The sequence below is a fragment of the Mangifera indica genome, chromosome 7, assembly GCF_011075055.1.
Source record: "Mangifera indica cultivar Alphonso chromosome 7, CATAS_Mindica_2.1, whole genome shotgun sequence".
In the NCBI taxonomy this organism is placed as follows: Eukaryota; Viridiplantae; Streptophyta; class Magnoliopsida; order Sapindales; family Anacardiaceae; genus Mangifera; species Mangifera indica.
This window is the reverse complement of record NC_058143.1, coordinates 3,227,654-3,298,877: the sequence shown is the minus strand read 5'-3', so window position 1 is coordinate 3,298,877 and position 71,224 is coordinate 3,227,654. Positions and strand designations below refer to the sequence as shown.

General features: G+C 31.6%; 5 protein-coding genes and 1 non-coding gene across 13 annotated transcripts; 1 reads left to right on the top strand and 5 right to left on the bottom strand.

Moving 5' to 3' along the window:
• Positions 1-29,654: 29,654 nt before the first annotated feature.
• On the bottom strand, positions 29,655-33,017 carry LOC123220885 (stemmadenine O-acetyltransferase-like). Its single transcript, XM_044643474.1, has 2 exons — positions 31,698-33,017; positions 29,655-29,909 (listed from the first exon to the last, which is right to left on the bottom strand). The coding sequence occupies exons 1-2, from the start codon at positions 33,015-33,017 to the stop codon at positions 29,655-29,657; spliced, it is 1,575 nt and encodes a 524-aa protein (XP_044499409.1).
• Positions 33,018-36,589: 3,572 nt separating this feature from the next.
• LOC123219985 (probable tRNA N6-adenosine threonylcarbamoyltransferase) lies at positions 36,590-40,353 on the bottom strand. 4 transcript variants are annotated; one of them, XM_044641966.1, is made up of 4 exons: positions 40,197-40,353; positions 38,195-38,795; positions 37,212-37,367; positions 36,590-37,119 (listed from the first exon to the last, which is right to left on the bottom strand). In XM_044641966.1, the coding sequence occupies exons 2-4, from the start codon at positions 38,747-38,749 to the stop codon at positions 36,769-36,771; spliced, it is 1,062 nt and encodes a 353-aa protein (XP_044497901.1). In that variant the 5' UTR covers positions 38,750-38,795; positions 40,197-40,353; the 3' UTR covers positions 36,590-36,768. The 4 variants fall into 4 exon arrangements, with proteins under 4 accessions (XP_044497901.1, XP_044497903.1, XP_044497902.1 ...); XM_044641968.1 differs by having other exon boundaries at positions 38,195-38,743; XM_044641967.1 differs by having other exon boundaries at positions 38,195-38,789; positions 40,197-40,352.
• On the bottom strand, positions 39,281-39,432 carry LOC123222258. The gene has a single exon (XR_006503580.1). It is a non-coding gene; the product is annotated as a small nucleolar RNA snoR137 (small nucleolar RNA).
• Positions 40,354-41,312: 959 nt separating the features above from the next.
• On the bottom strand, positions 41,313-45,684 carry LOC123220064 (protein FAR1-RELATED SEQUENCE 5-like). The gene is made up of 3 exons (XM_044642062.1): positions 45,520-45,684; positions 43,111-43,670; positions 41,313-41,850 (listed from the first exon to the last, which is right to left on the bottom strand). Coding segments are annotated over exons 1-3 (753 nt in total). The 5' UTR covers positions 45,521-45,684; the 3' UTR covers positions 41,313-41,658.
• Positions 45,685-51,729: 6,045 nt separating this feature from the next.
• Positions 51,730-59,774, top strand: LOC123219930 (putative disease resistance RPP13-like protein 1). Of its 5 annotated transcripts, none has more exons than XM_044641903.1 (9): positions 51,730-56,036; positions 56,141-56,180; positions 56,417-56,486; positions 56,758-56,826; positions 56,959-57,054; positions 57,899-57,966; positions 58,054-58,268; positions 58,644-58,738; positions 59,550-59,774. In XM_044641903.1, the coding sequence occupies exon 1, from the start codon at positions 51,817-51,819 to the stop codon at positions 55,978-55,980; it is 4,164 nt and encodes a 1,387-aa protein (XP_044497838.1). In that variant the 5' UTR covers positions 51,730-51,816; the 3' UTR covers positions 55,981-56,036; positions 56,141-56,180; positions 56,417-56,486; positions 56,758-56,826; positions 56,959-57,054; positions 57,899-57,966; positions 58,054-58,268; positions 58,644-58,738; positions 59,550-59,774. The 5 variants fall into 5 exon arrangements, with proteins under 5 accessions (XP_044497838.1, XP_044497837.1, XP_044497835.1 ...); XM_044641902.1 differs by lacking the exon at positions 59,550-59,774 and adding an exon at positions 57,502-57,636 and having other exon boundaries at positions 58,644-58,927; XM_044641900.1 differs by lacking the exon at positions 59,550-59,774 and having other exon boundaries at positions 56,429-56,486; positions 58,644-58,927.
• A 7,180-nt stretch (positions 59,775-66,954) lies between these two features.
• LOC123220881 lies at positions 66,955-67,743 on the bottom strand. The gene has a single exon (XM_044643468.1). The coding sequence runs from the start codon at positions 67,741-67,743 to the stop codon at positions 66,955-66,957; it is 789 nt and encodes a 262-aa protein (XP_044499403.1).
• Positions 67,744-71,224: the final 3,481 nt, after the last annotated feature.

The window sequence follows — 71,224 nt, the reverse complement described above, 5'->3', positions numbered from 1 at the left end:
AAAAAAGATATATACATAATATTACTCTCTCTCTCTCTCTCTATATATATATATATATATGTATATATATATATATATATATATATATATATATATATATATATATATATATAAAGAGGGGGTAATCAAGCTATTATTGAATAAACGTTTTTTATTAAGTATCTAATTATGTGAATAGATGATGTATTATCACTGCATGAATAATTTTAAGGATGGGATAAGCACAATCATTTTTTTTAATAATAATAATATGACCTTTTTTTTTTTCTAATAAAGTTAAAAAATTCATTATTAGTAAAATTTGATAGAAAAGAGTTTTATTATTCATACTTCATCAACAATATTCTCTCTTTTTTTTTTTTTTTCAGATATATTAATTCATAGGCGACCCCCATAACAAAATAACTAAATAGAAATTAAGATGAAAGATGTATAGAGTATATAAGCATGCTTGTGGTGCTTGTGATGATGATGCGGCTTTGGAGCTAGAGCAGAAGCTTCAATCAGCTTTCTGTTGGACAGCCCAAACAAGCCGCAGAACACCTTGCATGGCTGCTTTTCACCTTCCTGTGCTTCTTCTGCTTCCACATGATTCTGCAGCAACAACCCACTGATCAATGCAAAGAAGAATACCCATTTTGTGATGCTGGAGGCTGCCATGATTCTGTATTTTATTTTATCTTTCTTTTTTGTTTGGACTTCGTTTTGATTGCTGAGCTCGTAATGGCATTTTATAGATTTCTTCATGCTGTTCTAATTTTAGGTATGAGCTATAAAAAGGCCATTATATATATGCGTAACCTCCATATGTAACTAATCACCAAACACCAACACCATTCATGACTCATTCAATAACACTTCTACTTTAATAAACGGACTCATGTTTGTTTAAAACCTAAGTCGTTTAGCATTATTAATTATGGGTTTTGACATATTTGAACTCGAAATGTTAAAATGACTAAAGTTAATAAATACTCAATAATTTAAATTCCCTTTAATTTTTTTTTTATCTTTCTAATTGGAGACTTGTGTATTCTAACATTTCTTCTCAAGCCTAGTTGACACTTGTTATATATGAGATGATTCATCTAAATATAACTTTTGTTGACTCAATCCAAAACAAGGTCTAACTTTTCTTGATTAAATCATGAGTCCACCTAAGTTTTAACCCGAGGGTTTAGTTTCTTCCAAGCATGACTAGCCAAATCTTGTTATATATAGGGTGACCCATCTAAACTAGAGTTAGACAATTCTTAATTTAACTTAATTGAAACAATATTTAGCTCTTTTTGACTAGCCTATGAGTCCATATTGGTTAAACCCAAGGGTTTTCATTTTTTTCAACTTAGTCCACCATTTATGAACCCTATAAAAGTTGTAGCCATAATTATTGATGAAAAATCATATTAGCTAAGGAGATATGAGTGCACACACATGTAAATTGGCCTGCCTTAAGAGTATATAACAACCTTGATGCAAATACCTCATGGATAGTTCAAAATATCTTAATCTTTCTCTTCTCACTCTACAACTTTTAATTGCAAATCTCAATTGAATAATGTAGTCCTTTGATTCTCTTCTAAAGTATATCTACAAAGTCAAACACTTGCCCACCTCAAAATAATTTTTTTTATCAACCCTATACTCGAAGTCTTTGCTTTTCATATATAAACTCATTATACTCGAATGCAACATCATCATCATTCCCACTAGACCTTAACCCTATGAAATCCTCACTTTTAAACTCATAATCAGACAAATAACTACCACCTTCAACATCATCCTTAGTCTTGTTATCAACTTGTATATTACTTTAATTCCTTATATTAGGATCGGATCCCATATCACCTTCATTCCTAACATTGTTCTCCTTCCTTAAATTAAGATCAGTATGCATATCACCTTCATTATAATGTCCTTCTCTAGACACATACTTTTAAAGGGAATATGAAATTGAAAAGACGTGTTGACTTAAAACTTCTACTTAAACTCATATAATTGAAATAACTTTATTTCATAACATGGTATATTCAAACTTGAATGCGTGCGAAAAGATATTTGAATTGAGACTAAAAACTATACAAACATAATCATCCACACGTTATCTCAATTACATTATAAGTCTGGAATCTAAAAATGTGCACCCATACATCATATCTGAAATACTAAGTACCATATGCTTAAGTCTAAAATATAAACTAACATAAAACATATAATTAATGCCTTATGTGAATATAATCTCCTTAAGCTAACCCACTAACTCTTTGCATGCCTCACTACTAATCTCACCTATCTGTAAAGCCACTAACAAAGAAACGTGTGAGTGTTACAATACTTAGTAAGCAAGTAACCTATTAGACTTAGATTCATCAAACTCAAATAAGCTTTCTTAGGCTAAATTATACTCAATCATAATTGTGGTCTACCCTTGGATGTTTTCTGGCATCCCATATACCCATTTGGCTATACTATTATGTAAACTCATGTCCTATTTCCATAGACATTATTATCTTAAATAACTAGTTCTAAGCTCACAATATTAATTGGATACAAAGCTCCTTATCTAATATATGCCGAATACCTTGTGAAAGCATATTGAACGACATCTCAAATGTCCACTATTACTATTGCACATTGCATAATGTTGGTTGGACTTCAACTGCAAAAAAATATATAAATAACAACTAATCCTTTTATTGCTAATTAAAAATAGTTACAAAAATTGACCTATATACATACACACACACACACACACACACACACACACACACACACACACACACACACATATATATACATATATACATACATACATACATATATATATATATATATATATATATATATATATATATATATATATATATATATATATATATATATATATATATATATATATATATATATATATATATATATATATATACACACACACACACGCATACATACATACGTATACATATATTAGGAGCTATCCTGATCTTTAGTAACAAGTTGAAAAAATTGTGTAAAGATAATATGATTGATTGATTAAGGTTGGTGCATGTGAACTTTAACATTGGTGCACTTCTTTTGTGCAAATTATTAGTGCACATGGTTTTAGTGTAGAAAACTTTTGCATTCTAGATGCTGAGTTTAACAATAGTTCTCTGTAACTACTATCCCCATGCATTCGATTGTCTTAGTTTCTGTTATTATCATTTTCGTTAAGTATAGATCACATTCTTATCCTATCAACAAAATTGTTTTATCCTGTTTCAATATTCTGATGACACTATACATTAACTAGAATAAGCTTAAACAAGCTGAGACTGAGTATTTGTACATACTTTAATCTTTTCAAACGATAAAAATATCCTTTTACAATTTTTATGTATCACCAAGCATCCTTAGAAAATGGTAAGATCTAAATTGTCTTTGATCAATCATTTCACAATAAGTTATCAGTATACGGTAGTTAATCATCTATAGAGTTAAACTTTGTCTCTTTGGAAGAAAATAGCACACATTTTATGGTGCAAAGGTTCTTATATATGGAAATTATCAACAATGGGCAAAAACTATAATATTATCTTCTCAAATGGAGCCTCTTCCAAAAAATAAATAAATTATGTATATAAATAAATTATACAAACTTATCTTTACAAAATGAAGTGATAATTTTTTATTAGGTTATGCGATTGTTTATTTTTTCTTTCACTTTAAAATTGTTCAATGAAATATTACCACCTTATTTTATATAAATAAATTTGCATAATTTATTTTAAACATAATATTTCTATAAAAATTATAGTAGAACTGATGGTTTATATACTAACTATACTTAAATTGTATTTATGTGTATGTTATTTGAATTATTTGTGTATAGATAGACCATTTAGAATTTTTTAAAGGTCAGCCTCCATCATAAATATATATACATCTATGCATGGACTTCAACATGGTGGTCATCTTCATTCATCATCCTCTTCATTCTCATTATTCATCATAATTCCTCAACCACATAATTTTTATGTGGTAATCTAGTCATGGATGTAGAAACATGATTATTATTATCTTATGATATACAATAAATATTTTATGATACAATATATATTATTAATACAAATTAATAGAGATTTTTAGGGAAATACTAACTTTGTAGGGATATATCTAAGAAATTATAAATTTTTAGGAAGTGTTTGTGATATATTTCAAAATGATGATATACTAATTAGAATCTTTTATTGTTTTATTAATATTTTATTATTTTAATTTTAGAAAAATGTATGATTTGATATGATATACAATATAAAAAATAAAGTTTTGATGCATAATATAATATATGATTTGATTACCTTGCATGGAAATACTATCAAACCATGTAAATCTTTCGTGTTTTCATTCTTCTTTCTCCAATTCTTCTAGGTAATTCCTTCACTCAGAGTTCAATACAAAACATATGGCTTGTGTGTTTAATCAAATCTATACAACAATTTGCAGAGGATAATTACGATTTTAGGAGCTCTTTTTTTTTTTTTTTAAATGAGATCAACAAAATTTGACTGAAACTAGTGAAAGTCAGCAAAATTATTAGTATCATATGATATATGATATGTATTATATAATAAAATATGATATATATAAAAAATGATATGTATTATAAGGTATATAAAAAATTATATAATACGATATATAAATATATTTTATGATATGATATATACTACTAATATATTGTTTTTGGAAAAGTGAAGATGTGGTGATATCTTTTTAAAAAATTTTAGAATTATATAAGTTGTTTGTGATATTTTTCAAAATTATGTTGTGACAAATTACAATTTTTTATTTTTTTAATAATTTTTTTAAAGATATATCCTACAATTCCATTATCACAAAAGCCATTGCTTGAAATAATCTTTATTATTCTTACTGCATTAACCATATTCTCTCTCTCTTTATTTTTGTCAGATACATTCATGGGCGACCTTCGTCACAAAATGACTAAATAGAAATTAAGATAAAAGATGCATATATTATATAAGCATGCACTTGAACTTCATGGTCATCTTCATTCATCATCTTCTTAATAGGTTCCCCTCTTGTGACCCTTGTGATGCTTCCACTTTGCAGCTGTAGGAGCTGGAGCTGGAGCTGATTTCTCGTGATGCTTGTGACGCTTGTGATGATGCGGCTTCAGAGCGACAGCTCCCTTATGGTGATGCTTGTGGTGCTTGTGATGATGCGGCTTTGGAGCTAGAGCTGGAGCTTCAATCAACTTTCTGTTGGACAGCCCAAACAAGCCGCAGAACACCTTGCATGGCTGCTTTTCTCCTTCCTGTGCTGCTTGTGCTTCCACATGATTCTGCAGAAACAGCCCACTGATCAATGCAAAGAACAACACCCATTTTGTGATGCTGGAGGCTGCCATTATTCTGTATTTTATTTTATTCTTATTCCTTTTTGTTTGGGCTATGTTTTGATTGAGGAGCTCATGGCCTTTTATAGATTTTTTCATGCTGCTCTAATTTTAGGTATGAGCTATAAATAGGTCCATAACGAATCACCAAAACCATCAATGACTCATTTAACAACACTTCTACTTTTATAAACAGAATCATGTCTGTTAAAAATCACTTCTACTCATTTAATCATGGATTTTGACATATTTAAACTCAAATTGTTAAAACAACTTAAAATAATCTAACTTGAATGCTCAATATTTTAATTACTTTTTCATTTTTTTATTTTCCTAATATGAGATGACTCATCCAAACTTGGATATAGCTTTTCTTGGCCCAACTCGAAACAAGATTTAACTCTTCTTCACAAATTCATGGGTTTATCTAAGTTTTAACCTAAGAGATTAGTTCTTTCAACTCTAACTAATCAACACTTGGTATATATGAAGTGACCCATCTAAACTTTAGTTGACTATTCTTGGCTCAACTTGAAACAATATCTAACTTTTCTTGATTAGCCAATAAGTCCTTCTAAGGTTTAATCCAAGGGTCTAATTTTTTTTCAACTCAATCCATCATACTTAAACAGTTCTTGAATCAATGATCATTAGGCCTTTGAAACTCAGATATCATATTAGAAATATAAGTCCTTTAACATCATTAATTACGGGTTTTAATATATTTAATCTTCAATTATTATAATGACTTAGGTCACTCTAACTTTGATACTCAATATATTATATACACTTTCTTTTTTCTTTTTAATTACCATTGAGGGATTTACATATTTCATGTCATCACCATCAACAACCAAAATCCATAAACCAAATTGATTTAACCATAAAAGAGAGAATAATTATTTTCCACTTGGTTTTTTAGCATAAATGACATATTGCCACCCTTAAACTTTATAATTTATTTATGTTAATAAATTTCGTTACATCTTAAGGTAAAAATAAAGAAAAGATAATCATACCCTTAGCAGTTGACTTTTGAAGTTTAATTAATAAGTGGATGAGTTTAATTACATTTATACCTTATCAAAGTATGACAGTGACAAAAGATTATGGGTTATCAATGTGAATGTAAATTACAATTTTAGCCTGGTTTTTAATTGAAACTGATGAACTTAATAGGGGGTTTATTTGAAAATTCATGTGCCAACATTACCAATTTGAATGTATTGAATGGATTTTAACCCTTACATTTGATCTTAATTGTAAAATAATAATAAAAAATGTATCATCACAATGGCAAAACAAACTTCACAAGCTAGCTTCATTGATGTTGGAAACAAAATTCTTTATTCATTCAACCACTTCTCCTATTCGTACAAGTAATAAAGAAAAAAAATAATTGATCCAATAAAATTAGATTCATTGACACTTCAATATCATTAACTACTCACCAATATCAATTATACAATGAAATCCATTGCACAACAAAATCATACACAACTTCAAAACCATTACAATAAAACTATATACAGAATTGACTATACATCTGATTTGTCATTATATAATTAAATAATTTTAAATTAATGATAAAATAAAATATAATCATATAATAATATATCAATTGTATACTTAATTATATATTCAAAAGTGTATATATATAGCATTGCTCTAACCATTAACACCTCAATATCATTTGCCTGCTAAAAAAATCATCTACACAACCATTTACACCCTAATATCATTCGTTCAAAAAAAAAAAAAGAAAAAAATCCACACAATCAGCTGTGCTTCTTGTGGATATTGTCACGAGGGTAACTTTTTCCAAGCAAAGTTAAGCAAAAATGCCCCTTCGTGATGCAGCCAAGTCTCACACTTGATTCAACAATTTCTTGCATCCTGTCAAATACCATTATACATGCAAACTAGCTTCTTAGAAGGTCTAGAAACGACATCCCTTTCTTGAAATGAATGCAAATCTAACTAAGTAAATGTGACAAGAGATGTTAGGAACAATTCAAAATTTATATTTAATCAAGAAAATAATGTATATTACAACACTCAATCACTGAGCATAGACCTACAAACTTAGCAGCATTGTCTCGCACCCTTGTTTGGTTCACCAACACAACATATCTAGCCTTTTCTCTCAATGACTTAAACATATATTAGCACTCATGATTAAAGCCTAAAATACACTCACAATTCCTAATAAGAACTTGCACACCATAGCCCCCTTTTGCCTCCTTTATATATAGAGTCAACAATTACAATCGGTTGGGGCAGTTTACAATTTCAACTTTCAATATTCAAATTAGCAATTTAGACAAACCAAACTACTCTAAGACATATCTATCTTATGTCTAAGTAACTCCCATATCATAACTTCCCATTCAACTACTTATCAAAGCCTCTTTTTCGCAACCACTATTCACCCTCCTACGCTTATTGTATATCAGCCACATTGCTTATTCTCTGGTCTAGCATACTTCACAATGCTTTTAGCTCACTCATTGACTAGCATCATGCCTCATTTTCCAACCTTTCTCGATTGTATTGTCATAGCCAAGCATTCCTTTGCTTGTTCTACCTCACTTGCATGGACACCGCATTGTCGTATCTACATGCCAAGTCTTGTGCCTATACCATGCGACTTTCTTCCCTTGTCACTTGAGCTCCATGGCTCGCCTTGCCCTCTTCAAGGCTTGTTACAACACTTATGCGCTTGTCGCTCACACATATGCCTGCACCTCAGGTTGTGCACCACTCCTGAGCACATACTTCTACGCCCCCGAGTGCGTGCCTGCTAGCACACTTACTCAATGTCACCTCGCATGTCTTTGTCAGACTTCCCTCTCTGCCAAACATATCAAATGACATTAAACAACCCCTATTACTCCTTGGATCCTCAGTTGCCTCTACCTGCAACAATTCCCACACATTATCCAGGTATGCCCAACCATGCCACTTCTAGACCTGTCGTCAAGTCCAGCATGCCAACCTGACTAACCTGCTCGCCTTTGATCATTGGGGGTGTGACAGATACCAACATGTCAATTTTTTAACATGATTAAATCAAGTTAGTAAGACACCTTACATTTGACTAATATACAATATAAGAAACTAACAATTACTTGAAACAATCCAAGGTTGTGATGAGTTTGACATTTGAGGATGCTGAGCAGTAGGATGTTGCCCCAATTATTGTTGAAAAAAAAAATCTCTTTAAATAACGTAAATAAGATTTAGTATATATTATAATTAAAATTTTAAAAACAAAAAGAATTAAGACAATTGATTTTTAAAATGTTGATGTTTAAATCTTAAAAGAAATTTTTTATGTTTATCTCTTTAAAAATTATTGTTATTGAGAAGTAATATAAATGTAACATATTATATTATATCAAAGAATTTATTTATATACCTTATTTGACATCACTAAATATAAATAGTTTAGATTGATTGTCATTGAAAAATTAATTATAATTCTTTGAAAACTTATTAATTAATGTTTTCTTTGAATTGGAACATAAATATTCTTTATTTTACCAGAGAAGCAAATTATACAATAGATTGGATGGTAAAAAAATGTCTTGTCTCCGCAAATGTTTTCTTTATATTTTTTGAGGTTTCTCTTGAGTTTCAAGAGACCCTAGAATATGATTTTAGAGGAGTATTAGACCCCTCTTAATTTTTTTTTTTTCGCTTTCAGGCTTTGCCCCCTATTTTATCGAGAAAAAAGAAAATTAATTATAATTCTTAACAAGAGGTTTTGAACATGGTTGGAGCCAAGTGGGTCTCATATTTATTGACTCTCTAGATTTCATTATTATTTTCTTTGACTCTCTATATCTTATTATTGTTTACCTTGACTCTTATATTTCATTTTTCACTTCGTCCATGGTTATAAAAATAATTTTTAGAAGATTTTTACTTTTGTTATATATATATATATATATATATATATATATATATACATACACGTTGGGCAGTAATTGAGTTGAGTCATCAAGCAAAACTCAAATATATTGTTAAGTGTCCAATTGAGTAACTAATTAATGTATCATCATATAATTGAATATTACCTTATTTTTAATTCCAAATTACTTTTAAACAAAATGATATATATATCAATTAGTATTCATCGTTTTATTAAAATATAATCACTTTTTTTTATGATCATATGACTTTTTTCTAGTAAATTTTTAAATCCGTTATTTGTAAAATCTGATAGAAACTAGTGAAAGCCATTGCTAAAAATTATTTAATTTTATTATTCAAACTTCATCAACAATATTCTCTCTTTTTTTTTTCCCTCAGATACATTCATTGGCGACCACCATCACAAAATAACTAAATAGAAATGAAGATGAAAGATGAATATATAATATAAGAATGTACTTGAGCTTCGTGGACATCTTCGTTCACCATCCTCTTAATAGTTCCCTTTCTTGTGACCCTTGTGATGCTTCCACTTTGCAGCTGCAGGAGCTGGAGCTGGAGCTGACTTACCGTGATGCTTGTGATGATGATGCGGCTTCGGAGCGGCAGCTCCGTTATGGTGATGCTTGTGGTGCTTGCGATGATGGTGCGGCTTTGGAGCTAGAGCTGGAGCTTCAATCAGCTTTCTGTTGGACAGCCCAAACAAGCCGCAGAACACCTTGCATGGCTGCTTTTCTCCTTCCTGTGCTTCTTGTGCTTCCACATAATTCTGCAGCAACAACCCACTCATCAATGCGAAGAACAATACCCATTTTGTGATGCTGGAGGCTGCCATGATTCTGAATTTTATTTTATTATTATTTTGTTTTGTTTGGACTATGTTTTGATTGAGGAGCTCATGCCCTTTTATAAATTTTTTCATGCTGTTCTAATTTTAGGTATGAGCTATAAATAGGCCTTTAGTATTTATATATCCATAACCTCCATAAGTAATCACCAAAACCATCCATGATTCATTCTAACAACACTTATACATGAATAAACGGACTCATGTTTGTTATATAAGTCGTTCAACATTATTAATTATGGCTTTTAACATATTTGAACTCCAATTGTTAAAATTGTAGAATGTGGCTTAAATGTGTCAGAGGGTAATTTAGTCATTATGGAGTGTTTTGTGGTCTGCGTGGTAATTTGAAGCAAAAGAGGTAATATAGTCTTTTTGCTGAGTCTTTAACATAAGTATATAAAGTGTCTTATTAGGGTTTAGCGCAACACTGTGTATTGTTGGTCGACTTCCTTGTTCTTGCTCAGTTCTCTAAAATTAGGGTTGTGTTCTTGTGATTTAGTTGATCTAAGAAGAAATCCTCTGGTTTTCTCCGGTTGTATAAGTGTCTTGAGTCTTGATGAAGGCTTGGTGTGGGACTTCGGTTCATGGCGTATCATAGTCGTGTGAGGCGTTAATCGGAGCATTTTGTAAGCTGTATTTGCTTATGTTTAATAGTGGATTCAACTAGAGCCTTGTCTCTGCCTTGGATGTAGGGTTTCAAATCGAAACTTGAACCAAGTATTTCCTGCGTTATCTTGTTGATTTCTGATGTTGCTTTTATCATTTGTTGCTTGCTAATTCAGTCTACTAATTTGATAATTCTTGAATAAAAACATTCTTAATAAAACCTAATCTAAAACTAACAAATGGTATTAGAGCCGATTAGGGTTTTTTGTTTTGAATGTTTTTTTATTGATCGATTTCTGGTGCTATTATTTAAATCTTTGCCTATATATGTTCTCTGTTACTACTAATCTTGCTTCTTGCTAAAAGATTAAAAAGAAAATTGTTAGCAAAGAATTATGGGTCAAACTAGAATCGATATTGAGAAGTTTGATAGCAAGGGCGATTTCAACATGTGGAAAAAGAAGATGTATGCAGTACCGGTTCATCAAAAATGTGCAAAAGCTTTGGGAAAACCATCTGATTTCCCTGCAAGTATGACTAATGCTGAGATAGCTGAGGTAATGGAAACAACTTATAGTTTATTAATTTTGCATCTATCGGATAATATTTTGTGAAAAATTGATGATGTTGATACTGCTGCAAAAGTATGGTTAAAATTAGAGTCCCTGTATATGACTAAATCACTGATAAATAAAATATATTTGAAAGAACAACTGTTTAGATTTAAAATGGATTCCATCGAGTCTTTAAATGATAATCTTGATGTTTTTCATAAAATTGTTATTGACCTAAATAGTATTGATGAGAAAATATCAGATGAAAATCATACAATAATAATCTTGAATTCTTTAACTGAATCCTTTAAGGATTTTAAAGCTGTCATAAAATATGGTAGAGAATCTCTGTCATTGGATGAGGTTTTAAGGGCTTTAAGATCTAAAGACTTAGAAATAAAATTTGAGAGGAAATCCATTGGTGAAGGTCTTCAAATTAGAGGTAGACAAGAAAAAAGAAATAACCAAACAAATAAAAAGCTGGCTAGATCAAAATCTAGATCAAAGAAAACATGCTGGTTGTGCCATAAAAAAGGCCACTTTAAAAGGAATTGTCCAGAGAAAAAGAAAGTACACACTAATAAACCTAAAAATTTAGAACTAGCAAATTTTCTTGAGGGTTATGAAAGTGCAAAAGTGTTAGTTCTCTCTGAAATAGGGTTAGATGAAGAGTTGGTAATGGACTCTGGTTATGCTTTTCATATGACTCTTAGGAAAGAATGACTTACTAATTTGAAATACATAAATGGGGGAAAAGTTTTGATGGGTAATAATGATTCTTGTGATGTGACTGCAATAGGTAATGTCAAGTTTAAAATGTTTGATGGTTCAATAAAAATTCTTGAAAATGTTAGGTTAGTGCCTAAATTAAGAAGAAATTTAATTTCTCTTGGCTCACTTGATTTAAATGGTTTTTCTTATAAATCTGAAAAAGGTGTTTTAAAAATCATGAAAGGTTCTTTAGTTGTAATGAAAAGAAATTATCAAATGGTTTGTACATACTAGAAGGTAGTGTGGTGTCTGATGGTATGCATTCTGCTCATGATAACTTGGATGAAACAATCTTATGACATAAAAGACTTGGGCATATTAGTATAGCAGGTCTGAATGAATTGTGTAAACAAAATCTTATTGACCTAAACAAAATCTTTGATTTAAAGTTTTGTGAAAACTGTGTGCTTAGAAAGTCTCATAAGTTAAAGTTTGCATCTGCTACACATAGATCCCATGGCATTCTTGAGTTTGTGCATTCTGATGTGTGGGGTTCTCTTCATGTCCCTGATTCATTGTCTCATTCACACTATTTTATGACATTCATTGATGACTACTCTAGGAGAGTATGGGTATATTTCCTAAAGCGTAAAGATGAAGCTTTTAAGTGTTTTAAAGACTGGAAAAATTTAGTTGAGAATTAAACTAATAAGAAAATTAAAGTACTCAGAACTGATAATAGCCTAGAATATTACAACAAATACTTTTCTGATTTTTGCAAGAAACATGGTATATTTAGGCTTAAAACATGCAGTGAAACACCATAACAAAATGGTTTGGCTAAGAGAATGAATAAGACCATCCTAAATAAGGTTAGATGTATTCTAGCTGATTCTGGATTAAGTAAGAGGTTTTGGGTAGAAGTTGTGGCAATTGCCTGTTACTTCATAAATAGATCTCTATCATCTGCATTAGGTTTTAAAATCCCAATTGAAATGTGGTCAAATAGACCACCTTCACTGCATCATTTAAAACCATTCAGATGTCTTGCCTATGTTCATGTTAGTCAAGGTAAACTCAACCCAAAAGCATTAAAGACTATTTTTCTAGGATATCCCATAGGCACTAAGGGCTATAAACTATGGTTGTTAGATGAGCATAAGTGTGTAGTTAGTAGAAATGTTACTTTTAATGAACTAAAATTCTACAAAGATCTTTTCTCTTCAGAAAGACAATCTGGATAGGTTCAGTTTGAGGTGGAGATGCCTGTGTCAGGTCACCAAAGTAGTATTGAGTCTGTTACTCAGCCTTTAGAGTCTAGTAAGGGACCTGATCTAGGTCTGGATATAATTTGTACTTCAAAGTATGAAATCACGGACTTAAATCAATAACCCTCACCACAGAGTCAAGTTGAGTGTCCTCATAGTCCAGAAAAACAAAGTTTATCTAACTATCAACTTGCTAGAGACAGACCAAGAAGAAATATAAGACTACCTTCAAGATATGCTCAAGTTGATCTCATCTCTTATGTTTTCCAAATAGGAGACTTGATTGAGATGAGTGAACCCTTGAATTATACCCAAGCCTGTGAGAGTAAATATAGCTCAGATTGGTTAAAGGCAATGAAAACTGAAATAGATTCATTGAAAGGGAATAATACCTGGTCACTTATTGATAGACCATTGAAAGAAAAATTAATTGGTTGCAAGTGGATATTTAAAAGGGAACCAGGTATTCCTGGAGTTGAACAACAAAGATTTGAAGCAAGGGTGGTGGCAAAAGGATTTTCTCAAAGAGAAGGAATAAACTACTATGAAGTATTTTCCCCTGTAGTTAAGCATACCTCAATAACACTTATATTATCAGCTGTTGTGTTATTTGACATGGAACTGGAACAGATGGATATCACAACAACATTCTTGCATGGAAAACTGGAAGAACAAATTCTTATGGAGCTACCTGAGGGTTTTGTAGAACTTGGAGCTGAAAATAAATTATGCTTGCTTCATAAATCCTTGTATGGGTTAAAACAATCTCCTAGACAGTGGTACAAGAGGTTTGATGAGTTTGTTCTATCTATTGGTTTTTTTAGATGCAATTATGATTATTGTGTGTATTATTTAAAATCTGATATTGGATATTATGTTTACTTGCTACTATATGTTAATAATATGCTTCTAGTTTCTAAAGATATGTTTGCTTTGATAAATTTGAAACAAATGCTGAAAACTGAATTTGCTATGAAAGATTTAAGGTCAGTAAAAAGAATTTTAGGTATGGATAATAAAAGAGATAAAGGCAAGAGATCTTTGTTTTTGTCACAGGTTGGATATATTAAAAAAGTGTTGAACTTATATAATATGTTTGAAACTAAACCTGTTAATATTCCTATGGGTGCTCACTTTAGATTAAAATCTATTGTCAATCTATCTACTATTGAATCTGAATTTTTGAATAAAATACCTTATTCAAATGTTGTAGGTAGTTTAATGTATGCAGTGATTGGTTCAAGACTTGATATTGCTTATGCTATTAGTTAGTAAGTAGATTTATGAGCAATCCTTGTAAAGAACATTGGTTTGCTGCAAAATGGCTGATGAAATATCTTAAAGGAATTGCAGACTTTAGGTTATTGTACACATCTAATGCTATTAACAATTTACTGGTTAAAGGATTTTGTGATTCAGATTTTACAGCTGACTTGGATAAAAGGTCTCTAACTGGCTATGTTTTTACCTATGGTGGGAATATTATGAGCTGGAAATGCAACTTGTAGTCTATTGTAGCATTATCCACCACTGAAGCAGAGTATATTACACTGACAGAAACTGTGAATACCTATGGTAGGAATATTGTGAGTTGAAAATGCAACTTGTAGTCTATTGTAGCATTATCCACCACTGAAGAAGAGTATATTACACTGACAGAAACTGTGAAGGAGGCTATGTGGCTAAAGGGGATTACATCTGAATTAGGTCTGAGTTCAGATGTTCCTGTGGTTTACAGTGATTCTCACAGTGCCATTCATCTTTTTAAAAACAGTGCATATCATGAGAGGACCAAGCATATTGATGTGAGACTTTACTTCATCAGAGATATGCTTTCCAACAAGCAAGTATTGGTTGAAAAGATCATGTCCAATGTTAATCCAGCAGATATATTAACTAAAGTTGTCCTTGTGAGCAAGTTTAAGAAAGCTTTAAACCTACTGAGAATTTGTCAAGTTTGTGACAGAAATGATGCAGAGCAGGTCTCCTAATGTAATTCTCTTCTTCTCCTAATGTAATTCTCTTCTTCACCTATTTAAGCCAAGGTAGAGCTATGTAGAATGTGGCTTAAATGTGTTAGAGGGTAATTTAGTCATTATGGAGTGTTTTGTGGTCTGTGTGGTAATTTGAAGCAAAAAGGGTAATACAATCTTTTTGTTGAGTCTTTAACCTAAGTATATAAAGTGTCTTATTAGGGTTTAGCGCAACAGTGTGTATTATTGGTCGACTTCCTTGTTCTTGCTCAGTTATCTGAAATTGGGGCTGTGTTCTTGTGATTTAGTTGAACCAAGGAGAAATCCTCTAGTTTTCTCCGGTTGTATAAGTGTCTTGAGTCTTGATGAAGGCTTGGTGTGGGACTTCGGTTCACGACATATCATAGTCGTGTGAGGCATTAATCAGAGGGTTTTGTAAGCTGTATTTGCTTATATTTAATAGTAGATTCGACTAGAGCCTTATCTCTACCTTGGATATAGGGTTTCAAATCGGAACCTGAACCAAGTATTTCCTGCGTTATCTTGTTGATTTCTGATGTTGCTTTTATCATTTGTTGCTTGCTAATTCAGTCTACTAATTTGATAATTCTTGAATAAAAACATTCTTAATAAAATCTAATCTAAGACTAACAAAAACAAATTAAGTTAATTTTACTTGAAACTCAATATTGAAATACCTCTTATTTTTTATCTTCCCAATGTAAGATTTGTGTATTTTAACATTCTTTCCCAAGCCTAACTGTCACTTGTCATAGATGGGATAACTCATCTAAACTTGGGTCTAGCTTTTTTTGGCTCTACACAAAATAAGGTCTAACTCTTATTGACCGGTCCATGTTATTGAACGGCCCTACATGTTTCAATTTTTCAGTCAAAATCACGATCTGCCACCTCCCACGACAATGTTAAATTTGTATCATCAAGCTTCAACAGTCATCACTCCACTTAGCTTCATTGATTGACCAATATATATTAGCAAATAAAATTGAGAAACTGATGGGAGATCAAATTGTGACCAATTGTTCGGTTGGCCATGAGGTTATAATCGCACAGTAGAAATGTCAACTTCAATGTGATCATGCATGCTAATTGATCACCATCTCGCTTGACTAGAAAAGCCAGCTAGCGGGACAAGTCTTTATACTTAATTTTTATATTTTAGTTAAGAGAAAGCTATAATTGACCATACAAATTTGCGTATTCAAAAGGCACCTAGCATCTTTTCCCTCCATAAAAACTTATACTTGTTTATAGTCCATGCAAATGCCAAATTAACTTATTGCCATAGTTTCCTTTCCATTCAAGTTTTCCTGCCATAGACCGTTTGGGAACTTTCATGAATCCATGGTTGTAGAGCTTTAAACTAAGCTAAATATTTTATTTTTTGTTGTTTGTTAAAGTTTCCTTATTTGACATCACTAAATAGACACCGTTTCGATCCATTGTTATTGAAAATTTATTATAATTCTTAACAAGAGGTTTAAAACATGGTTGAAGTCAAGGGGCGTTAAACTTATTTTGTATATATGAAATATCAATAGAATTTTTAATATATAGTAAAATCTTTAAATTTCATTATTATTTCTATTGATCCTCAATGTGTTACTAATATTTTACCTTGATCTACTTATATTTTATTTTTTGCTCCGTCAATACTTATAGAAACTTTTCAAGGGTTTTTAAAATACTTATAGAGGGTTTATTTATTTTTTTGTTTTTATATATAGGTAGGGGTGTAATCAATTTGAGTTATTGAAAAAAACTCAAACTTATTATTAGTGTCTGATTATATAACCAAATGATGTATTATATTAAGTATTATTTTATCTCTGATATTAAATCATTTAATTAATTAATTATAGATTGTATATAGTTTTATTAATAAGATAAACACAACTATTTTTCCGTGATGTTATGACTTTTTTTCTTAATAAAATTTGATAGAAATAAGTGAAAGTCATTGCTTAAAATTATTTTTATTATTCATACTTCATCAACAATATTCACTCTATCTTTCTCTCTCTCTCTTTTGTTTTTTTTGTTTTAATCAGATACATTAATTCTTAGGCCACCTCCACAGTTACATAGAAATTAAGATAAAAGATGCAAATATTTCATAAGTATGCACTTGAGCTTCATGGTCATCTTCATTATTAATCCTCTTAGAAATGCTTCCACTTTGCAAGTGCAGGAGCTGGAGCTGGAGCTGACTTCTCGTGATGCTTGTGATGGTGCGGCTTCGGAGCGGCAGCTCTCTTATGGTGATGCTTGTGGTGCTTGTGATGATGATGCGGCTTTGGAGCAAGAGCTGGAGCTTCAATAAGCTTTCTGTTGGACAACCCAAACAAGCCGCAGAACACCTTGCACGGCTGCTTTTGTCCTTTCTGTGCTGCTAGTGCTTCCACATGATTCTGCAGCAACAACCCACTCATCAATGCAAATAAGAATACCCATTTTGTGATGCTGGAGGCTGCCATCATTCTGTATTTTATTTTATTATTATTATGTTTTGTTTGGACTATGTTTTGATTGAGGAGCTCATTGCCTTTTATAGATTTTTTCATGCTGTTCTAATTTTAGTTATGAGCTATAAATAGGCCATTAGTGCATATATATCCATAACCTCCATCACTAATCACCAAAACCATCCATGATTCATTCTAACAACACTTACACTTGAATAAACAGAATCATGTTTATTAAAAATTTAAGTCGTTCAACATTGTTAATTATGGGTTTTGACATATTTGAACTCATATTGTTAAAACGACTAAGTTAATTTTACTTGAATATTCAATATTTTAAATACCTTTCATTTTTTTATCTTCTTAATATGAGACTTGTGTATTCTAACATTCCTTCTCAAGCCCACTTCACACTTGCCATACATGGGATAACTTATCTAAAGTTGGGTCTACCTTTTCTTGACTCAGCCCAGAATAAGATCTATCTTTTCTTGACTAATCCATGGATCTAGAGGTATGTAAGATCTGATTTGGTATAATTTGAAAGCATTTTCAAGTCAAAATGAAAAAAAAAAATAGTTTGAAGAATTTCCATACTAAACCAAATTATTTTATATTCCAAACTAAACTAAAAAAATATAGTTTGGTTTGATTTTGATTACAGTTTAAACTATAGTTATTAATATCTTACAATATATGATATGTATTTTACGATATGATATAATATAATACAGGTGAAAAACTATACATATTATAAGGTATATCAAGTTAAAACGATATAGTAAATGTATCTTACGATATTATACATATTACTGATAAAGACTGATATTTTTTTGGAGAAAATAATTTTTCAGTATGGGTGTTTATGAAAAATTTTCAAATGTTAAAAGTGTTTATGATATTTTAAAAAATAATGACGTGTCAATTATAATTTTTTATTCTTTTATTAATATTTTATTATTCTATTTTTTAAAAGGTGCATCATACGATATGACATACAATGCATTATATAAAAAAATAGGTTTTTAATACATAATTCAACTGTCATAGTTTAAACTTCTAAATATGTACGTATGTATATATGTATGTGTGTGTGTGTGTATATATATATATATATATATATATATATATATATATATATATATATATATATATATATATATATATATATATATATATATTTATTTATTTATTAAATAAACACAGTTATGGTTTCGTTTAGTTTAATAATTGCTCAAACCGTAACCTAAATTGAAAAAAATGATTTGATAAATTTTCAACTCAAACCAAACCAAACTATAATTTTTAAATAGTTCAGTTTGGTTTTACGGTTTGAACCAAATTATGTGCAACCTTATATAGGTCTGTTTGAGTTTTAACCTAAATGTCTGGTTTCTTCCAACTACAACACTTGCTTTATATTGGATATCCCATCTAAACTTGAGCTGACTATGGTTTGTTCAACTTGAAACAATGTCTAGCTCTTCTTAACTAGCCCATGAGTACACCTAGGTTTTACCAAGTGTTTGCCTTTTTTCAACTTAATCCATCATACTCAAACAAGTCTTGGATCAATGACCATTAAGTTTTACCCAAGGGTTTGCCATGTTAGAAATATCAGTCCTTTAACATTATTAATTATGAGTTTTAACATATTCGAGTTTCAATTGTTATAATGAGTTAAGTCAATCTAACTTGGATATCCTATATTTTTCTTCGGAGAAATTAAGAAATTTATAAAATATAAAAGAAAATGCAAGATACAAGAGACATACCCCAAACAGTCATAAAAACTCATAAAAAAAACTCAACATGAGCTTGCCAGCTCCCAAAACAAAACAAAGGAAAAGTCAAAAAAATGAGGAAAAAGCATAAAAGCTTAGCACAAAGACTAACTAGGAATCTACCAAACAACTTGATATTGAGGTGAAATCTCATATCTTGACTCCAATGCAACAATCCTAATGTGAACCACATCACAAATATTAGAAACAATTTCATGATGGTGTCGATGAAACACTTGATTATTCCTCTCATACCATAAATAAAAGATAGTGGTAGAAAAGGATAACTGAGAGATAAAATATTGAAAGTCCCTTGGTTGTTTGAGGTGTAAAGATGCCCATTGTACTAGAGAGAATTAGGAGAAACTTGACCAAACCAGAAGAGTCCTAGCTTAGATTTCCCCCCAAACAGAGAAAGAGAAATCACAACTGAAAAAAAAAAAAAGATCATGAGTCTTTGTTACTAACCCACATAGAACACAAATGACAAACTGTAGAAGCCTATGATACTGAAGATGATCTATAGTATCTGGATGACCTTAAGTGGCAAGCCAAAGGATGAATGAATGGCATGGAATGTCATTTGCCCACTAACAAAATCATCTACACAACCATTTACACCCAAATATAATTTGTATGACCTTCTTATGGATACCAACATGTCAATTTGCTAACATGATTAAATCAAGTTAGTAAGACACCTTACATTTGACTAATAAACAATATAAGAAACTGACCATTACTTGAAACAATCTAAGGTTGTGATAAGCCTAACATTTGAGGATGTTGAGCAGTATTCAGAGTTGAAGAGGATGTATTCCTGAAAGCTACAAACATAACTGTTGAAGATGCTACAATCTTTGTTGAAACAAAAGTCTCTTTAAATAATGTGAATAAGATTTAGTATATTAAAATAAAATTTTAAAAACAAAAAAAAAAATCCATACAATTGATTTTTAAAATGTTGATGTTTAAATCTTAAATGAAATCTTTTACGTTTATTTTTCTCTTTAAAAATTATTCTTATTGAAGAGTATTATAAATGTAACATACTATACTATATAAAAGTTTTAACTTATATACCTAATTTGACATCAGTAAATATAAACCATTTAGATTGATTGTTGTTGAAAATTAATTATAATTCTTAACAAGAGGTTTAAAACATGATTGAAGACAAGGGGGTCAAGGAAGGTCAAACTTATTTTGTATATATAAAATATCAATAGAATTTTTAATATATATTGATTTCTTCTGATTTCATTATTATTTCCATTGATCTTTTATACCTAACTATTATTTTACTTTGATCCTCTTATATTTTATTTTTTGTTGTGTCAATGCTTGTAAATACTTTTCAAGGGTTTTTAAAATAATTTTTAAAGGATTTCTTTTTTATTATATATATATATAGGTATGGTATAGTTGAATTAAGTGACCGAACAAAATTCAAATTTATTACTAAGTATTCAACTATGTAATTAAATAATGTATCATCGTATTATTAAGTATTATTTTATTTTAATTTAAAATTATTCAATTAAATAATGATACATTATACTTATTTTTATTGATAAGATAATTACAACTAGTTTTATTGTTGAGATAAACAAAAACACTTTTTTTCGATTTTAGGACTTTTTTTCTTAGTAAAATTTTATAGAAATGAATGGAAGCCATTGCTTAAAATTATTTTTATTATTCACACTGCATTAACAGTATTCTCTCTCTCTCTCTCTCTCTCTCTCTCTCTTTTTTTTTTCAGTTAGATACATTAATTCATAGGCGACCTCCATAATTAAATAGAGATTAAAATAAAAGATGTAAATATTACATAAGTATACACTTGAGCTTCATGGTCATCTTCATTATTAATCCTCTTAATAATGCTTCCCCTTTGCATTTGCAGGAGCTTGAGCTGGAGCTGGCTTCTCGTGATGTTTGTGAGCAGCATCTCCCTTATGGTGCTTCTTGTGGTGCTTGTGATGATGCGCCTTTGGAGCAAGAGCTGGAGCTTCAAGCAGCCTTCTGTTGTTCGACAGCCCAAACAGGCCGCAGAACACCTTGCATGGCTGCTTTTGCCCATTCGGTGCTGCCTGTTCTTCCTTTGCTTCCTTTGCTTCTTGCTTTTTTTCTTGTGCTTCCACATGATTCTGCAGCAACAACCCACTGATCAATGCAAAGAGGAATACCCATTTTGCGATGCTGGAGGCTGCCATGATTCTGTATTTTATTTTATTTTATTTTTTTGTTTGGACTATGTTTTGATTGAGGAGCTCATGGCATTTTATAGATTTTTTCATGCTGTTCTAATTTTAGGTATGAACTATAAATAGGGAATAGTTGCTGAATTTGAAATTTTCCTATAAGATTTTTCCAGATTTTTCCAGATTTTTCGAGAAAATTGTGGGTTAGTTTTCTAGCTATAAATAGGCAAGTTCTATTTTGGTTATACAAAAATTACTTTGCGGTCAGTATATTTAAAACGAAAAAAGAGTCTATTATCCCTTAAATATTGTTTCTTTTTTTGTTAATAACAAACCTACTCTCTGTTAAGTATATTTTACCTGTTATTAAATTAAATTAGTATGATATCTTTTCAACCAATGTTTTGAAAACTTGTCCGATGTCAACCGATAGAGGAAGTAGTTTAGTCCGATTAGTGGTTGGACTTTTTGATTGAAAATCAAAACAATTAACTATTTAAAATAATTTTATATAATTTATTGTTAAATATATAATCTGAATTATTTTAACACCAAAACAAACATAGTTTGATAATGTACATACTCAAAATTATTAGTTAAGGTATGAATTTAAAAAAATTGATTTTTGTATGTTGATTAGGTCAAACCCAATTTTCATCCAGTTTAGTTGTCTAAATCACTCGATTCATTTCAGTTTAACATTAAAAATAGTTTTCATGTAAACTAAAACCGTTTTTACTAATAGGTGAAGATCCAGCTGATTGATCTGATTCAATTTTTAAAAGTATGCTTTCAACATCTGCAGATTTTCAAAATTTTCTCAAAAAGGAAAAAAATCGTTCTCTAAATCTCACTCATGCTACCCACACCCTCTGGCCACATGAGAAATATTTATGTAACTCTTTAAAGTTTATATCCCAAGCAGTATTGCTTTAATTAATTGTTATCGTATTAGTCATTATACCGTTTTATCATTCAAATGGCGATTTAAGATACATGGCATTTCATTTTGGACCACAATCTTGTTGGATTATCCCACGCCAAAAGAGGAAGTTATTCGGTGATAGTTTATAAGTGTGAAAAAAAGTCTTATCTAATGTGTTAACTTTTGGGATGACAAGACCCAATAACATCCAAGAGCTCATCCAAGAGCTACTTCACAACAAAACCCGTGTGTCGCAACTTCTAGCGCAATATACTTAGCCAAAGCAGTTGGCAATGCTATAGAGTTGCTTCTTATGCTACCAGGTTACTAAGTTATTTTAAAGACAAAAACATCCTCTAGATCTAGAAGTGCTCTTTCTCAACTTTTTATCATTGACAAAAACCATTATGGATTAAATGTAATACTCATATGCAAATCGTACATTGGTAAAATACAATGTCGAATATGTATGTTCATCTCATATTGCTTAACTATGATAATAGTGAATAGTTAAATAACTTATGAGCTATTAAGCTAAAATGACTTTTTGAATTGTAAAACTTAAAAGTAAAACTGTGACAAATTTTATATCCAAAGCAGACAAAATTTTGATAATAGATTATACTATTAGACCAAGATATTATGATAAATCTATTGGTGGACCTATGTTAAGGAGAAGGGAGCTCATACCCCCCAATTTTGAAATTTTGTTTACACTTTTATAGTTTTATCTTTTTTAAGTTTTGACCCTACTTATAAACTTATCCATGAAGAAAATTAAGGCGATATGTGTACGGATCATAATTTAGGGAAGGGGAGTAATGTTAGAAATGAAAGTGATATAAGTTCTAATTCTAATAATATAGGGAATTAGAGTAATGTATAGGTTGATAACATGATTAAGAATGACATTGAAGGGTTAGGGTCTAGTGGGAATGATAATGTTGCGATCAAGTATAATAGATTTATATATGAAAAAGAGATTAAAAAAAAAGAAAGACCTCAAGTATAGGGTCGATAAGAATAATTATTTTTAGGTGGGCAAGTGCCTAAGGGTGTAGATCATTTTAGAAGACTATCCAAGGACTACATTATTCAAATTAACTAGATTTGCAATGTTTACTCATATTTCCTTGGCTAATATGATTGTTTATTTACCATTTGACTATAACTTTTATAGAATGGATAAGTGATGGACTGGGTTGAAAAAAGTTAGACCCTTGGGTTAAGCCCAAGTAGACTCATAAGCTAGTCAAGAAGCGTTAGACATAATTTCAAGTTGAATCAAGAATAATCAACTCAATTTTAAACTGGGCATCCCATAGTTGGAAGAAATCAAACCCTTGGGTTAAAACTTAGATGAACCCATGGGTTAGTCAAGAAGAGTTACACCTTGTTTCAAGTTGAGCCAAGGAAAATTAGACCCAAATTTATATACGTTATCCCATATATGTCAATTGTTAATTGGGTTTGAAAATGAATGTTAAAATATAAAAATTTCACATCAGAAAAATAAAAAATGCAACTGTATTTAAAATATTGAATATTTAAATTAGATTAACTTCAGTCATTTTAATAATTTGAGTTCACATGTCAAAACCCATAATTAATATATAATGCTAAACAACTTAGATTTTTAACAAACATGTGTCTGTTTTTTAAAGTAGAAGTGTTATTGAATAAGTCCTGGATGGTATAGGTGAACAGTTGTGGAGGTTTTATATATATATATGATGACCTATTTATAGCTTATAACTAAACTTAGAACAGTGTGAAAAAACCTATAAAATGCCATGAGCTCATCAATCAAAACAGAGTCCAAACAAAAAAATAAAATATAATAAAAATACTGAATCATGGCAGCCTCCAGCATCACAAAATGGGTATTGTTCTTTGCATTGATTAGTGGGTTGTTGCTGCAGAATCATGTGGAAGCACAAGCAGCACAGGAAGGAGAAAAGCAGCCATGCAAGGTGTTTTGCGGATTGTTTGGGCTGTCCAACAGAAAGCTGATTGAAGCTCCAGCTCCAAAGCCGCATCATCACCAGCACCACAAGCATCACCAGAAGGGAGCTGCCGCTCCGAAGTCGCAACATCACAAACATCAGAAGAAGTCAGCTCCGGCTCCAGCTCCAACTCCAGCTCCTGCAGCCACAAAGTGGAAGCATTACAAGGGTTACAAGAAGGGAAGCTATTAAGAGGATAATGAATGAAGATGACCACGAAGCTCAAGTGCATGCTTATATAATATAAGCATTTTTGTCTTAGTCTCTATTTAATTATTCTTTCATGAAGGTCGCCTATGAATTAATGTATCTGAAAAAAAAAAAAAAATAAATAGAGGGAGAGAGAGAGAGAGAGAATTAAGACTGTTGATGAAGTATGAATAATCAAAATAATTTTAAGCAATGGTTTTCCCTATAGTCAAATTGCGTATCATTATCATGTATTGAATTATAATATTTCATATTGTGTATTACGTATTATAGGATATATCTTTAAGAAATTATAAAAAAATTATAATTGTAATATTATCATATTGAAAAATATCATAATTATTACTTTTGAAGTTTTAAAATTTTGTAGATATATCCTCTCACATTATCACTTTTCAAAAAAAATGTATCAATCTATATTATAAATATGTATTTATCATACAATACATCCATTGTATCATATAATTTTTAACATACCTTGTGATATATATATCTTTTTTCCATGTATCGTATTATGTTGAATGATACGTAAATAAATCGTATGATACTAATAACTATAATAGCCTTTATTTGTTTTAATCAAATTTGATTGATAATGATTTAAAAATCACAAGGTCGTGAAGAGGTGTTTGTGTTTGTCCAACTCTAATTGTTGTATATCTTTGATTAAACACACAAGCAATATGTCTAGTGTTGAACGCCGAAGAAGGAAGGAAAAACAAAGAAGGATTAGAGAAGAAAAATGAAAACACAAAATATTTAAACAATAAAACTATGTGTACCCACTTTAGATACATAAATGTATACACATTTATATGTGTCATCATGTAATTGAATGATTTTGAATTAAGAATAAAAAAATAACCAATCATATGATGACACATATGAGTGTATATACATTTGTGTATCTAAAGTGGGTACACATAGTATTGCTCATATTTAAATGGTTTGTTGCATTTTTATGCATGATACTCAAATTATACATGGAAAAATTAATATTTTATATCATGTATTGTATATTATATCATATAATTCTTTTTTAAAATAAAATATTAATAAAATAGTAAAAGATCTAATTGGCATATCCATCATTTTGGAAAAAATTATAAAGACCTCCTAAAAATTTAAAATTTTTTACTTCTCACTGTGCCATCATTCTCTTAAATAAGTTTATTAATGTATATAAGTAATATTTATCATATTATATAATGTATTTATCACATCATATTGATTCGATATATTCTAGAATACACATTATTTTTTATTTATATTATAAAATATATATAGTAAATTATGTAAATTTATATATACAAATTGAAATGATAATATTTGATTGTAAAATTTTGAAGTGCGAAAAAAGTAATCAATCATACCACTTAATAACAAATTATCATCTCAGTTTATACAAATAAATTTATATAATTTATTTATATACATAATTTTATTCTTATTTTGTAAGAAGACGCACGATTTGAGAAGATAATATTATAGTAATTGTCTATTGTTGATAATTTCCATATGTAAGAATCTTTGCACCATAAAATGTGTGCTATTTTCTTCTAAAGAGGCAAAGATTAACTTTATCTATGAAACTCATTTATCATAATTCAATGAAGGAATATGATTAACTACTGTTTAATGATTACTTTTTGTGAGATGAAAAATCAACAATACATTAAAACTTATCATCTTCTAAGATGCTTGGTGATTTATATAAATTGTAAAATAATCTTTCTATGTTTTAAAACAATAAAACTACACTTATATTTTGTATCCAAGAAGTGCACCAATGTTAAATTCACATTCACCAACCTGGATCAATGCAATCATATTATCTTGACGCAATTTTTCAATTTGTTATTAATGGACAGGATTTCTCCTATGATATATATATGTATGTGTGTGTGTGTGCGTGTGCGTGTGCGTGTGTGTGGTGGATTCGATCAAGTCGAGTAGTTCAATTTGGGGCTGCATAGTTGGAAGATATAATGGTGAAAGAAGGGGCTTAGTACAAGGCTAGGCGCTGCTCGAGGAGCAAGGAATGCAGAAGCGCAGTTATATGCGATATTGAAGGATGATGGATTAGATTATTTTTGTATAAATTAGTTGGTAGCTCAAGTTATTCTTCTAATGAATTCAAGAAATGATGAAACTAGTGAATCTAAACTTATAAGAGAGTGTATGCAAAACTCAACCTCAAAGATGGATGTACTTAAAGTATTGTACGAATAATTCCATTGTTTTAGACTTTAGAACAATTATTGTTATCACTGCATTTGATAAATTAAGAGTTTCATTTCTATATGTCATTAATAGATTTCGATCACCTCTTCTTTTATTTGGGTACCTCACATTTATCACTTAATCTAACCTATTGGAACAAAAGTAAATTTTTTTATAACAAAAAAAATCTTATTTTATGGATTACCTATTTAAAGTTGAGTTAACTATTCTAAACAGGTAAAATTCTGGTTTTAGAGATCGATTTTATAACTGCTGCACTAAATATGACAAGAGTTGGATTTTAATATATTAACTGTAGGTCTCAAAGCTGTATACTTGAAATTCTTATCATTTTATCATTCAATCTACTTCTTTAGACAACAAAACGTGTTGTGGCATCTTACTATATGACCCATTTTATTATCTTATTATTATTTTAATCTTTAAATCAAGAATATGTGTATTATAAACATACGTGCTCAGAAAGCCATGTGCAATAATGACTAAGAAAGCTAACTCGAATCCAAAATAATCAATTTGATACAAACTTGTCTCGTTTAATCAGTAAACAGTATCATTATAAAAATAAAAGGGTAATCAAAGAAAAAAAATTGAAAAAAAAAAAGAGATATGATACAACAACACTAGGGCTGGGTTCGAGCCGAGCCGAGCCGAGCCGAGCTCGGGCTCGGCTCGGTTTATTTATGGGCGGCTCGAGTTCGGTTCGAGCTCGACTCGAGCCAAACTCGGCTCAGCTTGAGTTCGGCTAGGCTCATTTTTGGTTCGGCTCGGCTCATTTTTCAAATCAAAACGACATCGTTTTGTATATATATGGATCAAAACGACGTCGTTTTGTATAAAAATTTTTTAAAAAAAATCTACCGAGCTAACCCGAGCCAGCTCGAGCTCGATCGAGCCGAGCAGAGCCTGGCTCGTTTCGGGCTCGAACTGAGCAGAGCCGAGCTCGAGCTCAAGCTGGCTCGGCTCGAGTCCAGCCCTAAACAGCACTAATAAAACATAAATCTCAAACCCAACAGAATCCAAACCTAATCTGACCAATAAAGGAGAGGTCTTCAGGAATCCCAGGGCTTTTGAATGGATGAAGAATTTTGTTTCCCACATCAATGAAGTAGTTTAATTGCACATGAATTAATGTAGCTAGTTTGTGGAGTTTGTTTTGTCCTCGTGTTGTTAAATTTTTATATTATTTTGCAATTCAGATTAAATTTAAGGGCTGAAATCAATTCAGTACATTCAAATTTGTAATGTTGACATATGAATTTTCGACTAAACGCTTATTAAGTTAATCATCTTCAATTATAAACCAGGTTAAATTTGTAATTTACATTCCCTTTAAAACCCCATGATTTTTTTGTCATTTTAATACTTTGATAAAGATATAAATGTATTAAACTCATCAAATTATTATTTAGAATTTCAAAAGTCAACTGTTAAGTTATATAATGAAATTTACTAATAAAACCTAACGAAATGTAGGAGTATAAATAGTCTTTGTCACTTTTTTCAACAGTTGAATGAAATTTGGGATTGTATTTGGATTTTGTTGTGGATTTTGGTAGTTTGATGATTTTGGTTGTTGATGGTGATTATGTGGAATATGCAAGTCCCACTGTGAAAATAAAAATAAATGTGCATATAATATATTGATTATCCAAGTTAGATTGGTTTAAATCAATATGATGATTGAGGCCCAAACATTTTAAAGCTTATCATTAATAACACTAAAGGATTTATAACTCTAACATGGTACTAGATTTACAAAGACCTAATGATAGTTGATCAAGACTCGTTTGATCATTGTGAGCTAAGTTAAAAATAGTTAGACTCTAAGGTTAAAACTTTGGTGGACTCATAAACTAACCAAAATGAGTCAGACCTTATTTTAACCTAAACAAAAAATAGTCAACTCAAGGTTAGATGAACCGCCCTATATATAACAAGTGTCGTCATAGTTGGAATAAACCAAACCTTTGGGTTAATGGATTAGTCATGATGACTAAGACCTTATTCTAGTCCGAGCTTTCCAAAAAAAAAGAAGTAAAGTTTAAACAAGTCATCTTATGTTTGACAAAGGGCTTTGAGAAGGAATGTTAGAATTAATAATTCTCCTATTAGGAAGATAAAAAATGAATAGGTACATAAAATATTAAGCATTCAGCTTAGATTAATTTAGGACATTTTAACAATTTAAGTTCAAATATGTCAAAGCCCACAATTAATAACGCTAAAGGACTAGTTAACAAACATGAGTCTTACTAAAGTAGGAGGGTTGTTCCGTTGTTGAATGAGTCATGGATGGTTTTGGTGTTAGGTGATTGGTTATGGAGGTTATATAGTTCATACCTAACAGCATGAAAAAAATCTATAAAATGCCATGAGTTCATCAATCAAAACATAGTCCAAACGAAAAAAATAAATAAATTAAATTAAATTAAATTAAATAAAGAATCATGGCAGCCTCCAGCATCGCAAAATGGGTATTGTTCTTTGCATTGATCAGTGGCCTGTCGCTGCAGAATCATGTGGAAGCACTAACAGCACAGGAAGGAGAAAAGCAGCCATGCAAGGTGTTCTGCGGCTTGTTTGGGCTGTCAAACAGAAAGTTAATTGAAGCTCCAGCTCTAGCTCCAAAGCCGCACCATCATCACAAGCACCACAAGCATCACCATAAGGGAGCTGCCGCTCCAAAGCCGCACCATCACAAGCGTCACAAGCATCACGAAAAGTCAGCTCCAGTGCTAGCCCCTGCAGCTGCAAAGTGGAAGCATCACAAAGGTCACAAGAAGGGAACCTATTAAGAGGATGATGACCAGGAAGCTCAAGTGCATGCTTTTACAATATATGCATCTTTTATCTTAATTTCTATTTCTATTTAATTATGGAGGTCGCCTATGAATTAATGTATCTGGAAAATTAAAAAAAAAAGAAAAGAGAATACTGTTAACGCAATCAGAATAATGAAGATAATTCTAAGGAATCACTTTTATACTAATCGAATCATGTATTATATCATATATCAAAATCTTAATTTTTTATATCATGTATCTCATATTGTATAGCATTGTAAGATACATATTTAAAAATTATAAAGAGTTAATAAAAAATTCTAATTATTATAGTATCATCTTGAAAATTATCACAAATAACTATCGAAATTCTAAATTTTCTTAAATATATTCTACTTTTTAAAAGGGTTTATTGATTTATATTGGTAATAAGTATCAATTGTATAATTTTTTTCTATCTTATGATAAACATCATTTTTCATATATATTTTATCATATTATATGATATGTATCGTATATCATATAATAGTAATAATTATGGTAATTTTCATTCATATCAATCAAATTTTATTAATAATGAATTTTGAAAATTCATTAGAAAACAAAACTCATAAGTTCGTAAAAAAGTCTAATTGTTGTGTATCTTTGATTAAACACACAAGCAATATGATTCATCTTTCTAAAAATAAAATAATAAATTATTATTAAAATAGGGAAACATTCTAATTTCTATATCATCATCTTAAAAAATATCACAAACACTTAATCCATATCATCATTTCTCTAAAAGAGTCTATTTATGTGTATTGATAATATGTATTATATCATACATATTATTTTTACCTTATTTTAAGATACATTTCGTATATCATAAAGTACAAACAATTATGCATCTATGTCCATGACTGAGTTACCTAAAACCATTTTTCAATTAGAGAAGTTATGTGTCTGTTTATATATATAAACTTATATGTACAAATTGAAAAAAATATTTATATTTGGATAACGTGATTTTTTATTATTATTATTTTTTTTTAGAATCATTCAATTAGATATTATCAATTTAGTTTATATAGATAAATTTATATAATTTATTTACCCATATAATAACACTAAGAAGAAGATATAGCGTAAAGATTCTAAATAATCAATCTATGCACAAATAGTTCAAACAACACACAACTTAAGACAATCTAACAATGTTAGTATATGAACCATCAACTAATCTATTTTTTTTATCTTAGGGAGACGCTCCATTTGAGAAGATAATATTATAGTTTTTGCCCGTTGATAATTTCCATATATGGGAATCTTTGCACGGTAAAATATGTGCTATTTTCTTCTAAAAGAGACAAAGCTTAACTCTATATATGTCTCTTATTTACGTTCATCAAATATAGGAATATAATAAACTACTGATTAATGATAACTTTTTGTGAAAAGATGAATCAAATACAGTTTAAAACTTACCTTCTTCCAAAGATGCTTGTGATATGCTTGATGGAAACGATAAAAACAGAAAACAAGACAATCAAACAAATGGAGCTAGTCATTATAGAGAAATGACAATCAAACTAATAAAACAGCGTGGATTAAATTTTGAATATCTAATTAAGTACTTACATTACTATATAATTAAATGATGATAGATTAAATATAAAATAATATTTAATTATAAAATAATAACAGTTAAAATTGAGTTCATATAATATTACTCATATCAAATTCAGCATCTAGAATGCAAAAATTTTGCCTGACTATGATTATGCCGCTCTACTTGGGAAGTGAAAGCAATAATGTCAGGATCTTGTTGAAAAAATGGCATATCCTTTTCATCCAAGCATATCCATGCCTCAATTCCATCACCATCGCTAGTGTCCATCAACAGAACAATTTCTTCAGGAAAAGATTGCACCCTCATCACTCTAACAGGCTTCCCCCATCCGTAATCTGGATAAAATGGCAGCCTACAAGTGCTTGTAAAGAAATAAGACTCTACTTCCTCTCTATTGCATTCTTCAGCTGCCTCACTCCAAGCCCTATCCACCATCAAGAAAATCTCATCCCCATTTTGGGCCTTTGCACAATCACTTACAGCATTTGAAATTGCTTTAGAAATCAGACCAACTAGCTCATGAAATTCCACCTTTTTTCTCTCCTTTTCTGGCTTGAACTTCACCATAACAGGCCTTGTGAAGTTCCCACAGGAGTCTTCAGAAATTGGTAGAGCTTTTGTTGTTCTTCTTCTCATGTTCATCAAAAGGGTTATAACCGAAGGCTTCAATTTCCCATGTTTACTTTCAGCCATTCTAATAAGCGCTTTCCAAATAAGCGCTGCCACCAACTGCATCCTTGAGTTATTATCCCTATTGCCCAGCTTTGATCTCAGCTTTGACATGGAAAGCTTATCGAAAACAAACGTTGCCGATGCAATCTGTAACTTGGGAAGATTTGGAAACACATCCTTGATCTCAGGCATAGTTTCTCTTGTGGGTAAAAGCAAACCCAGATCGAAGCTTGGTCTATTTTCCACTTTATCAAACCCTAATCTGCATAAAGAACTCCATGCATCAATGAATTTTGAGTACACAAATCCATCAACTATTCTATGTGAAACGCACAAGCCAAGGGCTATTCCGCCACACTCAAACATGTTACATTGAACAGCAACTAAAGGACTTCTGGAGGATTCATGTTGATGTGGAATCAAGTGGTGAACATGTTTGCTATCAAAATTTTTCTCAAGAATTGGAGCTATATGACTGGCTATTGTGGCTTCAACATATTCAACACCATAGTCATTACAGTGGATTAAGAGCTTGTCTTCGATGTATCTTCCAGCTAGAGGGTAGAAGAGGGTTAAAATTTGTGAGAGAGAATTTTGCAGTTGTTTACTTCTTTCAGAGCTTTGGGTTTTATCTTGAAGAGGGTAGCAGAAAAGGTAGGGAACATATATTGGAAGCTCATACTGATCAAGAGATGATATCTTCAATTCTCTAAGGTTCTGAGGAGTTGGAGTTGCTGGTTTTATGAGCTGCTTGGAGAGGACTTGGAGAGGAAATTGGGGCTGCATGTTTGTAAGTGGCAAAAGGTCTTAGTGCAGGTATAGTGTCACGGCTCAATGTGGGGTGTTATATGCAATACTGAAGAAAGGATCAGACCATCTATATAAAAATTTGTTGAGAGCTTGAATTATTCTTCTCATGAATTTAAGATGGGTTTACTCTAATCTTTATATATTATCAATGGATTTCAAACCTCTCTCTTACCCAGATATGCACCTTTGCCACTTGAACTTGATTTGATTATTTTAATAGTTTTTGAACCTCCAAATTCAAGAATTTTTTATTTATAAATACAATAAAATTATATATATAATTTTTATATATAAATAATAATATATTATTATATAATTAATATTATTTTATTTTTAATTTTTAATTTATATATAAAATTATATATATAACACCGTTCATATAAATATATATACCCAGAAAGCTATGTGCACTCAAATAAGTTTTAGGCCAAACGACTATTTCCCACCCAAGGTTTAGCGTTTTCTCAAATGTCCCCCTTTTAACTATGGAAACACCAAACACTCACCCATGGCCGGTTAGATTTAACCAAACCCTAACGGTGATAAGGGTAAAATCGTCATTTTCGCTATAATATTAAAAATAAACTAAAATAGAAATACTTTTGTCCCCCTAAACTTTAAAAACTAACATTTTTCCCCAGCCTAAGTTTTAAAAAACCGCAGTTTCACCCTAAGGTTTGGTTTTGAAATCTCCGGCGACCTCTCTGGCTCCGTTGCCGACGGCCTCTCCCTCCCGAAGCAACCTCTCATTCCGACGATCTCTTTCCTCCCATTTGGAGGTTCGATCGACGCCCGGAGAGCCATGGGAGATGAAGAACTTCGTCGGGAAGACGAAGTTCTTCGTCTCCCACGACGTCTCCGGGAGCCGATCGGACCTCCAAATGGGAGGAAAGATATCGCCGGAAGGAGAGGTTGCTTCGAGAGGGAGAGGCCGTCGGCAACGGAGCCGGAGAGGTCGTCGGAGATTTCAAAACCAAACCCTAGGGTGAAACTGCGATTTTTTAAAATTTAGGCTGGGAAAAAATGTTAGTTTTTAAAGTTTAGGGGGGCAAAAAGAGATAAAATGTTTAGGCGTTAGGGTTTGGTTAAATCTAACCGGCCATGGGTGGGTGTTTGGTGTTTCCATAGTTAAAAGGGGGACATTTGAGAAGACGCTAAACCTTGGGTGGGAAATAGTCGTTTGGCCTAAGTTTTATGCATCGTTCATTGAATAATGATTGTGTGATTAATTAAAGGTCATGGATAAGTTCTGATCTTGTCAGGAATCGAATACGGCTTAAAATTTACCATTTTCCAAGGTGTCATAGTTATAAATTATACAATGTAAAATGGTAAATATTAGAGAACCTCTAGTGTAACTTAACTAGTATAAAAATTTAAATTTTTTTATTAATATTTTAAAATTAAAATTTTAATTTATTTGATAAAATAATTATAAAACTAACCAATAAAAAATTAATCTATTTAATAAGATTAATTTAGTTTAAAAAACTGATTCAACTCAAATAATATTTTCTCATTATAGAAAAATATTAAAGCCAACTTGATCATAACCCTAACATATTAAGGGTTGGATTTAAGTGGATTTAACTCTAAGCTTCATTCAAATAGATAGTTTATTTAAATAGTAAATAATTATGTTGAAGAAAATCAACCCAAAGAAAGAAAAAAGAGAGTAGTTGACAAGATAACACTCTGACCTAAAACTAGTAATTTGTAAGATAATCTGTTGATGTGATAAAATATAACATGACAAAAAAAAATAATATTAGGGTTGAATTTTTTTATATAAAATTTATTTTAAGTCAACCTAATATGATTTAAAATTAAATCGGATAATATTAGAGTAGATACAAAAATAACCGACCAATCCAAACTGATATTAGTGTTTTGAAAATTGTTATTTGTTAGAGATAAATTATAGACAATGTTGAAGGACAATATTAACAATAATTAAAATTCTTATAGATTACATATTTTTATATTTTTATATATTTGTAATTATTCATTATTTATTATTTTTATTTAAATATTTTATTTTATTATTCAATAGTATAAGTGTGATTTAGTTAGTAAAAATATTGACATGTTTTAAAGGTTTTGGTATATAATTTTTAAACTTTTTGTAAACCAAACAAAATATTATCTTATATGTTTTATTAATAACATATTAAAATAATTTAATAGAGAAATTAAAATATTAAAAACATTTAAGAGAATAAAAATAATAAACAAATTTGGATCAATTTGAATTATATTAAATTAATTTAAATATTTAAAAATTAAATTATGATTGAAAATTTTAATATAATTTTAATTTAGATACTATTAAAATTAAATATTTTTTATTTAAAACTAATTTAGTACTATGTAAATATGATTTGATAACTTAAACTAACTAAAATTATTTTTTACTTGTTCTTGGTAATTGAGATTTTTCTGGTAGCCTGGGCAAACGAATAAATTCTTCTTATTCGGACCCAATAAAATAGATAAGTCACAGGAATCCAAGGGCTTTTGTCCGGCTAACGGTTAATATATATTTCAAACTCTTGTTTCAGATCGTGTACTCTTGTTAAACTTGCTCATGTGCAGGGCAAAATTGTCAAGATGCGAGATAAATGGCGGGAGCAGGCAAACAAGTAGTTCTGAAGTCCAACTTAAAATATCTCAAGATCAGATTTCTGCATTATTTTAAAAAGGCCAAATGACTTATTTCCACCCAAGGTTTGTTGAACTATTTGAAAACTCAAACTTTTACCACTCTTAGAATTAATAAAACAAATTGTCGGGAGGATGGCTCCTTATTTGGACAATTATCATTATCCAAACAAAGTTAATTTTGTTTAAATAATAAAAATTCAGATAAAAAGTTTTAACTCTTTGTCTAAATTTTATTTAGATTCCATTAATTCTAACTATCATTGTTCGAAAGAAAAGCATCAAAAAGAGAAATAACCCTGAGAGGGAAAGAGATTAACTGTCGTTTACTAACAAAATTTGAAAGTTTAGGTAGGGAGAAAAAAATCATTTTTCAAAACTTAATTTTAAAATGAAATTATTACTTTTTTAAATTAACAGGATAAAATGATATAAATTTTAATTCTTTAAATATTATTGTTAAATAACGACTTTACGTTTAATCATAATTGAATATTTTAATAGATTTTACTATACTATGGATAGAAATAAGTCTTTTAGCCTAAAACAAATAAATACTAACAAGCTAACATGTCATCACAAGAACGTGTAAAATTAGTTACAAACTCTTATAAATTCTGATTTTGGAGAATTGGAGTGTAATATAATAAAAATAATAAAACTATGTATATCTAGTTTTATTATTCAATTAGATACTCAAATAATATATTATTATATAATCAGATAACTTTGAATTCAAGAAAAAGTTTCATTCAATCATATTATGATATATCATCTAAATACCTAAACTATGTACTGTACTGAATATTCAAAACTAAGTACAAAGAACATTGCTCTAACAAAAATGACCACAGTTGCAAAAGAGATGACTAAACCAAGAAGCCAAATACTACCAAGTAATGTTCAATATGATAAAACAGAACTTGAAGATCTATAGTACATACAATTAAATACAGAAATCTTATAATGACCGGTATAACATGAATTTACAGCACTTTCAATGAACATGCATGGTTAAACGACTGCCAGTCAAGCCGGTAAGACAATACAAAGGAATCTTCCTGATTTAATTGCTTTCCTCCATAAGACTGTTCTTGCAAGCTGACTCCTTTTTTATTCTCCAGATTGCTTTCACTTCGTCGGTCCTAAACCTTTGTGTAAATGTAGATTCCTCTAATGGAGTTGATGAGCCATGAGCAAATTCAAGGAGACCAGTGTATGCGATCATCGCTCCATTGTCAATGCAGTACCTGTCATCGGTTGCAAAAAGCTTTCCACCACGTTCAGAGCACATTGTTCTCATCATCTCTTGCAAACGCTCATTACAGCCCACGCCACCAACAATAAGAACATCTTTTTTCTCACAATGTGCCATTGCACGTTCTGTAATCTCCACAAGCATTGCAAACAAGGTTTCCTGTAAAAAATAAGCAAAAAGTACATTACAAAGCTGTAATTTCAATTCGATCAATGACTTGATGTAAACAATGGCTGAAAGATGCAACTTGCCTGCAGGGAATAGCACAAGTCTGCAGGAGTACACTCATTATTTTTGAGCTTTTCCTCGGCAGTGGCTTCGATGTAACTCAGTATCCCACTAAATGAGACATCCATCCCTTTGACAACATAAGGAAGGTCTATGAACTTTTCTCCTTTCTTCGCCAGCTGAGGAAATGAAACATACGAGGCACTGTTAAATATGAAAAGAAAAACAAATTTTACGTTTGTAGATTAGAAGAGGAATATAATTTTTATAAATATCCTAATGTTGTATGCTATTATTTTAAGGATTAGAAACACCAATCTTGTTTAAGCATTGTGAGATAGACTTACACCACCGTCAAATGTAGGCCCCAGACAGAAGACCGAATCAGACAATTCTAATATTGAATGCAGAGATTGAACTAAAACTTCAGGAAGATGAAGACAACAGAAATGACTCAGAAGATAGGTACCAAATTTTATCATGACAATAAAGTTAACTGAAAAAAATAGATGGAAAAAAGTTTTATTTTCATCCCCCACCTAGAAGCTATATTATATAGGCCATGAGCTGCATACGTTTAGGCAGGTTTGGGCAGAAATTTTGGGTGCACAGGCAACTTTAGATGCCAAAAATTAAAGAAATCATAAGATAGATGCATCTTGTCCCAGTAGAATATGGTTACTGGAAATAAAAAAAAAAAGGAACTTCCATGAGAAATGGAAGTGATATGTGTTCATTAAATCAATAACACAATATAAACAGCTTGGTGTAACAATTAAGATCAACTTTATCTCCAATGTATGATTATCTAAAGCAGAATAGCTTTCAGTAAAATAAAAATAAGATCCAAACTAAGTTCTATATCCTTATTTCTCACGCATTTAAGGATATTATAGCAATCAAAACCAAGTATAAACCAAAGATGAGGATTTTGAACAACCAATAGAAAGAACAAGTTTCAAACAGAATACACACAGTACAAAATACATATTCAACCTTAATGTACCTGCTCAATGTTATATCCAGGACTTGGATCATTGGAAAGAGTTAAGACCCTAGCAAAACGATCCAAGCAGTTTCCCACAGCAATATCAATAGTCTCCCCAAATATCCGATACCGCCCTTCACTATACGCAATAACCTGTGTATTTCCACCGCTAACATACAAGACAACAGGATCGTCAGCTCCAGTCACAATCCTCCCCATCTCAATATGTGCCACACAGTGATTGACAGCAACAATAGGCCTTTTCCACAGTTGTGAAAGAACCCGAACAACAATAGCAGAAACTTGCAAAGGTGCCCCCATGCCTGGACCCTTGGTGTAACAAAGGCAATCAATTTCATTTGGGGTTATTCCAGCAGTTTCCAAAGCAGATTTGATGAGAGGAAGAATGTGTTGAAGATGGTGTTGGGCAGTTTCTCGAGGAAGGAATCCATGCCCAGGTGGTGTAATATAGGTGTGACGTGGATTTGCTAAAAAGGTTCCATCTAACGTTACAACCCCAACACCAATCTTGTTCGCAGATCCCTCAAAACCAAGAGCTATCATTTTCTTCATCGTAAACCAAGCCCCGTAATATTTATGCAAAATTGATAAGCTTCAACTAAGAATGTCAACATTTAAGAAACAAACAAAAAGTATCATCTTACGCCACATTTTAGAAATAAACACAGTGATGATATTGGCATCCAAAAAGACATTGAAATCAAGGTTAAGTAAAAATTACTAATGTTGAAATCTCAAGATAATTGTACTGATTTAAAAGCTTTGCTGATTTGCTCCTAATAGACATCAAGCTTTGTTGTTCTTTCAAATAATTTAAGTCCAAACTCAGAAATGTTGTTATTAGATTCTGAGAATGCAAAGAATTTTCAAACTAAACTTTGCTTCTTTTTCCTTTTAAGAAAATTGTTGCTGAACTTGTGACTAAAACCGATATTGCTCCTAAATCTTTTTTCTTTATTTCTTATGAAAGAAATTAACTAAAACCACAGAGTATCCAATATACAAAAGTAGTATCAATCAAAAGAATTAAAGGATTATTAAACAAAACATTCAAGACATGAGACTACTAACAACTAGCAAGGCAAATATACCAGGAGACAGATAGCACAGTGCAACAAAAGAATTGACAAGGCTGTTTAAAACTGGCAAAAGTGAATTAAACCTATTGATCTATGCTTCAGAACATGAACATCCCCCATTTATATATGAGAGAGAGCTCACCTGTAAGAAGCAACTCAACTAATTTCCATATTAACTATGATTTAACAGACAAAAAAAAAAAGTCCTAAAATTGGGACAATCCGCCGTCAAAACAAACTACAATTATATGTAGTCTGTATTTGAAACCGAAAAAAAGGAAAAGTAAGTGTATTTTTTTACACTACCATTGACACATCCCTCTACATGTATAAACCCACCATTGATTGCAATGCTTATCAAAAGAGATTGCTCACAGAATTTGAACAACAAAAATAGCAATCTTGTGAGAATATTTTCCAAGAAGCATTTCAAAAAGTTTGGAGTTAAAATTTACTTCTTTTGTAAAATACTTGTTAAGTATATTTTTTTAAAACCACACATGTTTCTCTTTTGAATGCAAAAACACTGCAAAAACTACATACAAAAGCACTTTTGCCTGTTTGAAAATTATCAATAGTTTACAAAGCACTTCCAAATGCATACATCTACTCTTCACCGAGAAAATTGTCAAAATGAAACCTTTGTCTTCTCCCTAAAATCAGTCCACTCTAAATAAAGAATTTTAAAAAAACAAAGTAAACCCTTCAAAAACCCTCTTCTATTTTACTGCATAAAAGTCCTTAGAACGAGTTCATTATTCAAAAACCAAAACTAAAGTTGAATCTCTCAAAAAAAAAAATACCCATTGAGATTAGTGCATACAAGTTCATAAAAGGAGTTTAATATGGCAAACACATACAGATTAAGAGAAAGAAGACATGTTTCAATTAACAGAAAGCTGAAGGAAAGAGTAGAATACCTGTGGCGGCTAAGTGGTTGATCTGAGCAGGGAGAAATGTAACGGTAACTGACAGTGGATAACTGTCAGAACTATTAGGGTTTTAAAGCCTTCAAAATTTCTCTCTTGACTTACGGGAAATTACACAATAGCATGAAAGGGGGAAACCTATCTCACATATTTCTAAAAGTATTTTCCAATATTTAATATTATTATATGACCATGCTACTCATATTTATTATTACCAAATTTATATTTATTTAGTTTGGAGTATTCAGTTATATATCTAAATAATATATTATTTCATATTATATATAAATAATGTATACAATTTTACGTACAGATAATAATATGTTATCATATAATTAAAAAGTGTTTCATCTTTAATTTAAAACTACCTAATCATATCATGATATATTATTATTTATATATAAAATTGTATAATTTATTTATACATATAATATTATTTCTTAATTGTATTTAATTATATACCTAAAATTGAGTTAATATAGTTTTATTGATTTATTAATGGGTTGGATCGAGTTCAAATTCAATGTTTAACTCATTCGAGAGTTGAACTCAAATTAAAACTCAAATTTCGTACCTCAGTTTGAATTTATCTTATTTGCCTTTTTCAATTTACTCTTCACCAATAAATAATATTATTTATCTTATCGATAATATACTGCTCAATGATCTTCTATCAACACTATATACCAATTCAAATAAACTTAAACTCTAATACACCCCTACTCTGATGTATATTTATGTTTTTTTTTTTAATTGTGTAATTAATGTAAATTTCCTTTTTTTTTTTGTTTAACCATCCATACTCTTGAAAGAATATTACCTAAAACAAATACATTAATAATTCAATAAAAATTATATATACCTATTTTAAGTATACAAATAAATATATATTTGATATGTATCATTATATAATTGGATCATTAAAATCACTTAAGATATTGACCGAACATTCATAGAAAGAAAGTTACTTACCAGTGCCCATCGATTTGAAAGCCGGCAGAACCCTTGTTACTCAGATGATCAAAGACAAAATCTAGGCCTAATTATATACTCAAATCTAACATTGTTCTATGAAGAAACTTACAGAAAAAAGAACAAAAAATAATCTGAGATACAATCCTGTGAATGCTATAAATATCAAACCTTCACCAAATGGACATGAGAGGGCAATAAAATAATTTTAACCTTCTGGGAAATTCTTGATGCCCAAGAGTCTCAGTGCCATCGACACAGAAGGCAAACGATGGGCTCGAAATGAATGTACATGATAAGCTCCGAACAAATGGAGCATAATTATACAAGTCCTATAAATGCCTCTCAAACATTTCTAAGGAAATGGGGGACTACCTGAATTCCTAGAAAGACAAAAGAAAAGTAAGTACTGACTGTTGCACAGCATTCTGTGTACCAGATTGGATTGTATTTGAACAAAACAGAGTGAAGATTGCTGAAACTATAAAGTACTCTGCTCTTTGTCTTCTATCTCCTTTACACTATCAACTATGTGTTGGATTTTCTTTGACAAACTCTCGTTGTGCTCCTCTATCTGCTCAAAAATCATTTCCAGGTGCCTTTTATAGGTTGCCGCCCTTTTTTTCTCAATCGCTAGCTGTTGTGATAGCTCCCGAATTTTGTCATGTTCATTCTACAAAACAAAAAGTAACAAAAAGTCAATCACAATAGAGAAATAACATGCACCGAAAACTTTGACTTCAAGACAAAAGGTAAGTGACATAAATATGATCACTTAAAGCACGCTTTTAATGCAAATACATTTTCAGATATGGTTGGCCGTTTTGCACTCAAGATTGCAGTGATTGGTCTTTTAGGGCATGGCCAATTTTTTGACGCTAAAAATTATAGTGTTGTGAGCCAAATGTGATAATAGGCTTATGTTAACCTCACTCTCAAAAGCTAGCTCAAAGGAGGCAGGGTGACTGACCACACAGCATAATAGCCCAACAACTAGGGACAAAATTGAAGTATTACTACATGCCCTAAATTAATAGGAAAAAATCTGCAACCGTTATGTGGTGCAACCTATAAGAACACTTAAATCAAGAGAGTCCTAGTTTCTAATTCTACACAGAAAAAATGGACCTACCACGCTTTAGCAGGATTAGTATTGTATATGTGGTGCTAGCATTGTTTAGTATTTTCAAATTCCTTTAGCATTACCACAAACTAATCTAACCATCAAAGAACTTAGTACAACAATACACAAGCACCGACATATCAGAAATGCTTACACATTCTCAAAAGGGTGGTTTGGGTTTTAAAGACAACACAAATCATAGGAAGACTGTTCATCATTTATAAACTTCCATAACAGAATTAATTATAAGTTTCATAGAAAAAATGAATTACTGAAGGAAAGCTATAGACAAGCTCTTGGACACAGGTTGAATAATAACTAATGCTGAAGGAAATGTATAGACACTTGGGCTTATTTTACTTTCCAATTGTCTATTTCAATGAAAAAGGAGTATGCATCTAAACTAGTGACACTGGCTCATATCTTGGTAAAAAAAAAAAATACAGTTATTTCACTTTAGAATTGTTTATTACAGGAAAAGAAGTACAAATCTAAACCAGGCTTCATGGCACATATCTCAGCAAGAGTTAGGCTTCTTTTTACTTTGCTATAGTTAATTTAAGGAAATTGTTAGTGCAAACCTAAACCAGGTAGGCACAGACAAATCTGAGAAAAATAAATTTGCTTGCCATAAAAACACCAAAATTCCATCAATGTGTCTGCCATTATAATGATTCTCAGAAGTTCTTAAAACTATCCTAATGATTGACTTGGTCTCCAGAACATGTCAGATGAAATAGATTATGTGAAAACAAACTTGATAATATCTAGTTCATAAGAATCACATATAAGAAGAGTGCCAGAACTGACCGGGTATTGCTCGTAAATGCAATCTTTTCGACCTTTGCCAGGTGTCAAGGGATGAGTGTGCTCCTTCACAAACTTCGTAACAACCCATTTACCTGAACTCACTTTCCTCACCAAAATCATTGCCCTGCAACCAACCCTTGTCTCTGCTCTTTGCCTTACAATCTTTTCACGCTTGTCAGGCATTCTGTAACCTTCTTTGTTACACACAAGTGCCCGACCGATAGCTGATCCATCACGCCTTGATCGAGAAAGTTTACTTACACGGATGACGAATCCTACACGGGTAGCATAGCTATTATAAAATGAATGTGCAGCAGCTTCAGATTCAAACTCCTGTCCCACATAGGGCTCGTCTGACGAAGTCAATGACACAGTTGGTACTCCCTGTGGAATTGTATCCAATACCACAGAATCAGGATCCATTTTATTGTCTTGATCCTGGTGAAAAGTTACGTCAACAGAATTTCCACCAATGTCATCTCCATCACCTACTTGACTATGCATCTCAACAGAATTACCCACCATATCACCATTAACATTGCCATCAACCCTGTAATCCACTGTATGACAAAAAAAAAAAAACTTAAAATGATTTTCCACGCCACACAATAACCACCAACTAAAAGACAGAACTAGCATTTCCCTCCCCATTGCTGAAACAAAACAAAATAAAAAAAAAAAGACATATAATCAAATTCTAACTTCTGATTTCGGCTTTCAAGTCCAAAAGAAGAAAATATACAACTCAATTTAACAAAACAATATATTTGTGTAAGTTTCTGTACTATTGATATACCCCACTAGTTTCTCATCAGTCAAACAAAGCATATCTATTCACTCAAACAAACTGCTCTCAAACAACTCAACTCAATGTTGAATTACCAAGAAACCTAAAGAAATTAAAAGCAAATATACAAACTTTTAAATCATAATTTCATCATCAATTACCATATAAAGACAAACATAGTACTAACTCAACCAACCAAAAATTCAGAAAAGCATATCTATTCACTCAAACTAACTGCTCTCAAACAACTCAACTCGTTGTTGAATTACCAAGAAACCTAACAAAATTAAAAGCAAAAATATGAATTTTTAAATATATTTTCATCATCAATTACCATATAAAGACAAACATAATACTAACTCAACCAACCGAAGAATTACCGAGAAAACTAATGAAATTAAAAGCAAAAATACAAACTTTTAAATCATATTTTCATCATCCATTACCAAATAAAGACAAACATAATACTAACTCAACGAAACGAAATTTCAGTAAAGTTCACTCAAACAAACTGCTCTCAAACAACTCAACTTGCTGTTGAATTACCAAGAAACCTAACAAAATTAAAAGCCAAAAAAAGAACTTTTCAATAATATTTTGATCATTAATTACCATATAAAGACAAGCTTAATACTAACTCAACCAACCGAAATTCCCGTAAAGCATATCTATTCACTCAAACAAACTGCTCTCAAATAACTCAACTCGTTGTTGAATTACCAACAAACCTAACAAAATTAAAAGCAAAAATACATACTTTTAAATCATATTTTCATCATCAATTACCACATAAAGACAAACACAATAATAACTCAACCAACCGAAATTTCCGTAAAGCATATATATTCACTCAAACAAACTGCTCTAAAACAACTCAACTAGTTGTTGAATTACCAAGAAACCTAACGAAATTAAATGCAAATATACGAACTTTTAAATCATATTTTCATCATCAATTACCGTACAAAGACAAACATAATACTAACTCAACCAACTGAAATTTCAGTAAAGCATATCTATTCACTCAAACAATCTGCTCTCCAACAACTCAACTCATTGTTGAATTACCAAGAAAACTATCAAAATTAAAAGCAAAAATACAAACTTTTAAATCATATTTTCATCATCTATTGCCATGTAAAGACAAACATAATACCAGCTCAACAAACCGAAGTTTCAGCAGCAGGTTTTCATTTTTACAGCTTCCAAACAAAGCCTAAAAATAAATTTCCCTTCATATCCACATCAATTTCCACAAACTTTATTCTAAAACAGAGAAAAGAAACGAAAATATGAACCACTCGTTCCCACATTTTCTCAGCTACCAAAAAAGTCCAAACTCAAACTTACTCAATACGCTCATAAAATTCTTCAAACAAGAGCCAATAAATTAAAATCTCCCACATGCAAATCCCAAAAAGAATCGCAAAACGATATATAGACTCAAACTTTAAACTAAACCCAGGTCAAATACATAAATTTAAAAAGAATAACCAATCAAACATTCAAAATTTTCCCTCTAATACAATGAATTCAATTAAAAAAACAGCGACCAAACAACATAATCAACATTAATTAAATTAGAAATTAAATTAATTAACTAAAATATTGAAAATTCTTACTTGAAATTAAGTTGTTATACCAAGACGACACTGGTTCAATTGATGATCGAAATATAGGCGTCGAAGAGAAAGAGAGGGAGATGAAGTGAGGCTCACTGCATATAATTATAGGGACGCAGGGGAGATTGACGTGGAGCAAAATGATCCGTCCAATCAACAATAAAAGTCAACCATTTGATGTTGACCTAACGGCATGTTTCCACGTGGCGAGCGCATGTTAAATCAAGATTTATGATGGTGTTTGCGTTGCGTTGCGTTGAATCAGCACGAGAAGAAGGCGTGGTGCTGGCGTGGCATGAGCGGGCCCCAATTAGTGGTTCCTGCAGTGAAGAGATTTGTTTTTTTTTTTTAATTTTTTTAATTCTTGTTTGGAATAAAACGAATCGTTTTAGGGGTGTGTTTGTGTTGGTTTTATATTACAAAGGAAATTTTAAAAGGTTGACAAGAGATATGATTTTAGTGCAGTGATGTGTTTGTCTTGGGGTAAAACGAATCGTTTTAAAACATTTTGATTTGATTTGAGACTTTAAAAATATGTCAAAGATGTTTTTCATTATTGATTTTAGTGCTTTTGTTTTTTTTAATTAAAAATAGAAAATTTTAAAAACCCATAATGACTTAAACCAGCAATCAGTGTCAAATTTGGTATAAGTTAGACTGAAAATCTATTTTAACGATAGCCTACTGGAAAGGAAAACGTTAACAGTCGAAAAGTCGTTATTCACCAAAGAGGAGAATATTGAAACTCTATAGGGAAATTTATCACTTTTCAAATATGAGGTTGAGGGGTGAGTAGGGATGACAATTTAGACCCGATTTTAGGGGCCCCAACCCTCTCCGACCCTAACGGGGAGGGGATTCCCCGATAAAAACAGGGAAAGGGGAGGGGATGGGGATAAAAAAAATCTCCGTAATCGGGGACGGGTCGGGGATGGGGATACATGTGTCCCCGCCCCGCCCCATCCCCTCCCCACCCCACCCCACCCCACCCCACCCCCTAAACCTAATATATTAATATAATAATTTCTAAACTATTAAATTTTAGAAATTTTTACATTATGATTTATTAAAACTATAACTTTAATTTTACTAATTTTTGAATTATCAATTATTAGTTTTTACTAATTTCTAAACTATTAATCTAATATATTAAAAAAACCCCAAAATCTCATTATCATAAAATGCAAATGCACCAAATTAATTTTATTTCAACTTCAAAACTTAGTTAGTCAATCCACCAGATTTTACGCACAAAAAATAATAAATTATAAACTTGATAAAATCAATTGAAGTGAATGAAAAGTGTTAAATTTAATGTTATTATAAAATTACTCTAAATCACATACATGAAGAGCTACTAATGAAGAGATTGATTATTGCATATTGTTAGATTTTATGAAAACTTTATATTTGAACTAAAATAACAAATAATATTTTGTAGCTCTTGTAGCAAGTGATATTTTGGGAAAATATAATTTATTTTATTTATTGAAATATATAAAAGAATTAAAATTTATATTTATGGGTATGGGGAGGGGATTTTTCCCCTCGGGGACGGGGCGGGGATGGGGAGGGGATTTTTCCCCACGAGGACGGGGCGGGGATGGAGAGGGGATTTTTCCCCTCGGGGACGGGGAGGGGATAGGGAGGGGATTTTCCTTCGCAGGGAGGGGACGGGGATTGATATCCCCTACGGGGATGGGGACGGGGACGGGGATTGATATCCCCTCCCCGCCCCTCCCCATTGCCATCCCTAGGGGTGAGAGGGAGAATTGTTAGAGTTTTAAATTTATGGGGGAAATGTATAAATTTTTAGTTTTTTTAAATATTTTTATTAAATAATGATTTTATCTTTGATATTAATTAAAAAAATTAACAGATAGATAGGTATTTAAATTTTTTAAAGTTAACGGATGAAAATTGAGAAAACACTAATTTTTGGGCAGGAATATGTCCTTTAGCCTTAAAAATTTAATAGTGTCATACTAAATGGATTGATTGTTTGATTTGGTGAACACTCAGACCCAAGTTTGAAGCACATTGTAACAAAAAGGCCAAAAGACTTATCCTTACCCAAGGTATAGTAAAATCTCAAACTCTCACCTTATAACTTTCAAAAACTCAAACATCCACTTATGAGTTAAAATCTGTTAAAATTTTCAATTAAGGTTAAAGGTAAAATCATTATTTAATAATAATATTTAAAAAATAAAAGTTTATATCTCTTTACCCCTTCAATTTAGAAAACTAACAATTTCCCCCCAAAATTAAGTTTTGAAAAGTGACATTTTCCACCCTACCTAGGGTTTCACATTTCGCCAATGAATTTTCAGCCAATGATGGCTAATCTCTCTCTCTCTCTCGGTGTTGTCTCTCTTATTAGCACTTTTCCTATGATTGACAAAGTTTGGATTCGATGGCCAAATGAAGAGTCAAAACTCTTCATCTGAACCTTTATCATTTAAACAAATCGACTTTATATGGACAATGACAATGGTCTAGACTAGGAGTTGTCCTCTTTTGGAGGAGGATGACTCCTTGTCTAGACCGTCGTCATTGTCTAGATGAAGAGTTTTGACAAACTCTTCATCTGGATTTTATCTAACTTCTGTCGATTCCAAATGTTGTTGATTGGAGAAAAAATGCTAAAGAGAGAGAAGTCACTGGGAGGGAGAGAGATTGGTCATCATTTACTAGAAATTTGTCAACAAAATTTGAAACCCTAGGCAGGGGAAAATGTCACTTTTCAAAACTTAATTTTGTGGGGAAATTGTTAATTTTTTAAATTAAGAGAGTAAAATGATTAAACCTTTATTTTTTAAATATTATTATTAAATGACAATTTTACTCTTAACTCTTACTAAAAATTTTAACAGATTTTAGTTTATAGATAGGTGTTTGGGTTTTTGAAAATTTGAGGGTGAAGATTTAAGATTTCACTATACCTTGGGTGTGGGAATAAGTCTTTGGGCCTTACAAAAATATTGAAATTACAATCTTTATTATCTTGATTAAATTATGTATATAAATAACAAATACAAACTTGAGTATGAATATTGACGTGTCATTATACAATTAAATATATTTTATCATTAACTTAAAATCTTTTACTCATATAATAACAATGTTTGTTTGTATTCAAGTTTATACATATTATGTGTATATATAATTTATAATCGATTTACTTTGAATTTTTTCCTAAACAAAGTGACAATCAATTTCTATGTATTTATTATAGTAGTAGAATACTAGATTAGAGGCAATGTGCAGTGCTATCTGATTATCAAAGGTAAATTTTCATAGGTTGTGTATGACAAGTTTGTGTAGATCATGGAGTAAGGCTTTCAACCAAATTAACTTATGGACAATCAATTTCATAATCCTGTATGACAATAATTTAAAATTAAACTTTTAATTTATTTGATGTAATAATTTTAAAATTAATCACTAAATTCAAAGTTTAACCTATTTGGTATGGGTAATTCAATCTGAAAAGCCTGTTTGACTTAAATAAGATTTATAATAAAAAAATTTTGAACCCTTTCATGTAAAAAATAATTATTATATAATTAGAACTACAATAAAGCTCCGATCTTTAGCAGAAAGTCTACCCATGACTTAAGAAAACTATGGATGGCAATAGAGAGTGGTGGGGAGGAGATTTCAATTCCCATCCCTGTTATGGGGACGATAAAGATTCTCTGTCTTTTTTCTGTGAAAAAAATCTCCTCTTCATCCCCACTCTGTTTTTATATTTTTTAAACATAATATAAATATATTAAAGTACAAAATTAAGTAAAATTAAAATTAACCTCCTATTTCAAATAACATAAATATCATATATTAATCACTTTAATATACACAATAAAAATCTAAATAAATTGAAAAAACATAAATAATCTAAAATTATAAAAATATGTTAGTATTTTTAGTAAATATATTAATATAAATGGACGGAGACGAGGATACATGTGTCCCCAACCCATCCTTGATTGCAGAGATTTTTTTCAATCCCCGTTTTTCATTTTTATTGGGGTATCCTCTCTTCATTAAGGTCAGAGAGGGTTGTGTCATCTAAATTTAGATCGAAATTACTATATCAAAAGGGATTATGTAAATTTTGCAAACCAATTATGATATGCCCGCTTATATCCAGACAGGGCCTTGCACAATCTAAATGCTTTATCTTTGTCTTAACATGAGTAGTGGTAACAGGGCTGCACCTTAGCCAAGCCGACTGAGTTTAAGAAATAGGCTCGATTTGATTCGATTTAAACTCCAACTCAAATTGAATTTGAGTTAAAAATTTTGACTTATTTTTTAGACCAAATCAAATTTGAGTTAAGAAGTATTTCATTTAAGTTCGATTTGAATTTATAGTTTGAATTAATTGTTCAAATTGTAACTTGGTTTAGTTCGGAAACTTGTTTTGATGGTTCGAATCCGTGGTTTCATTTGGCTTGAATTAGTAATTTTATCTATTATTTGAGTAAAATAATAATAATTTTTATTAATAAGTCACAAATTCAAAACACAAATTTAAATTATCGATTTAAACCATGAATTCAAGTCAAACCAAATTATGAATTTAAATCACTGATTCAAACAATGAATTTGAATCGAATCAAACTGAATCACATTTTATTCAATCTGAACTTGAGTCATTTTTAATTTTGTTTTAATAAACTCAAGTCAAACTCAAATTAAATTATTTTTTATTTAAACCAAATTTGAGTTTATGAATTTTCAAATTTGATTCGATTCGTATCAATCCCTACTTGATTTAACAAAAAAAAAATCGTGCTAAATATCCTTCGTACTGTTGCAGAGGCATGAAAATATCCTTAATCTTATTCCACAAATATCTCCTAATTGATTGAGAGAGAGTTAATGAATAAATTAATACATGTCAAATAAAATTAGGTGATTAGTCAAGTTTCTAAAAATTATTTAAAGCTTGATGGAGACTTCAGGCTTTGTGGTCCTAGCAAGAAATCAAAAAACATGTAATTGAATTATTCGCATCAAATTAAACTTAAATAAGAATTAATTTAAGTACGATTTGAATTCAAAAAATTCATTTCAAGTCCGTGATGGGGCCATGAGAGGAATCATTAGAATCATTAGAGATGAGAAAAAAGAATAGTTAGAAAAGTCGTAAGGAAAGATCAATATGCTAGTGAATCTCTGACAACAGGTTAGATTTGAGTTGATTCGATTCAAACTCAAATTAGAATTATCCCAACTTTGGTTTGACTTGATCGAATTGAATATCAGTCTTGTTTGAATCGGTGCCCATTTGAAACTCTTAATAAATTGAACTTCTACATGATTCAAACTAACAGATTAATGAGCGAGTGTAACTTCGTATCTCGATCAGAAGTGTATGATATTTGGTTTTGAAAGCATTCTAAGAAGATTCTGACAGTCACTGTTATGGTAAAAAGGTGAAAGAAACAATTTAAGAGAGAGAAAAAGAGAGATGAATGGAGAAGATAAGGTGGCATAAAATGAAGGGAAGAAGAGGTGGCTTGAAAGCATTTGAACACAAGGGGAAGGGGGTTAAGAGAGTGACTAGGAAAGCGAGATCGATCATTTCAACGGTTATCTTTGAATTTAGCACAAGACAGATGCCCTTTCTCTCTCAATGCCTTTAATGGCTTTGGTCCCTTTTTCTAGTCTTTTCGAAATACTTATCATTTTTTTTTATTTGGGGGACTGTCAAAATATATTAGACATATAAATATGAAAATCGAAATTTATATTATACAAAACTAATTAATTTGTATTAAAGTTTAATTTACTACACTTATATATCACTTATTAATATTGTTTTTCCCTTATATATTACTTACTTATATATTAGACGTAAGACTTTTAGTTCCTAACACCCTCTCTCAAGTGCTAACTATTATAGACTGTTAGCTCTGTTGTTTTGTTGAGTTCGTTTTTGGACGTGCGCATTGTCACTTGTATCCAGAAACATTTTAGATTGTTAGACCCATCATTTGATTGAGTTTGTTTTTGGACGTGTGTTTCGTTATTTGTATCTAGAAATACTTTATGTTGTTAGACTCGCTGTTTTGCTTGTGCTTTATACTATGTTGAAATATATGAGGTTTATAAATACGAAAAATGAAACTCATATTACACAAAATTAATTGGTTTGTGTTAAAATATAATCTACTATACTTATATACTATTCATTTATATTGTTTTTATTAGACGTTGGATTTTTAGTCCCTCAATAATTTATGTTTTGGTTGTTGAAATTCATTTCTTCATCTACTAGAAAACATGGCATTTGTTGTTGAGCCTGTGGTCTCCGAGCTCTTTAAGGGATTGTTTAAGATATTGGGGTCCAATGAGATGCGGGACTTTTCCCGGAGACTTGTTGGAGGGGTAGATTCAGATCTGAAAAGGCTGGAAAACAAATTGAGAAAAATTGGAAATCTTCTTCGAAATGCCGAGGACAAGCAATTGATGGATGAAAGCGTTAAAGAGTGGCTTCACAATCTTCAACACTGGGCTTATGATGCAGAAGATTTACTGGATGAATTTGCCTACGAAGCTTTGCGACGCAAGCTGAAGGCAGAGCACCAGGCTAGCTCTAGCAAGGGATTTGGCAGCCTCTTCTTCAATGTCAAAATGGGGTCCAAGATCAAAGAGATCACTACCCGCTTGGAACAACTGCGGCAGGAAGGATCAGCTGAACATGAAATGCAAGTGATTTCTGGAGGGACATCAAGTAACTTCGTTGCACTGCAAAAACCAGAGGAAACTTCAAGTGTCGCACCTGAGCAAGTTGTTTATGGCAGAAATGAAGATGAAGCTGCACTACTTGATAGGGTGAAAAACGATCAACCAAGTGAAGCCAACTTTCAAGTGATAGCCATTGTAGGCATGGGAGGTATTGGCAAAACAACAATGGCTCGAGCCATGTACAATCATGAGGTACTGAAAGATTTAAAATTTGAGATGAAAGCATGGGTCTGTGTTTCAGACACGTCAGATGTTCTTACAATCTCAAAGAAAATTCTGCTCTCATTAAAAGGCTCTTCATGGTCTAACATTCCAGACAATTTAAATCAAGTGCAAGTTAATCTGAAAGATGCAGTTGATGGGAAAAAATTCTTGTTAGTCTTGGATGATATTTGGGAGTTGAACTATGACAAATGGGAAAGGCTTAAAAGCCCTTTCATGTCTGGGGCACTTGGTAGCACGGTGATCTTGACAACACGCAATGAAGATATTGCATTTACTGTGGGATGCTATGAACCTTTTAAGTTAAAACATTTATCAGACGAAGATTGTTGGTGCTTGTTTCAAAAGCATGCAAATTTTGCTGGTAGAAACATTGTTGCTCAGGGTAAAGTTGATTCAATTCGTAAGAGAGTCATTGAAAGGTGCAGTGGCCTACCCCTTGCAGCAAGGACCCTTGGTGGCCTTCTACGCTCCTATGAGCAGATTGATGCCTGGGACAAAATTTTGAATACCAAAATATGGGACAATGACAGTCCAATTCTCCCAGCATTAAAACTAAGTTATCATTACCTTCCTTCGAATCTAAAAAGATGCTTTGCCTATTGCGCAATTTTCCCTCAAGATTACGAGTTCAAGGAGCAGGAACTTGCATTTTTGTGGATAGCAGAAGGTATTGTTCAACCATCTGATACGCAGTTGGATGAGGCAGGTGAGTGTTTTCATCAATTATGTTCAAGGTCTCTTTTCCAACAATCAAGTAGCCATAGTTCTAAATATGTTATGCATGATCTTGTTCATGATCTAGCTCAATTGGTTTTTAAGGAAATTGGTTTTAGATTTGAGCAGGGTATTGTTGAGCCACCAAAAAAGAACAAAAAGATTCGTCATATTTCTTATATTTCTTATCATTATAATGGAATTAATAAATTTGAAGCCTTGCAAAAGTTTAGAAGTCTAAGAACCTTCTTGTCAATATTCATGGGGACTTATTATAGAGGTTATACTGGTTGTTATGTAAGTGCTGCTTTTATTTTTGATTTGTTGTCAAAGTTGGAAACGGTGAGAGTACTATCTTTTGAAGGACATAACATCATTTACTTACCTAATTCAATCGGAGATATGATGCATCTAAGATATCTCAACTTATCTTGCACTAGGATCCGTAGTTTGCCAGAGTCAACAAGCCAATTATTTAATTTGCAAACTTTATTATTAAAAGATTGTTTTTATCTCATAAAGTTACCTTCCAATATGAGATATTTGATCAGTCTATGTCATCTTGATATTAGTGGTCAAAATTCATTGGAAAAGATGCCATTTGGAATGAAAGAATTGAAAAATCTTCAAATATTGTCTAATTTTATTGTGGGAAAGGAACCAAGTTTGAATTTAGAAGATTTGAAGAGCTTAAGTTTTCTTCAAGGAGAGCTTCACATTTCAAAATTAGAGAATGTAACAAATCCAAATCAAATACAGGGGCAAATATTAAATAATAAGAGCAATCTAAAAGTATTGTTGCTAGAATGGGGAGATCAAGTACTTGATAATTCATTGAATATGGATGTAGAAATGCATATACTTGATAAGCTAAAGCCTCCTAGCAGTTTGAAAGAACTCACAATTAGACGTTATAATGGTGAAACTCTTTCTTCTTGGTTAGGAGATCCGTCATTGCTCTCTAATTTGATTGTTCTTAAAATAGAACATTGTCAAAGGTGTACACTCTTGCCTTCACTTGAAATGTTGAGCTCACTTGAAGACTTAACCATCAAAGGGATGTCAAATATAAAAAGAATAGATTTCCAAATGCCTTTCAAGTCATTACAAGTTCTTTGTTTTGAGAATTTGCCAGAATGGGAGAATTGGGACACCAAAAGAGGAAATGAAGATATTGAAAATTTTCCTAAGCTCCGTGTGCTTTCTATCAAAGAATGTCCCAAACTTACTAGAAATATACCTGATCATCTTTCTTCAATGGAAAGATTTGTAATTAAGAATTGTCCAAAGTTGGTGGTTTCATTCTCAAATTACCCAAGACACTGCAAATTAGAAATTGATGATTGTGAGGGAATGGTATGCGATAATGATTCGATTGATTTTAAGTTGCTAAATTCTCGGTGTCTTGCAAATGTTCCAGAGATTGAAATCAAATTAAAGCAAGGATCCCAAAAAGTAGAATTTTTGAAAATTGTGGACAAACAAGGTATTATTGATTCATGGCAAAGTTTGGCTGACAATGAGAAGTCACTACAAAGAAGAAATGATCTCACCTCCCTTCAAAAGTTATTAATAGAAAATTGTAGTGATCTTGTTTCTTTTAAGAACAATTTTTTTTCCAATCTAAATTCTCTTGAGATTGATAATTGCAAGAGTTTGACATTTATTGGAAGGGACGTCTTGCCTCTATCTCTAAAAGGGCTTGAGATTAGATCTTGCGAGAAACTAGAATTTTTGAAGGATCTAAGTACTTCTGTTCTCGAGTACTTGGGCATTTCTAGGTGCGAGTCTCTTACATGCACATCATTAGATGGTCACTTGCCAGAGACACTCAAAGTACTTATGATTAATGGATGTAATGCACTCAAAACATTATCTTCTAGAAATGAGTACTTACCTAAGAGACTTGCATCCCTCACCATCTATGAATGTTCAGAGCTCAAGTCAATTGCACAGTCCTTTAAGAATAGCAGGTGTCTTAAACAAATTAGTTTATTGTGGTGCTTAAATCTTGAATCCCTGCCTCTAGGTCTAGAGGAACTTCCTTGTCTTGAGTATATTTGGATGGGAGAATGTCCAAATTTGTTGGTAAGAGAAGGTGTTCCCACCAGCCTAATTGGACTTGCACTTATGGGAGATGTCAAGTTCCATAAGCCAGTGACAGAGTGGGAATTGCACAACCTTAGACATCTCTGTATTGAGAAATCTAAAGATGCAACATGGGTTTTACAAGAGGACAAGGGAATGAGAATGGGAATGGGAATGGGAATGCTCAGCTGTTTGATTTCTCCAGAGATTCACAAGTGCCTCAAATTGAAACACCTATCTTCCCCGATTTTTCAAAGCCTCACCTCTCTTGAAGAGTTGAAGATCTTTGATCTCCCACAGCTTGAATCCATCTTAGACCTGAGCATCCTCACCTCTCTTACGAAACTCATCATTCACAATTGCCCAAGGTTCGAATCAATTCCAAGTCTCGACAGCCTCACTTTGCTTAGAACATTGATCATTCACGAATGCCCAAAGCTCAAATCCATTCTAGCCCTAGGCAACCTTGAATATATGGAAATTTGGGAATGCCCAAACCTCAAATCCCTGCAAAGCCTGCCATCCTCACTCTTGTCATTAAGGATTTCAAGATGTCCATTGGTGAAAAAACAATTGAAAAGGGGTAAAGGAAAATATTCCTCAAAGATTGCTCGCATTCCTAGAGTTGAGATAGATCGCAAATTCATCTACAATTCAAAGGAGGAAGAATGAGGTTGATCATTTGAAATTGTAACATCCAATCCAACAATCATCTGATTTCATTAAAGGTTTGCAATATTTCTTGATGACACCTCTTCTATTGTCTAAATTTTTATGTAATACATCATTTTTCTCTAATTTTGAAGTATTAATCTCATTTGAACTTTGGCAGCTGATCATCAACAAGAATCTCAGAACTGTTGTTTGTCAAGGTAATTTATTTAACTTTAATCATCTTCATATAAAATACATATGTATCTCAATTTCTAATCCAAAATTTCTAAATTCATAAATTTGCTGGTAACGTATGAAAATTTGAACCAAGGAGAATTCCAATTCCTGGAATTCTCAATATAAGTAAATTCCTCATGTTCTTGTTTCATTTTTCAATTCCTGAGAGAATCTTTCAACAATAGATTTGATAATATTATGCTTAGTTTTTTGTCAGTTTTGAATTCAGGGAAGAAGTTGGGCTATCTTCCATTGAATTGATTGGAAGCTTATCTCCTTCGATTTAGGTTTGTCAACTTATAACTTATGAATCATTCTGAAATTTTACTGTCATTGAATAACACAATTTTGGAATATATTTCTCTGTGTCTACAAGGTCAGGGTAGGAACATTTAGAAATTGAATAATTGATTGAAAAAGTGATCTCATTTAGTTTCAAGTCTGTTAAAACATTTAACATCTAAACCATTCTACAATTTTTAATTATACTTTTTGTTTCTCTGAGAATAATTCCTCTGCCTCAAGTTTAAACTTTGCAAACTTTATTTTTACTTCCAGTTATCGGATCGTTTGATCAGAATAAAAGTTTGCGCTTTCAGAAGGATTCTCAGATTGGAGGTTTTTAAGGTACTTGTATATTTCGTTTCAATCTATTTTCTGGTTGAATTTAAATCTTACTATGTGCAATTTAATTTAGTATTTTTCATTTTTTCTCCATATCTAACCTTTAATGACTGGCATGTCTACTTGTACTTTTAGAACATAACTCCTACCTTACAGTTTGGAGCTATGGAAGCTCGTCAAAATTACAATACAGAGTTTGGTTCTTCTAGCTGTTACAAACTGTTTATCAAGGTGCATTTTTCTGCTTGTATATATAGATTTTTTATTTTCATCTCATTATTTTTGTTTTGGGCAAAAACATATTGTGGTTTGCAATATTATTAATCAATGTTTTACTTTTTATAGCTTATTTAAGGAATCATTATTTACTTTCTCTATGCAAACAACACTATATTTTTACTTCTAAACTACATGTAAGCATATTTAAACTTTTGACAAGTTCAAAAGTCATTTCTGCTTCACTCGTCTAATAGTATATTTTGAACCTTACTCTTGGATTCGCATATGGAGTACACCAAATGGTGGGACAAAACCAAGTAATGAACCTCTATATATTCTGCTAATGCAGTACAATCAGTCAGTGTTTGTCTATTGAAGCACATGAGATATTATTTCTCAATCCTTTTATGTAGTCTTATTCTTACATGACTCCATAATTTGAATTTTTTAATACTCAAGGTAAATTCTAAGAATTTTAAGATGAAATCAACACAACTTTAAGGGAGTGATGTGCCACCTTGGATGCAAACTTGAATAAAAAGTTCAGCTTATGTCATTTTTGCGGTAGTTTGTGATCAATCAGTTTCTTTTGTGGTAAGACGCTTCCAACTTTGATAAAAAATTCTTGTACATATTTTAGATCTTTGAATTGATAATCTGAGAGGCTAAAAATCTCTAGAATCAAGAGATGTTTTGCTTATATATTTTACAAGTTTCAGTCCTTACCAGATCAATTAAACACTCTTACATCCCTTAAGTAATTTCTTAATAGGATTGCTCTCAAAGTTGTGTTATTTTCTGTTGGTTTGCCTATTTGCAGCACAAATATTGAAATTTTTTTATTATTACTTGTCAGCTTGTTGAAAGAAAGAAAAGGAAAGACAGGGGATGAGATTAAAAAACATTATGTCGCTTCAGAAATTTGTAAGTCACAATTGTACACCTGTATCAATTGTTTCATGTATTTCCATAGCCGTGTCAAATTTATGTCTTATTTTCTTTGTCTTGCAGGTGATCTGGCTAGAGGGTTTGAAAGTTAAGTTCACTAACACCAACATGGCTAGAGATTTGGAGAAAATATATACGAAAAGGGTTAAAGCATAAATTACTAGATCAACTGGGGCCTCACCGTGTTGCCATGGCACCTTGAACTGTGAAGATAAGAGGAGTGTGAAACCTGAAATAGTGCAATGGCAGGGCAGCAACTAGGCAAAGGAATGGATACGGTTGGTTTCTTCATCCAAAGCTAATTAATTTTTTCACCATCTCTAGCTTCTGACATTTTATACATGCTGGTGAGTGATGCTACAATATTGTATAGGTGAAGAGTAGTGAGTTTTGTCAGTTGTGAGGACTTGACTTCTTAGGATTTGTGTGCATAAAGTATATGGGTTCAGGTTTGGGTTTAATTTGAGTGTATTAGATGGTACTATTATTCTTCAATTCAGTCATCTGAATCATATCCCCTTGGATGTAGGCATGATTTTGCCGCAAATTTTGTGTTAGTATGTGTGTGTTTGGTAAGACATTTCCAGATGGATAAGAAATTGTCGAGAATTGTAAGATCTTTCTGATGATGACAAGCTTATGTTTTTCTGCAGGATCAAACGGTGCAAAAAAACTCTAAAATGTCATCTTTTGAACTTGCAGAGCCAAGAAGCATTACCAGATCAACTAAACAGTTTAGCAACCTAAGGTAATTTCTTAATAGGAATGTGATGCGTGCACGGTTGATGGCGTTGCTGCTTGCTGCTGCTATCTTCCTTCAGTTTCAGTGTTCTGTAATTAAGGATTGGGCTGCAATGGTTGTGATGAATTATGAATGTAATGGAAATGTAGTAGACTGAATATGGATGAGAGAATGAATAATTCTTTAGGCATACAATCTTCATTGCCAAAAGCTAATAAAAAACCAAACCAAATACACTGGTGCTGCCCAAGACAGTCAACCAGAGTCCCCAGGCCTAAGCCCCCTACTTCCCTTCGAATTCCCTTTAAGATTTTCCTTGATGCCTTCCCTCTCAAGCCTTCCACTTTTTAAAGCCACAGCTCCTCATTTCAGATGTGCTTTATCTTCTTGTTTGCTTGAATTATCTGATTTGCTTTTGAGTTATCTGGTTTGCCTGAGTTACCTAAATGTGATGTTGCGGTAATCTGAGCTATTGTAGATGAATTTCCCATTTTGCCCTTCCGATGATTAGTCTTGGTGATACGAGGTCATTAGTCTTTCGTTAATAAATAAAGTGGATAAATAAATAATGTTATGCGTATTTATTTTGAGTATATAAATGGGTTTACACTTATATGTGTTATCATATGATTGTGTATTACTTTAATCTTAATTTGAAATCGTTCAATTATTTAATGACACACAACAAATATGTATATATTTGTGTATTCAAAATGAGTACGTATAGTTTTATTAAAATAAATAAGGAGAAAGTCAATGTACCTTTAATAGGATACAGGGGAAGAATCAATTTCATATTTTATGTTTTGCTTTGCAGGTTATCTAGCCACAGGGTTGGAAAATTTAAGTTCACTGACACCGAATGACTAACACAAAAGGAAACTTCACCTATTCACTTAGCTTGAAATGACCTCGTTTTGAATTACATTGTCTAAACCTCTCGTTCCTTGATCATGGAACACCTGTTCTATTGGTTTAAAATCTTTAAGTCATAAGTAATTCTTCAAGTATGTTGATGGGTGCCGAATCCACCTAAAATAAAATTTTCTACTTCCTCAATGAAAACTTATAGATAGGGCAAGTAGAGTCGTATCCACAGAGATTGGGTTATTTATCTGAAATCTAACAAAATAAAGCAAGAGAGATTTTGTTGTTTCGAATCCTACGAATAAACAAAAATAAATTAATTCAGAATTAAATAATCAAAGTAATCAGAAAACTAGATTGAAACAATAATAAGACGAGTTCTAGCCAAATAATTCAGGTATGGTTCAATTCAATTAATCATCGATAAAAAGATTAATTTTTTCTTTTAAATAAATCGGTTATGAAACATCGAGACATTCGTTGTTCTGCTTTTCCTTAGGTGTTGGTAATTAAGAAACATTCTTTAATCACTTCTCTTGTTTTTCAGTCAGTTCTAGATACAATCTTAGAATTTAAATTGAAAACAGAATTAAGAATTAGAAAAACCATCAACAAAACACAAACGCTGTTTTTGTTTAAATTAGATTGACTTATTCCACTAACATACAATAATTATTTTACTTCACCAAGCATGCTAGTCAGCCACTTATGATTAAAGCATCAAACAATTACGGATTCAATAATTTAATATAGCAAAGTTGTTTTTAATCCAAAATAAATAAGACATCTCTTATTTAATTGAACAAGACAACAATAAATAAAATCAAGAATAAATTAAATATTTAAAAGAAAAGAACGGGTAAAGAAGATCTCACAATCGTCGTAGAACCATGATCCTGATTACTCGACTAAAGAAAAGAGTTAACCACTCATGTTTATGTTCATGGCTTCATCGAAAATTAAAATAAAAATCCTATCCTAATTGAAGAAGAACCAGCGAAGGGTTGCGACTCTGTTTCTTTCTGAAAGAAAAGGATGCTAAAAAACAAAAAACCCTAAAACAGAGAGCAATTGTCCTTTTTATAATGTCAGGTCTACTTCAGTCATTGAGAAATTTTTTGTGCCAAATATCATCCAAAGGACCTAAACTTCCTCCAATTGTCAATTAAGTCTCCAACTGTAAATTTCTCAATAAATAGCGCGATTCTCTCCTTTCCACAATCAGCCATCTCCTATGTATTTTGTCATCATTCTGTCTTGATACGTGACAATTCTAAATTCCTTTTATTTTGCATCTTTTCTTAGAATAATGCAATTAATGCCCAATTCCTAAAACAAGCAATTAATTGAATAATTAACGAATTAAATATCACAAATCAAGGAAATTAAATGCCGAAAAATATGGAATTTCACACACTAACAAATTCCCCCACACCATTCCTTTGCTTGCCGTCAAGCAAACATCAATCAGTCTCTTCTTCACCCTTTTCCCTCCTTTCAGTACATCCTCAAATAACTCATAGTTAAGATGCATTAGAAACCCAAGTCCAAAACAACAATCAAGAGCACAAGTCTTTATAGCATGAATTTTTGGAAAAAACATAAGCATCTCATCAATCTTAACAATCTCATCAAAATTAAATGAAACAAGACTCAACATCCTCACATTGGTTTCACTCTATACTCTCAAAGTGTTTAGGGTTTCATTTAGCTCTCAGATCAAAACATAGCAAGTCATTACCATAAGTTTGCTCATATATCATATCTCCACCATTAATAAATATGATTACGATGCGAAAATCAAAGGGTCTTAAGTAAGGTTGTAATGGGGCTTAGGTGAAGGCAGGACAAAGAATGGAAACGTAGGTGTAAAGATCAAGGTATGAGTGAGTTCTTTTGCATGATATTTAAAGAATAACAAAAATAACTCCTTCAACCACACTTTTCTCTTTTTTTTCCCTTTATTTTAGTGAAACTCATCCCTTCTTCAAAGATTTTTTTTTTTTTAATTTAATTTGCAACATCTAGGAATAATTGGACTTCTTTTCTATACAATTATGAATATTACACTTGTCCAAACTTCCTATTCAATACATAGGGATGAATATCTTCTCTTTTCTATTTTTTTTTCTTCTTTTTTTTTTTCTCAATTTTGTTTTCACTCCTTATATCTACCCATCTACCTATTTGGTTCCTTATCATGCAATTCACTCTTACAATATCTTGATACAAGGGTTAACAAGATAAAACAAAAGGCTTAAGGGTAAATATTTATGGGTTAAAACAGAGAAAAAGGGATTCGGCTTAAAATCGGCTATCTACTAGAAAATATAGCTAAGGTTGGCTTTTTAAGAGTTCCAAAGTGGTTAATCCTAAATGCCCTTATCATCTTAATGCATGAATTCAAAAAAATGTGGTCTCGAAATGCATAACATAGCAAATTCTAGAATAACAAGTCATGCTTGATAAACACTCAACAAAGAAGATAATTAGAGCAAAGTGTAATGAAATGCTCATGGGCTCAAAAGCTCACATTGGTGTTCAACTTGTAGCAAACCTTGCACATTTCCATTCAATTCAATCATTAAAATCAATGAGACACTCGAAATATTTGAAGCAAAATCACTAATCATACTTGCCTCTTTCATGCATTCAAACTCGAACCAATAATGCACACTAACTTAGAGCAAATTCAAAGACAACTTTCAAGAGAGTCAAAGGTTCCAAAGAGATTGAAAATTATACATTCCCTCCCCTACACCTGATCTTTACATTGTCCTTAATGTAGAAAAATTGAAGCTCACATATAAAAGAAAGAATGAAAGGAAAGTTAAGAGGACTTCCCTGAATAGGAGTGTTAGTGCAATGGAGAAGTGATTGAAGTTGTCGGCGTTTGATTTAGGCCTGTAGAGATGAAAAGAAATTGAACAGGGAGGAAAAGAAATTAGAAAAATAAAAGAAAAGACACAAAAATGAAATTTGCTCTTTTTAAAAATTTTTTTTTGTTTTTTTTTTTTGTTTTTGGTTTTTAATTTAAACCTTAATTAAAGACACAAAATGATTAAAAATAATGAAAAATAAGATCAATTGGGTTGCCTCCCAATAAGCGCCTTTCTTTAACGTCATTGGCTAGGCGCAACCAATTCATCAATTCAGGGGAGCCAGAGATATTTCCTCTACATTGTAGGCCTGAAATCCTTCATAATAAGGTTTTAGACGATGTCCATTAACCTTAAAATTTTTATTAGTAGAGGTACTTTGAATTTCAACTACACTATGAGAAAATACATTAGTGACAACAAAAGAACCAATCCAACGAGATTTTAATTTTCCCAGAAACAATTTAAGTTTAGAATGATATAGGAGTACTTTTTGTCCAACATGAAAGGTTTTCCTAGAAATCATTTTATCATGGAAAAGTTTAGTTTTTTCTTTATAAATCCGGGAATTTTCATAGGAATCATTTCTGATTTCCTCTAATTTTTGACGTTGTAACTTCCTATGATTACCTGCCTCGTTCAAGTTCGTATTACATTGCTTGATTGCCCAATAGGCCCTGTGTTCCAATTCAACTGGGAGATGACAAGATTTACCAAATATTAAGTGATAAGGAGACATACCTATTGGAGTCTTGTATGCAGTTCTATAAGCCCGTAAGGCATCATCCAAGTGGAGGCTCCAATCCTTTCTATTTGGATTTACCGTTTTCTCAAGTATAGACTTAATCTCCCTATTTGAAACTTCAACTTGTCCATTCGTTTACGGATGGTATGCGGTGGAGACTCGATGAGTGACATTGTACTTCTTAAGTAATGTCTTCATGACCTGATTGCAAAAATGGGTTCCACGGTCATTTATAATGACTCTTGGTGTTCCATACCTAGAAAAATGTAAGTCTTGACAGATCCTACAACAGTTTTAGCATCATCAGCTCTTGTTGCCTTAGCTTCAATCCATTTAGAAACATAATCAACAGCTAAAAGAATATAGGAATTACCAAAAGATAATGGAAAATGACCTATAAAATCAATTCCCCAAATATCAAAAATTTCGCAAACCAAAATTGGGGTTAGTGGCATTTGATCCCTATGTCCTAAATTCCCACTCCTTTGACAATTAGCACAAGACTTACAGAACATGTATGCATCTCGAAACAGAGTAGGCAATATAACCCACATTCTAGAACCTTTCGTGTTGTTCTTTTCGGGCCAAAGTGACCTCCACATGCATAAGAGTGGCAAAACTCCAAGATAGATTGGATTTTACTATCATGTACACACCTGCGAATTAATTGGTCAGAACATTGCTTTCATAAATACGGATCATCCCATATATAGTACTTAGAATCACTTTTAATTTTTCCTTTTGGGCTCTAGTGAGATCATTCGATAATGACTTAGTGACCATATAATTAACAATATCAACATACCAAGGTGTAATACTATTTAGGTGAAAGAGATTCTCATTTGGAAAAGCATCTTGGAGAGGCATAGGGTCTTCGTCTGTCACCAATCGACTTAGATGATTAGCCACAGAATTTTTGGCTCCTTTTCTATCCCGAATCTCCAAATCGAATTCTTGCAGCAATAGTATCCATCTAATTAGCCTCGGCTTTGGTTCCTTCTTAGAAAACAAATACTTTAGAGTTGTATGATCAGAATAAACAATTACTTTAGTGCCTAATAAATAAGAGCGAAACTTTTCTAAAGCAAAAATTACTGCCAACAATTCTTTTTCAGTTATGGAATAATTTCTTTGAGTATTATCAAGAGTTCTTGAAGCATAATAAATCACACAGGAAATCTTTCCACTTTTCTGGCCTAAAACATCCCCTATAGCATAATTGCTAGCATCACACATAATCTCAAAAGGTAATTCCCAATTGGGTGGCTGAACAATCTGCGCATAAATTAGGTGTTCCTTTAGCTAATCAAAACCTTTCTTGCACTTTCCATCAAACTCAAATTGGACATCCCTTTGTAGTAATCTTGAAAGCGATTGGCCAATTTTTGAAAAATCCTTGATAAATCTTCTATAAAAACCTATATGTCTAAGAAAAGAACGTACTTTCCGAACACAAGTTGGGTGAGGTAAGGATTTAATCAAATCAATTTTTGACTTATCAACCACTATACCTTTAGAAGACACTATATGCCCTAATGTCAAACCTTGATCAACCATAAAGTGACATTTTTCATAATTTAGCACAAGGTTTGTTTCAATACACCTTTTCAGAATTTTAATCAAATTATTTAGACAAAATTTGAATAAATTACCGTAAATAGTAAAGTAATCCATAAATATCTCTATGATATTCTCCATATAATTTGAAAATATACTAATCATACATCTCTGAAAAGTGGTCGGGGCATTGCAAAGTCCAAAAGGCATGCATCTATATGCAAAAGTACCAAAGGGACATGTGAATGTCATCTTCTCTTGATCTTCAAGAATAATTGGAATTTGGTTAAAAACTGAATATCCATCAAGACAACAATAGTGAGATTGACCAGCTAATCTTTCTAATATTTTATCAATAAAAGATATAGGGAAGTGATCTTTTCTAGTAGAAGCATTCAATTTTCTATAATCAATACAAACCCTCCATCTATTTTGAACTCTAACAGTAACATACTTACTATTATCGTTCTTTTGAACAGTGAAACCAGTTTTCTTAGGTATTACTTGTAATGGACTTACCCAATCACTATCTGAAATAGGATAGATCATATCGGCATTCAAGAACTTTATATTTCTTTCTTCACAACTTCCATCATTGGAGGATTCAACCTGCTTTGAGCTTCCCTCAAAGGCTTAGTGTTCTCCTTCAGCAAGATTCTATACATACAAAGTGATAGGCTCAAACCCTTAATGTCTGCGATGGTCCATCCGATGGCTTCCTTATAATCTCTAAGGACTCTAATGAGTTTTTCTTCCTCAAGAAGAGTGAGTTTGTTAGAAATTATCATAAGCAGGGTTGCATTATCTCTCAAATATACATATTTGAGATGGCTTGGCAAAGGCTTAAGTTCCAATTTGGGTGCCTGCATAATTGATGGAAGTAATTTTAAGTTAGATACAGGTAATGAAATATAAGAAACATCATACTTGGTTGTTTCGAATGGTTCTAGCTCGTAAACCGTATCACTCAATCCATCATCTACCATAAGCTTTTGCCCAATTCTTTGCAATGTTCTTGTGTTAAGTCTTTTATTAAGGACAACCTTCAAATTATCATAATCCTGCAACTCAAAAATTTGTTGAGCTAGGGAATTGATTACATCAACAACAAAAGCTAAATTGACATCACTAGAGAATCTCATGGCTTCATAAATATTGAATCTAATTACTTCACCATCAAATTCCATAATTAAAGTACCTTTTGAAACATCGATTTTTTGTTCTAGATGTCTTAAGAAAAGGTCTTCCTAGAAAAATTGGGATTGATTGAGATGAGTTATCATCTTCCATGTCAAACACGTAAAAGTCAGCAGGAAAAATCAATTCATTAACTTGAACAAAAACATCTTCTAACACCCCTTTGAGATATGCATTGGACCTATCAGCTAATTGGATTGTTTTAAAGGTCTTACATTTAAAGAATGATAAATTGAGCTAGGCATGACATTAATAGATGCCCCTAGATCTATCATAGCTTTCTCAACTTTAACATTACCAATCTTGCAAGGGATTGTGAACATACCTAGATCCTTACACTTTTGAGGCAATTTTCTTTGGAGAACGGCTAAAACATTCTCACTGACATACACTTTTTCATCTCCTTTTAGTTTTCTTTTTGATATGCATAATTCCTTAAGGAATTTAGCACATCTAGGAACTTGTTTAATAGCATCTAAAAGGGGGATATTTACCTCAACATTGCGAAAGACTTCAAGGATCTCTTGTTCTTGTTGTTCTTTTTTGTTCTTTGCAAGTTGGCTCGAGAAAGGAGGTGGAATGACCACAGAAGGTAGCGTGCACTTCTCTATAAGAGGGGATGATTTTTGGGCTTCTTTCAACTCAATTTTGCATTCGATCTTCTTTTCTTTTGCATATTCTGGGATCTTCTTTTCAAGATCCTTCAACTCTTTACCATTTCGTAGGGTGATTGCATTGATATTCTTAGTAAAATTTGCATCTTGCTTTGGATTCACCACAATCTGAGATGACAATCTACCAGAATTCTGAGTTTCCAATCTTCCCATAACAGTAGCCAATTGGCTTACTTGATTTTCTAGATTATGAATGCTAGCCCTTGTCTCTTGTTGAAATTGTTGTGTATTATTAGCAAGTGCAATAACAATTTGTTCAAGAGACATACCTTTCGGCTGAGGTAAAGGTGTTGGATTAAAGGCTTAAGGAGGGGGCAACCTATTTTGGTATCCAAGCTGCTGGAAGTTATTATTCTTTTGGCCATAACTAAAATTTGGGTGATCTCTCCATCCCGGATTATAGTTATTTGAGTACGGATCATACCTCTTTTGGTTCTGATAACCCCCTACGACATTAACATCCTCATGTGTGTCCTCCTGAAGTGTAGGGCATGTGTCTGTACAGTGCTTCATGTTTGAACAGATCCCGCAAGCCTTCACTTGTTGGTGATTCACTACAAATTTTTCTAACAAAGAGGTGAGTTTATCAAGTCTTTGCTCAAGAGGATTATTATTGCTTACCTCATTAACCCTTCTCATAGTTGCATTTTGTCTAATGCCAAATTGCTGAGTATTGGCGATAATTGTTGAGATCAATCTTTTTGCTTCTGTTAAAGTTTTATTAACCAAAGCTCCACCACTTGCTGTATCAATCAAATTCTTGTCAGACAACAATAAACCTTCATAAAAATATTGAATTAATAGCTGATCAGAAATTTGATGATGAGGACAATTAGCACAAAGCTGATTAAAACTCTCCCAATACTCATAAAGTTTCTCCCCACTATGTTGCCTAATCCCACATATTTCCTTTCTAATGGAGGTGGCCCTAGAAGCAGGAAAGAATTTTTCTAAGAATTGTCTTTTAAGCTCATCCCAACTATTGATAGAACCTGATGGTAAATAATATAGCCAATCCTTAGCCTTATCAGTTAAAGAGAAAGGGAAAGCATGCAGTTTAATTTGCTCTTCACTTACCCTTTGTGGTTTCATAGTGGAACAAACAACATGAAATTCTTTCAAGTGTATATAAGGGTCCTCACTTGATAATCCTCGGAAAGTAGGCAATAAATGGATCAAACTTAATTTGAGTTCAAAATTGGCATCGATGTTTGGATAGGCAATGCACAGAGGTTGATAATCCTCGGAAAGTAGGCAATAAATGGATCAAACTTAATTTGAGTTCAAAATTGGCATCGATGTTTGGATAGGCAATGCACAGAGGTTGTTGATTAATGACAGGTATAGTCATCTCCCTCAAAGTAAGCTCTCGTTCGACCATTGCTGCTACTTTTGTATTTGTTAAATCCTCTCCTAAACTAATTCCAAAAGATGAAGAAGAAGAAACTTTACTTAATTTAGTTTCCTTGTAGAGTTGTCTTGCAGTCTTCTCGATTTTGAGATCAAATTGAAGTTCTCCTACAGGGTACAAACGGGTCATAAAAAATTAAGCAAAAATTAAAAAAAAATTTCAAACAAATTATCAATACCAATTCCTAGCAACAACACCAAAATTTGATGGATGTCGAATCCATCAAAAATAAAATTTTCTACTCTCTTAATGAAAACTTATAGATAGGGCAAGTAGAGTCATATCCACAGAGATTGAGTTATTTATCTGAAATCTAACAAAATAAAGCAAGAGGGATTTTGTTGTTTCAAATCCTACAAATAAACAAAAATAAATTAATTCAGAATTAAATAATCAAAGTAATCAGAAAACTAGATTGAAACAATAATAAGACGAGTTCTAGTCAAGTAATTCAGGTATGGTTTAATTCAATTGATCATCGATAAAAAGATTAATTTTTCCTTTTAAATAAACCGGTTATGAAACATCAAGACGTTCGTTGTTCTACTTTTCCTTAGGTGTTGGTAATTAAGAAACATTCTTTAATCACTTCTCTTGTTTTTCAATCAGTTCTAAATACGATCTTAGAATTTAAATTGAAAACAGAATTAAAAATTAGAAAAGCCACCGATTCTAATCAACAAAATACATACGTTGTTTTTGTTTAAATTAGATTGACCTATTCCACTAACATACAATAATTATTTTACTTCACCAAGCATGCTAGTCAGCCACTTATGATTAAACCATCAAACAATTACGGATTCAATAATTTAATCTAGCAAAGTTGTTTTTAATCCAAAATAAATAAGACGTCTCCTATTTAATTGAACAAGACAACAATAAATAAAATCAGGAATAAATTAAATATTTAAAAAAAAAAAAGGGTAAAGAAGATCTCACAATCGTCGTAGAACCATGCTTCTGATTACTCGACTAAAGAAAAGAGTTAGCCACTCATGTTTATGTTCATGGCTTCACCGAAAATTAAAATAAAAATCCTATCCTAATTGAAGAAGAACCAGCGAAGGGTTGCGACTCTGTTTCTTTCTAAAAGAAAAGGATGCTAAAAAACAAAAACCCTAAAACAGAGAGTAATTGTCCTTTTGTTAATGTCAGGTCTGCTTTAGTCATTGAAAAATTTTTTGTGCTAAATATCATCCAAAGGACTTGAACTTCCTCCAATTGTCAATTAAGTCTTCAACTGTGAATTTCTCAATAAATAGCGCGATTCTCTCCTTTCCACAATTAGCCATCTCCTATGTATTTTGTCATCATTCTGTCTTGATACGTGACAACTCTAAATTTCTTTTATTTTGTATCTTTTCTCAGAATAATGCAATTAATGCCCAATTTCCTAAAACAAACAATTAATCGAATAATTAACAAATTAAATATGACAAATCAAGGAAATTAAATGTCGAAAAATATGGAATTTTACACACTAACATATGTGCCATATTTGTTAACATAATGTACGAATTGTGATGCATTTCAAAGCTTAAATAGGTTGCAGATTGACCGTCTTCCCAAATTCGAGCATATTTGGAAAAGGATCAATAGTTTATATGTAAATCTTTGCCTTGCTTTCAGATTACAATCACCTTTACAAGGCTAATTTGCAGAAATTCTCCAAGTTAATTAATTAATTTATTTTTGTTAATGATGGATTCTTACTTGAGTCAAGTGCCTTTTAAGGATCAAACCGACCATATTAAACAGGTAAAACTCTAAGTAAAATGATTAGTCCTATAATCACTATACTAAATAATTTAGATGTAATTTTCTAGCTTTCAGATTACAATCACCTTTGCAAGACAAATTTGTGGAAATCCTCGATTTTTTTTTCGTAGGCATGCATTTCCAGAAGTTAAGCGCCGAACTCTTTTTTCTTGAATGAATATTTTTTCAGACGTTGCTGATTCTGATCTTTGGATGTTGTAGGATGTCAATTTTCAGTTGTGTTTCTTCTTCTGGATATTGCTAAGTTTATGAGTTTCCTTTGAGCAAGTTTAATCATTTTGTTAGAAGTGTTATTTTCCTTCATATTGTCCTGTATGGTTGAAATACACCTCGCTTAAGGTTGATTTAGAAGGTTTGCACAATTTTTTTGTATATATTTCCTTGATATCATGTTAGGAATTAAAATTTGAGAAACCCATATTATAATAAAGTCATGCATATCTAGCTTTGAGTATCAAATTTGATATCAAAATAATGTCTTCGAAAAATTGAAATAAGTGATGATAAAGTAACATTTAATAATATGGTGGCACATTATCTTAATACCAAATTTGTTATTTAAAACTAGGTGCACTTGCTTCTCACATTATTCCTCTTTCAACATTTCATAAGAGTTACAATGCCCTCACAGATTTCTGAAGGTGAAAAACAAACATCCTGGTGATTCCCATCAATTAATGTGGAAATTTTGTTATGAAAACCCAAAGAAAATGAATATCATGCGTAAATACTCGATACAAGAACATAAGTATTCACATGGAAAACCTAATATAGAATAACTATGAAAAAACTATGGAGAAAACTTCAATCTAGGTGGAAAAAATTATAAGACGAAGAAGATAATATTTTATTCTCACATTCTTCCACTTTACATACAGTTTAATGCAATTTAATACAATTTTTATATTTAAACCTAGTGAATAGATACTTGACACATATACTCACAAGTTGCATGTTCATGATAGATTGCACCTATTATACCGTAAATCGTACTCGCTTTACTACTGGATATGTGGTTCACACTTGAGAATCCACATAATCTGAATTCAGATAACCCCTTATAAAATGTGAGACATTATCATACAACAAATACGAATAAACCATTTACATAGATCATCAAACCCTTATTGATCAAATTAAACACATTTGTATAAGATTATTTAATTATCCGGTTTTAATTAAATCAAAATTATAATTAATATTAAGTTACGTAAAAGAAAAATTCTTACAATTTAGGCAGAAAATGAAGGAACACAGAAGTTGGACAAAGAGAATAGCAAGAAACCCAAAAAACAGAGAATGTTGGAAGAATCAATTCATTAACCAAACATGAAATTGAAGGGCTCTACTCTTCAAACATAGATAATACAACTTTTTACT

Bases quoted from the DNA above. Each gene is read 5' to 3' on its own strand.
- LOC123220885 (XM_044643474.1), bottom strand. From the start codon at position 33,017: ATGCAGCCCCAATTTCCTCTCCAAGTCCTCTCCAAGCAGCTCATAAAA. The intron at 29,910-31,697 runs GCAAAATTTTTG...TCCACTTTGCAG, and splicing joins AGCGGCATAATCATAGTCAG to CTGCAGGGGCTAGCACTGGA.
- LOC123219985 (XM_044641966.1), bottom strand. From the start codon at position 38,749: ATGAAGAAAATGATAGCTCTTGGTTTTGAGGGATCTGCGAACAAGATT. The intron at 37,368-38,194 runs GTACATTAAGGT...TCATTTCCTCAG, and splicing joins CTGGATATAACATTGAGCAG to CTGGCGAAGAAAGGAGAAAA. The intron at 37,120-37,211 runs GCAAGTTGCATC...TATTTTTTACAG, and splicing joins ACTTGTGCTATTCCCTGCAG to GAAACCTTGTTTGCAATGCT.
- LOC123220064 (XM_044642062.1), bottom strand. The intron at 41,851-43,110 runs GTCAGTTCTGGC...TTTGTTTTGTAG, and splicing joins GCATTTACGAGCAATACCCG to AATGAACATGACAAAATTCG.
- LOC123219930 (XM_044641903.1), top strand. From the start codon at position 51,817: ATGGCATTTGTTGTTGAGCCTGTGGTCTCCGAGCTCTTTAAGGGATTG.
- LOC123220881 (XM_044643468.1), bottom strand. From the start codon at position 67,743: ATGAAACCACAAAGGGTAAGTGAAGAGCAAATTAAACTGCATGCTTTC.